The 72,089-nt window shown below is 35.8% G+C and overlaps 3 protein-coding genes, 1 non-coding gene and 3 pseudogenes across 4 annotated transcripts; 5 read left to right on the top strand and 2 right to left on the bottom strand.

Moving 5' to 3' along the window:
* Positions 1–29,421: 29,421 nt before the first annotated feature.
* Positions 29,422–33,532, top strand: LOC120157525 (transcription factor RF2b-like). The gene is made up of 4 exons (XM_039168629.1): positions 29,422–29,965; positions 31,655–31,787; positions 32,140–32,224; positions 32,831–33,532. Exons 1-4 carry the CDS (start codon positions 29,478–29,480, stop codon positions 33,202–33,204), a joined length of 1,080 nt encoding a protein of 359 aa, XP_039024560.1. The 5' UTR covers positions 29,422–29,477; the 3' UTR covers positions 33,205–33,532.
* Positions 33,533–35,625: 2,093 nt separating this feature from the next.
* On the top strand, positions 35,626–36,738 carry LOC120157662 (annotated as a pseudogene).
* Positions 36,739–41,181: 4,443 nt separating this feature from the next.
* On the bottom strand, positions 41,182–44,623 carry LOC120157651 (protein DETOXIFICATION 53-like; the record flags this gene model as incomplete). The annotated part of the gene is made up of 2 exons (XM_039168721.1): positions 41,182–42,669; positions 44,438–44,623. Coding segments are annotated over 2 exons (1,575 nt in total), but the record flags the coding sequence as incomplete, so codon positions are not given.
* A 3,876-nt stretch (positions 44,624–48,499) lies between these two features.
* Positions 48,500–51,031, top strand: LOC120157661 (superoxide dismutase [Mn], mitochondrial-like). The gene is made up of 6 exons (XM_039168726.1): positions 48,500–48,825; positions 49,216–49,262; positions 49,368–49,493; positions 49,622–49,678; positions 50,229–50,306; positions 50,776–51,031. Exons 1-6 carry the CDS (start codon positions 48,534–48,536, stop codon positions 50,866–50,868), a joined length of 693 nt encoding a protein of 230 aa, XP_039024657.1. The 5' UTR covers positions 48,500–48,533; the 3' UTR covers positions 50,869–51,031.
* Positions 51,032–53,367: 2,336 nt separating this feature from the next.
* On the top strand, positions 53,368–56,050 carry LOC120157503 (annotated as a pseudogene).
* LOC120157709 lies at positions 55,194–55,295 on the top strand. Its single transcript, XR_005519162.1, has one exon. It is a non-coding gene; the product is annotated as a small nucleolar RNA snoR99 (small nucleolar RNA).
* Positions 56,051–56,675: 625 nt separating the features above from the next.
* LOC120157520 lies at positions 56,676–58,867 on the bottom strand (annotated as a pseudogene).
* Positions 58,868–72,089: the final 13,222 nt, after the last annotated feature.

Here is a 72,089-nt window from a genome sequence, read left to right as displayed (position 1 = left end):
TTCAGATGCTGATATTGAGATGTATGCAAATTTTATTTAAGTGCGTGCCGTTTGGGGTCAATCATTAAGCTCCCACTATGGGCTGGCTGAACAAGTTGATCAAGTTGACAGCCCGACAACAGTAATGTGTAATTATTTTAATGCCATAATGGGGAGACATTCATCCGCAACTCCTTACGATATGTACCGAGGTGGGTCGACGAACAATCCGTATGGCAACATCGCGTCCAGTTCAAAGGGAAGGCATTCATCTGCAAATCCGTTTGACCTTAATATGAATATGTCATCGACGCAACCATCTGTGCAGTTTCCATTTGACACGATGGCTTCAAGCTCCAGGGGAAGGCATTCGACTGCGAGCTTTTTCGATCTCAATGTCGATATGCCTTCTAGTTCAAGGGGAAGGCGTGCAAGTAGTAGGTTCTTCAACCTAAATATGGAGTGCATGGAGGAATCATCATCTCTACCAGAAGAACCGCTTCGTGAGCCTGGTGTGGATGGTGCTGAGACTGGACTATTCATTCACCCAAAATCATCGCAATTCAACTCTGATGGTGATGAAGTTCCAGGAAATGTGGCACAAACTAACCCTCATGCACACATGTATGAAGTTGATTATGGTGCAATGTACGGGCCAGAATTTACGGATATGCCTCATCTCGGTGACTATGGATATTACCCATCAATAAATAATGGTGAGTTATCTTTAGGCATGGAGTTTTCAAGCAAAGAAGAAGCGGTGATGGCTATAAAAAATTACAATATTCGTAATTCTGTTCAGTCCAGAGTCAACCGATCCACGACCAAAAAATATGTATGCTACTGTGTTCGATGCGAAAACGGATGCAATTGTATGGTTTGCATATCAAAAATGAAGAGGAAAAACAACATATGGGAACTAACAGTATACAATGGTCCTCACACATGTTGTGCTGGAGGGGTCAACCAAGATCATCCCAACTTGGACTCTGAAATGATATGCCAAGCCATCATGCCCATGGTAAAAACAAGCTCTCATATAGATGTTGCAGTGTTGATTTAAGTTATACAATCGCAGTATGGGTACACTGTCTCCTATAAAAAAAGCTTGGTTGGCAAAACAAAATGCCATTGTCAAACTTCATGGCGAATGGGATGCATCTTACAACGAACTTCCAGGTTGGTTTAGTCTAGTGTGGACGTTGAATCCTGGGATAATTGTGGACTTCGAAACCTCCTATGGATACCATAATGACTGAGTTCTTCGAGATCGATGACAATTCTACCGGGTTTTTTGGAGTTACCCACAATGCGTTAATGTTTTCAAATACTGCAAACCTGTGGTCCAGATCGACGGGACTTTCTTGTATGGAAAATACAAGCAAGTTTTATTATTGGTAGTTGTCCAAGATTGCAATCGCAACATTCCTCCAGTTGCTTTTGCTCTTGTCGAAGGAGAAGACACAGATTCTTGAGCTTTTTTCCTCCTAAATTTACGTGCACATGTTATCACGAGGGAAAACATCTGTGTCATTTCAGATCGCGGAGCTGGGATCAAAGCAGCAATGGAGTCTTTGGGTCTAATGTGGCAACCACCCTTTGTCCAACATAGGTATTGTCTCTGACACATTGTTGAGAACTACCATGGAAGGTACAAGAAGAATTATGAGCGTCAATTAATTGTGCGCATGGGTAAGTGAAACTGATGCAGTTTGTTTTCTTTCGATCGTTTTAATTTTGTAAAGAAAGCAAGTTAGTAAGTTATACATTTTTTGATCAGGTTACGAACTACTTCCTCGAACGTTTGAATCAAATTTATGGGTGAAGAACGAGGAATGATATGATTATATCAGCCTCATCCATAAAGAAATGTGGACGAACACATATGATGGTGGATATCGATATGGACACATGACGACCAACTTGACAGAGGCAATCAATTCAACCTTAAAGGGTGCACGTCACTTACAAGTAGCGGCTTTGGTAAAAACTACATATTTTCGTTTGGGGCACTTTTTGCGAAGCTCAGGGGACAAAGTCAAACCTGGATGCAAGGCGGTCATGTCTATCACCCTAGATTAGTTGCAGATCTACAGAAAAAATTTCTACATCAAATAGAATGTATGTAACAAGCTTCTCTAGAAGGCATGAAATGTTTCATGTCACAGAGTTGCTGCGACCTCTTCAATGGATTGAAGTTGTGTTGTTAAGAGTAAATCTAAGGGACAGAACGTGCGACTGCGGGTTTTTTCAAGCTCTGAAGTATCCATGCTCTCATGTGATAGCAGCTTGCTCACATACATGTCAAGACTATAACCATTTTGTGGATCCCATAAACCTACTATCTGAAGTTTTTAAGGCATAAGAATTTGAGTTTGCCCCATAGGTAATGATAAAGACCCTGATGAGGTTCAAGATTGGCTTCCGATTATACCAAATCCGAGTTTATTGAGTGAGTGTGGTCGTCCAAAATCCAATCGAATTCATTGCGATATGGATATTCGAGAAATATCTAGACAAGACAGAATATGTGGGCATTGTAGAAACCCAGAACACACTAGAAAACACATGTCCACTTCTGTTGCCATAAAGTAACAATGATGAGGAAATGATGTATTTGTTTATCAAATAATAATTCTTGTACTTTAATTTGCATTTACTTCAAGTTAATGTCATTCGATAATCGCTGATGAAGATTAAAAAAATGATACAATAATATGAGATTAGACGTTTGCGTTATATGTGATTATAATAAAAGAGATAATAAGCGACAAACTTAAGAAAGTTATCGAACACAATCATTAAATTTTATCAAACTAATAACAATTTGGTATTTCAAAATAATTTTAAATACAACAAACTTACAATAAGTATTAAATGGTAAATGATAACCAAATTACAATAACTGATATTAAATGGTAATAAACAAAATTAACTGAAATACATTAAAAAAAGTCCAACAAATTTAACAAAATAAAGTAAGTATTAAATGAGAAATAATAAAAAATTACAATTAAAAAGTCCAATAAACTAAATACAAATATAATAAAAAACAAAATCTATCGATGCATGCGATGCGAATGTGTTCCGCAGGGCGGTGGCTGTCGGTCTCGAGAAGGATTTCTTCGTATCACTGGTTATGACTCCTCGCTATCATCATAATCACCATCGTCGTCGTCTTCCTCCTCCTCCTCCTGAGTAGGTACATTAGGTTGATGAGGAGCTGATGACGATGAAACACCTCCATAGAATAAGGACCCTGGAGGTGTATGACTGACTATCCCACCGGCCTACGAAAACTGGGAAAACTCATAAAACCCAGACATCGCTGAGTGTGAAAACTGTACAAGAGGTGTCTGTGCTGCGGCCATGGGTGATAAGGGTGAACCCGCCAAATATCTAGCATATGAACCCCAAGTCGGATCTGCAAACATAGACCCATAATAGCCTCAATGATGGGTCATTTATGACGGTGACGGTGGCGGCGGTGGGGTCATAAAACCAGGTGAAGGCGACGGTGGCGGCATCTGGTAATGGAAAGGCGGTGGCGGCATCATATATGGCTGCGGTATGTAAGTCGCTGGATACGGTGGCTGTTGTGAAGGTTCTGTTGGTGCAATTAAGGATGAACCGGAAGTACCTGCTCTCCGTCCATGAGTCGGGGGATGATGGTGCTGTGTCGGTGAGCGTCTTTGTCGACGTCGCAGAAAGGTCTGCCCTCGTGCATCCTCGGGAAGCAGAAACGGTTTCCCGTTACTGTTGAACCACTCATAATAACCGTCAGAAACCATCAAGAGGTCATCAAAAATGGGCTCTCTACGGGGAAGGCGTCGATGTCGATCCTCCCACAATACGACCCACTCATGATGCCTCACCAGCCAATCTGTATCTGTCTTGCCGCGTCTATCTGTGCTATGCAACTCGTCCATATTGCGAGGTGCTTCCGGAATTGGTTGGAAACAACCAAATTGTCGGAGCACGCGATCAGTGGAGTGCCACTCGACGATCGCATAACAGATCAAGGGAACCATCACCATCCAAACATTTGATGGGCCCCTCGACTCAGGTGGGATCACCGCCCTCACATCATCAGTAGAATATGTCACCCATTCAAACTAAAACAAATATATATAATTTTTATCAAAAGAATAATCTAATTATATAATTATAATCTAAAATCGATTTTTAAACATTAAAATTCATACCAGTGTGCCAGCTTTCTGATCGATTAGCACCCTAATTTTTTTCTAAATCATCAGGTAGCTCTTGATGATTTTTCCTATAAGTAGACCACCTATTCATAGAAAAAAATTATTATACGCTTTATAAAATTATTAATATACAAAATCAGTTTTATAATTACCTTAGGAGTAGTGGAAATACGAATGAGTTCTTCACAACGGGACATAAAAAGGGCAATCGATACCATGCCCAAGACTGTAGCAGCAGGAGACATCTTCCGATAGCATTACGCCTGTAGTCAATGGCTCGACACATCTTCCGACCAGATGAAAGTCGCTCAGTTGTCGCAACCACATGCAGTGAACTTGGTTGCGCGATTTGTCCGGCATCACCAACTCTCCTATCAGCTGCAGTATGCATGCCCGTGCATACATTTTAACTTCATCCTCAGACGCGTCCTCACTCAACTCCCAAAAATTGGCATTTAACCAATTTAACGGTATCCACTACCGTTAAAACTTTCCGGGACGCGTCCTAGATTTTCCCTACACAAAGCAGTCCAGGAACCCTGTACGATCCCTGATATAACATCCCCATCCACCGAAAGCCCCAAGTGCATAGCAACATCCTCAAGTGTAATCGTGTACTCTCCGCACGGAAGATAGAATGTGTAGGTCTCCGGCCTCCACCGCTCTACTAAGGCAGAGATAAGGTCTGGTTCTATCTTACAGTGACCCTGATATCTACCTATGTAACCAAATCCAACCTCTACTAAATACGGCAAGACACGACTAGGTATCACTAACTTAAGGTTCCTAATAAAAGGATCTAATACACGGTTCTTCTCCTAAAAATAAATAATTACAAAAATTAATTCTTAATATAATAATCATGCATTAAATAAATCAACAAATTATTACTAATAATTTAAATTAAATTAAAATGTTAAAATGTTATCGTATCAGCAAAGTGTCGAGATATATGATTTTCATCCAAAAGAAGTAGACCGCCTTCCATTATATATCTGCAAAAAAAATTATATAAGTAAAATATTAAATAAATTAAAATACTTAAATAAATTAAATGCAAAAGATTAAAAATATAATAAAATATACCTTAAACATAGAATATAAGAGTATTTAAGAGAAGTGAAGAGAAATTGAGAGAATTCGGTTTGATGAAAGTGATTGAGGATAGATGTATTTATAGGGAGGATTGGGGTGTGAAGCGTCGGGGTATGGGGGTAATTAAACATATAGCGCGGGGCAGGGGCGCGACTTTTTGACGCGTGGCAGATACACAAGTAAGGTGCGGCCCCTGATCCGCGCTATACCCACGTGTATCACATGTCAGCATATAGCACGGTGCAGGGGGCGCACCTTACCCTACGTAGCGCCAAATCAGCATATAACGCGGTTTAGGGGGCGCGCTTTACTGCTAAGAGTGTTAGAACGAAAAATATAATCCGACCTATGTTAAATCGATAAATATACCAGTCACTGATGATTTTTCGAGAAAAACGCCTTCAACCTTCCAAGAAACCATAAAAGATTAAACATTTATAAACTATGGTGTTTTATTTTATTTAGATTTCTTTACTTATTTTCCGATACAAAACACGTTGTCCGCGAGGAATTGTCGGAGAATCATGGCCGTTGAGGCATAATATAACGGTGGAAAGTGTGGAAAAATGCAACAATTTGTTATGGCGGGAAAAACACGTGGTTGCATGCATAGTGTACGCGCTCACACGCTCGGCTCTTTTTTTATCACTCAACTCTTTTCTAAAATTTTGCAACGTGGGTTTTCCACGTCACCATTAAGTTGTTTGGAAGTTTTTATACATCATATAATGAATTAGTACATAAAACAACCGTTACATATTAGCAAATTGTTTTTAAGTACATCTGATTTTAGGATTTGACATGCAATTATCTTTACCAAATATGCTTTTAAACATTTTCGTATCATAAAAATGTTTTTATATCCCTGCTGTATGTGAAAGAAAAGAGTCAAGCACATGGAGATCACGTGGGCAAAGACATTATCTTTGAGGCCCACATACCACATGATCATGACTAGTCGAAAAAGGTCCGGTTTTTAGCATTGGGATGAGTTTACAATTAAATAATTAATTATAGCTCTCTAAAGTCTCAACTACTCTCACCATAATCTCAACACCTTTATTTGGTGAAAAGCTAAGCAAACTCAATCAATTGAATCAGCATTCAACATGTTACATAAGTTACCTTTGTAAGCAAAACGAGATTTGATACAATTACGAGAGAACAAAATTTGTTTTGATTAAAAAAATTATGTACGAATCAAGTGATTTCAGTAAATAAAATACGATGATTATTTTAAGAGAAAATCGCCTCAGTGACCAAAAAAAAGTTATAATATACGATTTTAACCAACTTTTTTTGGATTTGCCAAAATGACCAACAAATTCGCAACGCGAAATAAAAATCGCAACGCGATCCCCAGAATCGCAAATCAGTTTCCAAAATCGCAACGCGATTCTTGAAAATCGCGATGCGATAGTACATATTCGCATTGCGATTTTCCATAATCGCAACGCGAATATGAAAATCGCAACGCGAACACATAAATCGCAACGCGTATCCGTAAATCGCAACATGTATCCGTAAATCGCAACGCGTATGGGTAAATCGCAATGCGTATCCGTATATCGCAACGCGTATCCGTAAATCGCAACGCGTATCCGTAAACCGCAACGTGTATCCGTAAATCGCAACGCGTATCCGTAAATCGCAATGCGTATCCGTAAATCGCAACGCGTATCCGTAAATCGCAACGATAATCCGTAAATCGCAACGCGTAACCGTAAATCGCAACGATAATCCGTAAATCGCAACGAGAATCTGTAAATCGCAACGATAATCCGTAAATCGCAACGAGAATCTGTAAATCACAACACTGAAATTTTGGGTATATAACACTGAAATCATAAACTAAATCCCTAAATCGCAACTCATTCCATCTCCATCTATCACTCTCTCGGCGACATCCGTTCCTATATCCAACGACATCCTTCCCAATCCGGCAACAGGTTTTAGTTTCGCAGCTCGTCTGTTTAGTAAATTAATTTACACCATGAAATCATCTAATGTTGATCATGTTTGGATAGATTTGTGTTTTGGAGGGTCATGGGATAATGTTCATGGTGTTTTACAATATATGCCTTTACCCATGAATCTTCAACTAAAATTGTCTTTACAAAAGTTAACTTATGAAACTCTAATGCTACGTGTTTCAAATAAATTGAATTTAGAGCCCCTAAGTGGATTTAGGCTATCTTATCAGAGAAATGGTAAAGTTTATTTGTTAACCGACAATGAAGATGTTGAACGATTCATTGCTTACATTAGTGTTTCACAAGATGATGTTACATTGTATGTGTTGAACCTAGAAGTAGTATTGTTGGGTCAGTAGCGGGTAGTAATCAACTAAGTTTTTCTCAAAACCCACAACCTTTCTCTAATCCAAATCCCAATCAACTTCAGCACCAAATTCCGGTTTTCGTATTGACCAGTTAGACGATGATGAGCCAACAGAAAAAATGTTAGTACTAGTCAGTATTCGAAATTTGGTCTTGGTCAATATCCGGACTTTGATATTGGTCATACACGGATTTTGATGATGTTTCAAAAGAAGAAACAGACCATGCGTGTAATGATATTGATATTGGTCAATACCCGAATTTTGATGATGAAACAGCGTTGCCGAAGAATGTAATGTTGATGATAATGAGGAGGAAGTTACGACTGTGAATGAACATGTTGAACATCCATTCTGTAATTCATATAATCCTGAAGAAGAAAAAAAGAAGAAAAAGTCCCCGAAGAAAAGAAAATGCCACGGGCGTATAACTGGAATATGCCAGAATTACTTCAGATACCGGAAGAAGAGTTGATAAAGAAAGCAGTTGATTGTTACACAAAAGTTATTCGTATCAAGAAAGATGATTGTTTTGATACAAAGGAAGACTTGAAGATAGCTTTATATACGAAATGTGGGAAGATGGCTATCACTAAAAGTTAACAAATCAAGCAAAGATCGTTTCGAAACAAGGTGTATGATTGACAAAAACTGTACGTGGCGTATGATTGCAAAGAGAATAAAATTGCAAAATGTTTCAAGTTAGGACTTTTATTGATAAACATACATGTTCAAGAACCCAAGTTTTTCCTCACCATAGACAGGCAAACAAAAAGGTGTTGGGTGGTTTTCTGGCTGAGTTAATGTTTTTGAATGGCAGGGTATATCGGGGACATGAAATTATGACTGACATGAATGCTCGGTTCAAGATTAGTATATCATATTCTCAAGCTTGGAGAGCCAAATGTTATGCCTTGGAATTGTTGAGGGGGTCGCCAGAAGCATCGTTTGCCCAACTGCCGGCTATTGTCACAATTTAAAGCTGAAAAATCCTGGGTCGGTAACTCATATCAGATAGAGATGGACGCTTTGAGTTGCTGTTTATCGCCATTGGTGCTACGGTTAGTAAATCAATATAATTTTGTTGACTCATTTTTTGTTAGTACATGCATTTCACATTTGAAATTTCTTGTGTATATTTCTTGTAGATTCGTTCGTTTATTACTTGCATGCGCCAGTTATTATAGTTGACGGAGCACATTTGAAAGGTCGATACCTTGGAGTAAACTTATTAGCAGTAGCCATGGATGCTAACAATGGGATATTGCCAATAGCTTACGGGGTTGGCAAATCTGAAACCTCTGATTCATGGACATGGTTTATGGGGCATCTTAGGGATTGCATAGGTCCTATAGCAATCTGACAATCATATCCGATAGGGCAAACTCAATTGACAACGCTGTTAGAAGGTGTTTCCCAGATGCTTTTCATGGACTTTGTGGTGTTCATTTGTATAGAAATCTAAAATCAAGGTCTGCTGGTATAAAAAAGCACAAATGGACATACTGGAAGGCTGTAAAAGCTTATCGGGAAGTGGATTTCAATAAGCATATAAATTGTTTAAGACGTGTTTGCCTCAGTGTGCTCAAACACTAGAAGATGTCGGGTTTGAAAGATGGTCAAGAGTACATCAACTTGGAGCAAGATATGGTTTTCATGACGTCTAATAGTGCAGATCAATCAACGCTCTAAGTCGTCATTCCCGGAAATTACCCATTACTATGTTAATGGAGTTTTTCGAGCCTCTATTCAACAGTGGTACTACAAGAAAAGAAACCATGCAGGTATTATTTCTTTGAATTCGTAACTTATCATATTATATATTTACTAAGTATTGTTTATTTAAATTTACAGGAACATTGGAACATCGTGTTACACCATGGACTGAAAAAAAGATAACGAAACGTGTTGTGAAGTCAACGTCATGGAGAGTTGAACCATGTTCAAACACTTTGTTTCAAGTACTGTACTGATAATAACTTAAATGGGCTAGTCGATCTAAATACAGAGACGTGTAGTTGTATGAATGGCAAACATCTGGTTATCCGTGTGGCCATGTTATAAAAGTTGCTCTTCATTTAAACCAAGATGATTCAAGCGCATACGCTATGGATTGCTACAGAAGTTTATCGACAGACTTATGCCGAGATTGTCTACCCTATTCCCATCCTTCTGAGTGGGACATACCAGATGACTTACAAAGTTTTGCCACCAGCCATGGACAGAAGGCTACCTGGCCGACCAAAAGTCACGATCGTATACCGTCTAATGGTGAAGAGAAGAAGAGATCGACATGTAGGTGCAAGGAAAGTGGTATACAAGGTTGACATGTGGATCACCAGCCATCAAAATCATCTTTTCCTCTACCAAAATAGGATCCTCATCAAAATCCAAAGCTCATATGGTGTCAAGCAAAAGGCAATCATCTTTAAAATCCCAATCACGATTGGCTTCACCTTTTGAGACTGTTAACTTAGGTGATTTTTAAATGCAAACGTTGTATTATGTGGATTTATGTGTGAACTTTTAACATTTTCAGTTGAATTAATGACTCAGGCCAACCATTTGACTTAACCAACTCTTGTTATTCAGTTGTTATCACTATTAGGCATGCATTTGACTATCGCAACACGGAAAATACAATCGCAACGCGAAATGAAAATCCCAACATGAAAATCGCAATGCGGAATGAAAATCGCAACGAGAGAATCGCAATGCGAAATGAAAATCGCAATGCGAAATGAAAATCGCAACGAGAGAATCGCAATGCGAAATGAAAATCGCAATGCGAAATGAAAATCGCAACGACAGAATCGCAATGCGAAATTAAAATCGCAATGCGAAATGAAAATCGCAATGCGAAATGAAAATCGCAATGCGAAATGAAAATCGCAACGAAAGAATCGCAATGCGAAATGAAAATCGCAATGCGAAATGAAATCGCAACGAGATAATCGCAATGCGAAATTATAAACGCATTGCGATTTTCATTTCCGCATTGCGATTTTCATTTCGCATTGCGATTCTCTCGTTGCGATTTTCATTTCGCATTGCGATTTTCATTTCGCATTGCGATAGTCATTTTTGCCTTCAACATATGCAGATTGAAATCAACAAAATCAACCATTACATTTCAATCAATTAAACAAGCACAAATAAGAATTATGTTCGCATCAATTACACAAATCAACTTTTACAAATCAATTAAACAATCAAAAAATAAGCAATAATTCTTATTTCCGATCATCTACTATGAATCAACTTTTACAAATCAATTAAACAATCAAAACAATCAATTAAACTATTGAATCAACTTTTGCAGCTCGACATCATCAAAAACACTTCTACACATCTAAAACCTACAAACAGCAAATTATTGAATTCTAGTTACTTAACCAAACATTTTCAAACCAAAAGTATATAAACTACCAATTGTTTATGGACATTTTTATAACGCGGATGCAGGTAGGCAGCGTCTCGTATATATCGATTTAGCCATATAATGCGAAACCACAAGCCTACTGCAGCTTTATCTCTATCGGTGGGAGGTAGATACTTGATGCTTCCCGTCGTCAACGCTCCAACGCCAAGATACGAGAGGACCACAATCTCCTCTGGCTCCGCTCGTTGTTGTGGCGGTCTCGTCTCTAATAACTGTAATATTGAGCTTCTTGGCTTCTTGTTTCCAGAACGAGTCCAATAATTGATCGCATCCAAGAATTTAGCCATGAGAGCTCCATCCCTTAATAACATCCTCTTAAATCAGCCAATGATATGTAATTTATCATGCTGTCATACACTATTGTCTTAAGGGATGGGAGCTGAAGCTCGACGAATCCAATGTTTACGTTCCAAAACAGGGATAAACACCTGCAATCATAAGTAATAATTCATTCATTTGCGCACTTATTTCATAAAACCTTTAAACTCAATCTAAATAAATACTAACCTTATCGACCTCCCACCATGCAGGATAAAGTTTAGCTTGTCCATTGCCCAAATCAAATGATCATCTCGTGCATCTTCAAGTGAACGGCGTGAAAAGACGGCATATTGTATCGTATATTTTTTATTTTCTTAAGTTCTTATTATTAGAAGACGTGTCACCCACGCATCGATATGCTGTTTTACAAAAAAACATATATTAGTGACTTACAAATTTAAAAAAAAATTAATCAAATTGAAATATAAGAAAATATAAGACTTACCCCCCCATCGAAATAGCCATTGTCTTCGACCCCTAATAATACGCCCCACCAAGGCCGTTCAAGAACAAAAAGATATCATCGGTGAGCTTGCATATGTCAGTGAAACACCCTTGCTCCGCTCATGTAGATAAAAATCAACTGCGGTCTTAGCCCAAAGGGTGTTATCCAAAATTGTGTCCGGTAGTTGTTCCCTCTCCTCTTCAGATACCGGTATGGTACTGGCCGGTAACTCATACGAGAGCCAACTTGAATCCATCATGTCCGGCACGTCAGAGGGTTCTCAAGAAGCCACACTATGACGCCATGTGAATCGGGCTCTTGAATGGTGGGGGGACCTTCAATGATGACAGTGGCCTCTTGAACGGTGGAGGGGACTCTCGAGGAATGATATGGGGGGCCTCTTCAACGATAGGAGTGGACTCTTGAGGGATGAAAGGCGAGTCGGGCTTCTTCTTGCGGTGTCTTCGCACTATTGGGGTGTACGGAGACTTAATAGCACGTGCACGCTGTCTGATGCGTGAACTCCGTGTGCAAGCATAACCCGACGTAAAGCATCCACTCTATCGGGCCGCTAAATAATTAAATACAAAAATCAGTAAATAAACAGACATGATATTTAAACAGTGAAAACAAAGACAATATGTTTCAAACTTGCATTGTATTCACCCAAGTCATTATTCTATCATAGTTCACAAAATGCATCAGATAACAAAGAAAAATATGTTTCAAACTAATACCCTGAAGTTAGTATTTGTCTTTGTTTTGTCTATTGGTTGAAGTAATGCAATCCATTCAAGTTTCAATTTGCAGAAGAAGAAATAGTTTACTTTCGCAACACGAAACTTAAAATCGCAACGCGAAACCAAAATCGCAACGCGAAATTAAAATCGCAACGACAGAATCGCAATGCGAATGAAAATCGCAACGAAAGAATCGCAACGCGAAATGAAAATCGCAATGCGATTTTGGTTTCGCGTTGCGATCTTGTCGTTGCGATTTGGTTCGCGTTGCGATTCTGTCGTTGCGATTTTCATTTCGCGTTGCGATTTGGTTTCGCGTTGCGATTTTAAGTTTCGTGTTGCGAAAGTAAACTATTTCTTCTTCTGCTAATTGAAACTTGAATGGATAAATTTACTTTCAACCAAAGACAAAACAAAGACAAATACTTTCACAGTGTTAAAGAATACACAGTTTAGCAGAATTGGCAGCAACCGAACAAATTTACTTTCAACCAAAGACAAAACAAAGACAAATACTATTTCACAGTGTTAAAGAATACACAGTTTAGCAGATTGGCAGCAACCGAACAAATTTACTTTCAACCAAAGACAAAACAAAGACAATACTATTTCACAGTGTTAAAGAATACACAGTTTAGCAGAATTGCAGCAACCGAACAAATTTACTTTCAACCAAAAGACAAAACAAAGACAAATATATTTCACAGTGTTAAAGAATACACAGTTTAGCAGAATTGGCAGCAAGCCGAACAAATTTACTTTCAACCAAAAGACAAAACAAGACAAATATATTTCACAGTGTTAAAGAATACACAGTTAGCAGAATTGGCAGCAACCGAACAAATTTACTTTCAACCAAAAGACAAAACAAAGACAATACTATTTCACAGTGTTAAAGAATACACAGTTTAGCAGAATTGGCAGCAACGAATAATTACTAAGCAATCTAAGTGAAATGGCTAATCTAAGTGAAATTACGAGTAAATTTATCATTAAGTTAAATATGGAAAATCTTAAACTTACCTCGTTGCGTAGAGTATGAACCTCATTCTGCAACGATACTATCATCTCACGTAGAGCGGCAACCTCACCACGTAAAGTTGACACCTCCACACGCCATGCACCATCGTTATCGCGTAGAGTACCGATCTCCTCACGCAAGGCATTGACCTCATCACGTAACTCCCTTGACTCATCCCGTTGAGGTGGAGGTGGAGAACAGGGAGATAGGAGTCGTGGCATCTTTGCCGGTCGCCTATCATGAGGTGATGGTGGAGAAGGAGATAGGAGTCGTGGCATCTTGCCGGCGCCTATCATGAGGTGATGGTGGAGAAGAGGCTCGATGATGTGACGGGATAGGTGATGGCTCTCGTCTAGAGGTGTATAGTCGGGTCGATCGGGTGATGGCTCTAGGTGAGGTGATGGCTCTCGAATTGGAGGAAGTGGATGCTCATCATCCGTGCCATCAAAAAAATTCTGACTAGCTTGCCACCAATCAGTGGCAAGCTCTTCCTCCGTGGGTGTCAGTTTTGTAATGGAATGTTGGCCTCCTAAAATATAAAAACTCAAACAAAGTAAACGTCTACTATTAATAACTTGTTATATATTATATGAAAGTATGTGTGTTAACTTACATTATTTATTGTGGCATATGGTTAAGTCTTCCCAATCCAACAGAGTTTTCCTCTTCCAGGAAATAGCCCTGGGAATATCATTTGACGTTTTTATTGCATATGTACGCATGCTGGGGAAAGCTCGAATATCCAAATCTACAAACAATATAATAACAAAATTAGTAATTGTTAAATAATTAATTATAATTTTAGAAACATTATATAGAAATTTACCTTAAAGGCCCAAACAAAGCCTGACAAAGTGTATTTGGACCCATCGCCCCGCAAACTTTTGCGGTCATCAAAGGCAGACGACAACTTAGTCCAGGTAGCTTTCCATATATACGAACCCCACGAAACAGATTCCATGCATCAGGTCCTCTACCATATTATTAGCTCCCGATGAATAGGTTGTCTGGCCTCTCTGCCTAAAAAAGCCGGCATACACAAGTAGTAGAAGGCATACTCGGACAACATCGACGTCTTCCATCCGAGTGAAACCAGCTTCTTATTAAATAATTTCTTCAGGTCGTCGACATGTAGGTTCGGCTTCTCCATTGACTCATCCGGAAAACCCGGGATAACCATGATGGGTGGGCGATATGACGAGTGTACCGGCCTACATCATCGTGTCCGAATCGTAGACCAGTGATTAAGCAGAACTCCTTCCGCCCAAAGCAAGTATACGCTGGTGGAAAATGAAACCATATCTCTTCCTCACCACGTTGTATACTGTCGGGGATTTTGATGTCATGGTCTGAAGCCACAAATGGGTCAAATTGCATCTCCACCGGATGCTGTACTCTCAGCCATGGCCCGAAGCAGGTTTCCTCAAACAATTGTCTTTGAGCAGGTGAAAGCTTCTTTGCAATTGTAGTGGCCAGGCTGACTTTATTTCTCAAGGTCAATTGAGCCGAAAAAATTTCTACAAAAACAATAAACATACAAGTTAGATATACCAAAAACTACACTGTGAAGATATACCAAAAACAATAAACATAAAAAGTAGTAGTTTATTCTTGAAACTAAAATTTGCAACACTGTTTTGTCTTTTGGTTGAAATGAAAATCGCAACGAGAGAATCGCAACGCGAGATGACAATCGCAACGAGAGAATCGCAACGCGAAATGAAAATCGCAACGAGAGAATCGCAACGCGAAATGAAAATCGCAATGCGATTTTGGTTTCGCGTTGCGATTCTCTCGTTGCGATTTCATTTCGCGTTGCGATTCTCTCGTTGCGACAGTCATTCTCTCGTTGCGATTTTCATTTATCTCGTTGCGACTCTTCTGCAAATTGAAACTTGAATGGATTGCATTACTTCAACCAAAAGACAGAACAAAGACAAAGACAAATACTAACTTGAAAATCGCAACGAGAGAATAGCAACGCGAAATGAAAATCGCAACGACAGAATCGTAACGCGAAATGAAATCTAAGTGAAATGGTTAATCTATATTGAAATGACCAGTAAACTTATCATCAGTTTCAATATGAAAAACCTACAATAATGCAAACATTTCAAAATAAAATAATTAAAAAAAACTAACCCTCGGAGGTTGATTTTCCATTTCTGAATATTGTGAGGGATTTCTGACCGTGAATGGTTGTGGGGATTTCGCCGGAGATGGGGACGGAAATCTTCGGAGATGGGGACGGATTTCTTCGCCGTAGAGAGTGAGAGATGGAGATGGGACTGAGTTGATTTTAGTTTAGGTTATGAGTTGCGATTACGGGATTTTGTCTTAATATTCTTTTTGTAATTTGAAAATAAAATACGCGTAGCGATTATAATGGCGCTTTAAATATCGCGTGCGATTTACGGATACGCGTTGCGATTTTATGTATTATCGTTGCGATTTACGGATACGCGTTGCGATATACGGATACGCATTGCGATTTACCCATACGCGTTGCGATTACGGATACACGTTGCGATTTACGGATACGCGTTGCGATTTATGTGTTCGCGTTGCGATTTTCATATTCGCGTTGCGATTATGGAAAATCGCAATGCGAATTTCTACTATCGCATCGCGATTTTTAAAGGGTTCGGAGCTGGGTATAGAGCCTTTCGATGAAAAAAAGAAAACTTTGAAGGCTAAATCATGAAAAAAACGATTAGTCCAACTATTTACTCGAAATAATCAAAAGTAAGTAAAAAGGATCGAAATATTACCTTAAAATTTAAACTTACCCTTTTCGTTAAAAAGACAATGGAAATACCTTAGCCTGACTCACTTACCGTCCCCAGCGGAGTCGCCAAGCTGTCGCAACCGTCTTTCAGTTGGGCCCGAAATTGGGCTTCGACTTAGAAAATGTGGATTGGAGTCGCCACCGATCATTTATTTAAAAATAAATGGTTGATCGGATACCCTATTTCTTACCTGATCTGCGTCTTACCAGAAATATGTCGGGCTCGGGGAGGGTTACGGTTAAGGAAGGATTAGCACCCTTAAACCGCCCTTTCGGTACTACGTAATTTCCAGTTGTCTTAATTAAGAAAAATAACAAGTTAAATTAAAAGGTAAAGTTTCGATCCTAATTACTTACCCTTGATTGATTTGAAAATATCCTTTAAAAAAAATCGAGAAATGTGTTAGATAACAAGGTAAAGAAAACAAATAAGATACAAGGTTTTTAAAAAAAAAAATAATAATAATATAATAATAATGAATAAAAAAAACGAAAATAATAAAGTTATAAAGTTATAAGATATTACATAAATAAAGAAATAATCAAATAAAAATAATTAAGAATATATATATTTAATAATAGGTATATAAAAATTATTAAAAGTATAAAAAATATATACGACTAGATAAAGATAATTAATATATATATAGTAATATTAGACTTATAAGTAAATATAAAGAAATATATATATATAATAATAAAATATAGTAAAAAATAAATGAAAATAATTTAATATATATATATATATACATATACATATAATAATAATAACATGAAAAATAAAAATAAATGAATAAAATATCCATATAATAAATAAAGGGACTAATATAGATTTTTAAAATGCTCTTCCCCTCCTTTAACCGAAAATCAAACCGGTTTTTAAAAATAAGCCTCGGGGTAGATCTAGGTTCGAAACTTCGAAACCCCACCCGTTTTGGTCACGGCGCAACCCACGTTTTGGGTTATTCGAACCAAATCTCAAGAAAAAATAACGTGCACATGCAAAAGAAAGAAAAAAAGAAAATGCTACCTTTTATTCCTTTTCGAATCCTTTACAATAATTTTGCCTTTGTATCTTCCCGTACTTTCCTCTATGTTTTTGTGTGTAAATCGTGTGTTACAATGGTGAGTTACAATGGCTATTTATAGTGCTTGTGGATCCTATCTTTAGGAATTTAAATCTTAGTAGAACTCTATCCTATTTTTAGGAGTTTGAATCCTAGCAAAATTTTATCCTATTTTTAGGAGTTTGAATCCTAGTAGGACGAAAATGTGTGTTGACACTTGGATTAAAGGGAAAGTATTAGTTTTTCACAAGTCTTACAAAATTACAGCGGAATCGTTTCATCCTTGAATCGAAAATAAAAGCTTAGCGACTCATGGTGAAAATACAAGAGAAAAAACATTAAGTTGTGTTGTCGAAAATGATCCTTGCAAAAGGCTAAGGGGGTCTTTATATAGAGGGACAAATCCCTTAAAGAAAGGTAAATCTCTTTTAAATGAGTCTAAATCAAATAAGGAAAATTAAAATAAAAGAAAATCAAAATAAATAAAGTCCTAATTGAAAAAAAATTATTGACAAGTTACTTTCAAGATAATGAAATTATTCATAAAAGTGAATATCATCTCGGATTTGACTCCAACAGTTTAGATTCTTTTTATTAGACAGTAGTAGGATGTAAGTCACAAGATATTGTCACACCTTAACGAAGATAGACTTCTGTTTCCACCTTTTTTCAAAAGACTTGATTCTTACATAGAAAGCTAAAAACACACTTTTGAGTTGATTTTCACCATTGCATCCATATTTCACCTCCTAAATAAAAATAAACATAATTTCCACAATTAAACTCAAAATATAATTAAATTATGAAGGATTTAATCATAAAAGGATGTATATAATTATAACTTATTAATAGAAAAAAGAATGAGAGTGTTCTTAATGAGTTTAAAACCAATAATTTAAAGGAATATGAGGGCACAAATATGAACAACTCAGTTAACCTGTCAAGTGTATTTGCTTATATTTTTTTAATAAGTTATAAATTTAATCCTGATCTTACTTAGAATGGAGGAGAATGAATGACTCTAAAAAAGAAGAAGAATGTTCCTAATAAATCTAAAGCCCATAATTCAAAAAAAATATAAACCAAAAATATAAATAAGTTGATAAGCATATTGGTCACACTTTAATCTTATTTGACCACTTCTTAACATGATTTTTTACGACTCATAATTCAAATACTCATCATAATATTATATTGTCACGTTTAATATTTACCACAATTAATATATCTTTTGATGTTATAATTAATATTAGATTAATATATATTTGATTTGATTGAAATCGTAACTTTTTTATTAAAAAATAACCCTATAAATAAAATATTACATGCCAGTCATCGTTTTCTAAATATTGTCTGATGTAACAACTGAGAGAAAGAGGCACGCTCGGTGAAACGCGCTTTAAGAGGATCGGAGGGTAAGTCGCGATTGGTGGGAACTGCCTTAGCTGAAAATTGTCTGACACGTTGGAAGATGCATCCCCAGGGACACACATTACCGGGGTTTTTTGACAACCCTGGAAGGTACATCCTATGGGGGGCGCCTTCCCCTTCCCGCCCCAAACTCTCGCCAAATTATCCCGCTTATTTCCCCCAACTAGCCGCCTATATAAATCCCATTCCCCAACTCAACTAAATCACACCTAAATATCTCTCTTTACTATCTATTTTCAATTTAGTAAGATATAATTATTTTATAATTAATTTTTTATATATTAATTTTTTATTATTTAAGTAATTAATTATTTTATTTTAGTATTTTTATTTGATTATTTAATTATAAACTTATTTAGTTAGTTAATATTTATTAATTATAGTTAAAAATGGAAGGCGCGTTTTTGCGATTGTGTGCTGAACATATTTAGAGTAATTTTGCCAATACGGTAAGAATACAAAACTATATATTTTTTAAATTTATGAATATTATGAAATCAATTATATATTATTTAAATTATTAGATTTTATTTATTTGAATTTATTTAAATAATTTTGAAATAGTAGTTCAAATTTTAATGGTTAGAATTTATTTGTTAGGAAAATGATTATATATTAGAAGTTTTTATTCGCAATAAGAAGATGGAAACACCGAGGCGTATCTAACCATATTATTCTATGGCTGGATTCGATTACTTAGCAAAAATTGAATGAGGTTGTAAACTTGAACCCACCTTGATTTATGCACTAATTGAGAGATAGAGGCTAGAGACACGTTCTATCTACCATGTGGGGAGTGTACCATTATGCTAGAGGATGTTTCAATGCAACTGGGACTCCCGGTCGACGGAACTGCCATTTGTGGTGTGGAAGATGATGATTGAGGGGTTTATGCAGGGAGTATCTTGGAAGTTGTTCGGCCAGTTTCAACGGTGGTCGAATAACATTAGGGTGGTTCAAAAGTGAATTTAAAAAGTTACGTAAAAATTGTTCGGTGGACGAGGCAAAAGTATTTTCCCATACATATATACTACAACTCGTTGGAGGTATATTGATGTCTGAAAAATTTCAAAACCAGGTCTATTGTATGTGGTTGAGGCACCTGATCGATTTTGAAGTAGTCGTTATATTGAGTTCGGGGTCTACAATGTTGACATTTTTGTTTAGAGAAATGTGTAGGGCTACGAATTATAAGAAGATTGCTATTGGCGGTTGTCTCATGTCTCTCTAATTGTGGGCATGATACCGCATGCCTTTTTTGTGCCCGATCTTGAATGAAACATATGTTTTTTCGTTACTTTCAAGGTATTAATAGTAAATTTATTTTTAAATAATGTTTTCGATTATTATAGAATGACATATATATATTTTAATATTAAATATGTGGTCAAGTAATAAAAAATCATCATGATATCCCACAATAATTACAAGAGATCCGATTACTCATTGACTAGAAAGTTGGTGTAGAGGTATATTTTTTAATTTTAATTTTTTATTTAATTGTATTTATATAATTTGATTCTCATTTTAATTTTGATATAAATATAAATTTTTGTTTTAGTTCAAATTGTTGCAATATTTGGATGATGAATTGAGGGTTTGTATTCCACCTAACTTGAGTAGGATATTGGATGTATGGGTAGCGGTTGTGCCCTTTATTTGTTATGTTATTGTTGAGTGGCATTCGACTGATCACGTGCTTCGTCAGTTTGGGCTTACATAATTTATTCCAAAAGCACTAAGAAACCTCGACAATATGCATAACATTGATAGAAGGGGAAAGAAAGAAGTAAATTGGTTAGTGAAGCATAGAGAGTGAATGGCGATATGGGAGAACCAACATCAACGCTTTCCCATCGACAATATATAATAGAAACTAGTTCGATGGTTTTAGATGGCTATATTGAACGGTTTAACGCAAACGGGAAGTCATTCTTACTTCTAGCAGAATCACGACGGGTGGCAATCCATCATCATCGACAAAAACATCTGACGTCATAATATCATCATCCCCCGTTACTAGATGAAGAGTATGTGCTTTTGGGTCATCCTTAGCTATGCTACCAGAACCATCACACCAGTAACCAACGATACCGATTTATATCCCTAACCCTCAAATTCACCTGGAGACACCACTTAACTTTCAGACGCCACCACAGCCGGTTCAGATGCCACATCTGCAAGTTTAGATGTCATATCTGTCGGTTTAAATGCCACATCCGCAAGTCCATATGCCATATCCATCGGTTCAAATGCCATCACTATTTGGTTACGCATAGAGCCCGTAGGGTTTTATGACATCTACTAACATATATTTTTCGACTATATTTACGGATCGATTATTTAGTTCCTACATGAATTATGTTACGGGTGATACTCCACCACAAACACCTCAACCGCAATATACGTCACAAACATCAATGTTTGATTTTTCATAATTTTTGTAGTTCTCAACGAGTGGTGGGATTATCAGTCATACACTTCTATGGTCCTTATTTTACAAAGGTCATATATCAATATTCAACCCTTATTTGAGACAATATTATTGAGAGTGATGATGACTATGAGGATGACAAGGAAAAAATGAGGATGATGACAATGATGACGAGGAAGAGGATGACGACGCGGAGCAGTATATAAGAAGAAACCCTCCTAGAAGTAGATGATCACCACCATGTGGAACACATTCCATGAGACATCGATGAATCTGACAACCATGACAAATTTTTTAATTTATTGTTTGTTTATTATATAGTTTCCTCTTATTTTGTTTTTTTATTATGTATTTATATGAAGTAAGATTTTTCTTCTTAATTGTTTTTTGCCTCTTATTTTGTTTCGTTATTCTGTATTTATATATAGTAAGTTTATATATGATGTTTAATAACTTTTTTGCAAACAAGGACAAATAAGACATAATAATTTGGGTAGGCTCATTTTATAGGACCGCTTCTTAAGGCCTATATATATGTGCGGGGTGAAAACTAATTTTAATCTATTCAGGCAAAAGCCTTAGTTGTTTAGCTAGGATTGCTACTATTCAGGCAAATGTGTTTTTGTTACAAATATTTAAGCATGTCTTTCAACAAAAAAAAATCACTTGAGGAGTTGAAGCTTAAAATAGAAAGAAATGTTAAATTTTAGAGGAAAAGAAGAATTTTTTTGCTATATTGTAGATTGCTAGTATCATTTAAGAGGTTTATTTTAAGCGATAATGTCGATCTTTGTGGTATGATTGAGACATAATATTCTCATTATGTATGTCATGTGGATTTGTTTGTAGATGTTGATGATGATGCTTCGAGTTTGACTACCCAAGAAATTAAGAAGAATGAGTTCGGGAACACAGAGATAGATGATGAACGCTTGGAAGCATGGTTTAAACGCAATTAGGCATCATAAAATCATTAAGAAAAGTTTGTTTTAGGTGTATGTGGATGCTTTTATTTACTGTTTAAGGTATATGAAAGATGTGTGGTTTATGGTTTGTTGGTTTGGTATGCTTCATGTTATGTTTAATAGTTTGTTGTTTAATCTAATATAATGTTTATGGTTTATTGTTTTTATAGTTCACATCTATAACAAATCTCATATTAAATTTCATTAGTCATACTAAGAACAAAATCCATTATAGTATTGCTTTCACGATTTCATAAACAATAAAAACAACCTCTAAACGTGTCATCACATGAGCAATATGTTTGTGGAATCTTTTCGATGTAAAAATAAGAAAATTTTGACAATAGTTGAGATAGTCATGCTTCTGCAATGGAAAAGTTAAATTTTTTTCATCTTTATATGCATTGGGTTTATGTTGGACAACACTTGATATCCTTTTCCAGCATCTATTTTATGTGAAATAATTATATGTCTAAAATGTAAGTTGCTTCGATAACACCCATGGTAGAGGCTTGCTTCAAGATATGACAACTAGCCTCAACATTGACACAATATTTGGAAAAACACTAAACTATACCTTCCATGAACAATGCATCTGGATTTCTAGAAATATAAGCCTTTCGTACGGGAAACCATTCAGAATGATCCAAAGGTTACAAGCTATATAGATGAAGTCAAACATTTGCAATATGAATATGTAATTTGATGCCAAACAAAAGTCCCAGCAAGTTAAACGGATATGGAGAAAGTCCTCAATAGAATTAGAAGCAGTGTAAAGTAAAATCTCAGCTAATATACCATTTGGGAGATAAGATAATGAATATTTCACTGCCATTGAAAAAGATGGAAAAGTCTATGAAAATGATAGATAACATAACCAGAAAGATAAACGGAAGACAAAGTACTGAGGACCACTTACTTCATCTCTCATATATATAATGTCTAACGTGTATAAGATAAAATCTGAAGAAAAAGAAAGACTTGTTTCAATGGAAGCACTTTCCCTATTTTTAGAGAATATCTGTAATGTCATAGTGTTTTCCATTATTATTCAGAGAATCTCTGTCATGTCATAGTGTTCCATCCCATCCGAAATGAAAGGTGCATTCCAGGGGAAGCATTTTCCATTATTATTCAGGGAATCTCTGTCATGTCATAGTGTTCCAACCATCTGAAATGAAAGACACATTCCAGAGGAAGCATTTTGCATTATTATTCAGAGAATCTCTATCATGTCATAGTGTATAATCACATCCGAAATGAAAGTCACGTTATAGGGGAAGTGTTTTCCATTATTATTCAGAGAATCTCTATTATGTCATAGTGTTCTATCTCATCCGAAATGAAATGTACGTTCCAGGGGAAGTGTTTTCCATATTATTCAAAGAATCTCTGTCATGTCATAGTGTTCAATCCCACCTAAAATGAACGACACATTCCAGAGGAAGCGTTTTCTATTATTATTCAGAGAATCTCTGTCATGTCATAGTATTCAATTCCATCCAAAATGAAAGGGATGTTTTTTATTATTATTTAGAGAATCTATGTTATTTCATAGTGTTCTATCCTATCCGAAATAAAAGGTATGTTCTAGGAGAAGTGGTTTTCATTATTATTCAGATAATCTCTGGCATTTCACATAATTGACATCATTTGTTCCCCGAAACCTCAATATCTTAAACTCTTCAATTCTAAAACTTTGTATCTTTGAAATCTCACACTCTCAAACATTCAAACATTCAAACTTTTAAATTGTCAAACTCTCAAACTTAGAAAATGACTCATATTTCAGCTGTTATTTACTATGATAGAGAAATCAGGGAAGATGAATATGAGGTTATTTTTCGATCAGTTCATTATATCCTTCTATCCTTAATGAAAAACATAACTTTTCACTATTTAATCACAAAAATCTCAAGGAAGGCTCGTGTTGGAAATAGTAGAAGATTCTGACTGAAATTTTTTCGTTAATATATACATCATTTAATCTCTCAAACGACGATGATATTACTATGATGGTTGATGCTTCCGGTCAAAATTTGATATATGTCACTTTTGTTGACGTGCATCCAGATCGAGGTATGCCTTATCCTCCCACTATGGCTTGCCTGAACCAGTTGATAGTCCAACTCAAACAATATGTAATAATTTCATGTCATTAATGGCTAACCCTCCTCCTATTAGCATACCATCAAGTTTCAGGGGAAGACATTCATCTGCCACTTTTTATGACCTTAATATAGAGATGTCTTCTAGTTTTAGGGGGAGACATTCATATGCCAGCATCTTCGACCTTGATATAGCAATGCCTTCCACACAACACTCAATTTATAACCATATGATGACATTCCCTAAAGTTCCAGAGAAAGGCATTCATCTGCGAACTTGTTTTAACTAAACATCCGAGTCACAGAAGAATCTCTTCGTGAGCCAGAAGTAGATGATGCTGAAACTGGATTATTTCTTAAATACGAGTCATCGCAACTCAACATGAACTCTGATCATGATGCGGATGAAGTTCCTACAAATATGATACAATACAAACCTCTAGCACACATGTATGAAGCTGACTATGATACGATGTACGTGCTAGAATTTCATGATATGCCTTATCTTGGAGACTATGGGAGGCATTCATCAGTTAATGATGGTGATTTATATCATGGAATGAAGTTCACATATAAAGAAGAAACAATGATGACAATTAAGAATTACAATATTCGTAATTCAATTTAGTCCAGAGTTGACCAATCTACCACCGAAAAGTATGTCTGTTATTGTGTCCAAAATGATAACGGCTACAACTGGATTGTTCGTGTTTCAAAGAGGAAGAAGGCATGCATATGGGAACTAACAAAATACAACGATCCTTATACATGTTGCGCACAGTGGATCTACCAGGACCATCCAAACTTATACTCTAACGTGATTTACCAATCCATCATGCCCTTAGTCAGAGCAAGCTCCCACATACATATTGCAGTGTTGATTTGTGCAATACAATCTCAATATGGGTACACCGTCTCCTATAAAAAGCATGGAAGGAAAAATAGAATGTCATTATAAAACTACACGACGAATGATATTCATCTTACAACGAACTACCCAATTGGTTTAACTTAGTTCAACAATTGAATCCTGGGACAGTAGTTGAGTTCGAAACTCACCACGCCTACCATAATGATCAAGTTCTTTGAGATCGATGCCAATTTCATCATTTTTTTGGACTAACCCATAATGTATTAATGTAACACCCCAACCCGTACCCGACCTGGATATGAGTTTGAGATGTCACATTGATATTTCAAAACCTTTATTCTTGCAAAATAACAGAACATTTGAACTTATATTAAGAAAATACGATCATATAATCATATACTTATCATTTATACACATCATATATCATTTCATAAAGAAATACACTTAACACCATGTACTTTATGTAATACAGTTCATATAACTAAAACATATATGCTTTCATATAACCAATACATGAATCCTGTATTTATTCCATATAATAAATCACATATCATATCACCTTCAGCATATTTGTTTAATCTCTTTATTAGCCCATGTACACCGGTGAGAACTTAAGGTATGAGTACATTAAGGTTATGCACTATTATGATGTCACCACAACTCGTATAATTATCCCAAAGAACCTAGGTAATCAGTCCATATGTCCCGAAGAACATAGGTAAACAGTCCATATGTCCCGAAGAACATAGGTAAACCCTCGACCCTTGGCATGCTAACTATACCCTAAGCTCTCATATCACATAACATGGGAATTATCATTTATAACAGTTCACATTACTTATTCATATCTTTTCTCTTATAAACACATACCCTTTTCTTTTCAGTCACGTATCACATGTACGTGTAATCATTGATCTTATAATCACATGTTCATTCTCTTTTGTCACATACCACATGTATGTGTAAACATATATCTAACATCATATAACACGTATCATAAATGCATGTATTCACATAGATCATTTCATATGGCTTTTATCATTTCTATGTACTAATGCACACATAGTAATCACATAACATTTTATAAGTTACTTCTTACCATAGTAACTCCATCATTGGCTCATCGCAAACCAATGTTTGATCGATCACATAAGTACAATTTAAATTGCACTCACCTTAGCCTTGCTTTGATTTGATCCTAATTCTTTGATTGTTCTGAAACTTGTTTAGGCTCAATTTCTACATAAGCATAATTTCCGAGACGATTATCAGAAGCCTAAACCTTATAACTTGATGTTAATAACTCAGGCTAATTTAATAAACCAAATTTTAGCTTTTCCTTTAAGAGTGTATCGATGCACTATGGGTGCATCGGTACACAGAATAACTTCGAAATATACATGCATCGATGCACCCATTAATGCATCGATGCACCTACCCAGAAATCATTGTTCATTGCATGAAAATTCACTCTTTCAATTTCAATTCTTCAAGTTTCATTCCCTTTCATATTCTTAACTCAAATATACATGCTTAAACTCATTTATATCTATTTATTTCATCTAAACTTCAAAATTCTATTCTCCATATAGAAATCAATAATCATACCAAAATTTCCATGTTATTCAAACTTAATTCTAACACTTCTAACTTCTTATTCTCATAGATGACAAGTCAAATTTATCCTTCAAATTCATTTAAACCTTCTTATTCAAAATTTCACTTAAAAACCCATTTTCTTTAATCTATCATAACTCCTTTATCTTTTGATTTTAAATAACTTAAGCTTTCCTTAAGCTTAGTTATCATCTAAGGATCAAAACCCAACCTTTAAATTAACAAATAATCAACTAATGAGGAAACTTACCTTTTGCTTGAGCTTTCACGTGGAGAAGAGAAGAAGATGAAGAAGAGAATTGCTTGGAAGCTTATCTCTTTAATCATTCTCTACACGGGTATTATAATACCCATTAATTATTATTTAATTATTTTCCTTGTTCAATTACTCATTTGCCCTTTGACTCCTTTAATATTTACTAATAACTTTCAGGAAATATCTCCACATAAATCATTGAACTATTCAACTATTCTACTTTTATCCCCAAATTCTAAAATTTTACAATTTGTTCACTAACCCGTAGTTTGGGATGTTACAATTAATGCAATGAAATACTGTAAACTCGTTGTCCAAATTGATAGAACATTCTTGTATGGAAAATACAAGCAAATTTTATTATTGATAGCTGTCTAATATGGTAATCGCAACATTCTTCCCATTACATTTTCCATTGTTAAAGGAGAAGATACAAAGTCTTGAGTTTTTTTCCTTAGAAATCTTGGTTACATTTTATCACAAGGGAATGTATTTGTACCATTTCTGACCGATGAGCTAGGATCAAAGTAGCAGTGGACTCTTTGGGTATAATGTGGAAACCCCCACATGTCTAACATCGTCTCTGTATCCGACATATTGCTGTAAACTATCCTGACAGATATAAGAAGAATGATGAACGACAATTAATTATACACATGGGTATGTTACATTTTCCCAATTTCATTTCTCACTCATTTTTATTTTGTATACTACTACTTCATTTCTCTTAGGTTATGAACTCTCACCTTAAACGTTTGAGGTTATGCTTCAAGAATTACGAGGAAAAAATGAACATGGATACAATTACATCAGTGAAATCAATAAAGAAAAGTGGAAAAATGCATACGATGGTTGATATCGATATGGACATATGACAATCAACTTGGTTGAGGCAATCAATTCAACCTTAAAGGGGACCCGTCATTTACCAGTAACTACTCTGGCTAAAACGATGTATTTTCGTTTGGGTCAACTTTTAGCCAAGCTCGTGGGACAAGCTCTTACTTGGATACAAAATGGTCTTGTTTATCACCCACGATTAGTAGCAGACATGCAACAAAAGGTTGCAACATCAATTAACATGTTTGTAATAAGTTTTTCTCGCACCCAATAATTATTTCGGGTCACAGAAATGTCACGACCTTTGGAAGAGATTGAATCTAACTACTTCAGAGTTAATCTACGAGATAGATATTGTGAATGTAAGTTTTTTCAAGCTTTGAAGTATTCATGCTCTCGTGTCATAGCAATTTGCTCATTTTCTTGTCAAGACTATAAGCTTTATATGGATCCTATATTCCAACTTTTATAAGTATTAAATGTATATGAATATGAGTTTTCCCCATAGGTAATGATAAAGACCCAAATGAGGTTCAATCTTGGCTTCTAATTATACTAGATCCAGACTTATTAAAGGAGTCATGTCATCCAAAATTCACTCGAATTAATTGTGATATGGATATTTGAGAGACGTTAAGACAAAACTTAAGTTGAAACCCCGACCAAAATAAGAGAATTTGTCAATCTCTTTCATCATCACGTAACCGTTGACTACCACTCATGTAATCATATTTTCTAATGTTTCAACTTATGTTATTTCATTTTCTTTTAGTTTCAATTAATGTGAGTTCAGCTTGTTTATTTTACAAGATGGCCATTTTGTATATCTATATATATTTTCCAATTAAATGTTTAACGTTTATTTCTTACAATCTAACATACAATCAACTTTAACCCTAAACTGTACTTTAAAAACACAAACATTCTAACATACAATCAATTTTAACCCTAAACTTCTTTAAAAACCCTAAACTATACAAATATAACACTCTAAACCACTAAAAACCAATTACAAATCCCTAAAAGCGTTTTAACGTAAAACCATAAACCTAAAATCGTTGGGCATGAAAGGCGCATTCCTACGATGCACCATTCAAGGGAGGCGCGTTCCCTATGACGTACCATTTATAAAATCCATGGAAGGCATGTTTCATGCGACATGTCTTTCCTCCCCTCGACCAAGGCATGTTTCTTACTGTGCGTCTTCTTCTCTCTCCTTAAAAAAAATGTTAGATCGAAAAATAATTAAGAATGATCGTTTGATAGGTAATATTTTTTTAGATGATTTTTGGTAAAAAAAACGTGAAATCGTATGACATCACAATCAAAGTAGTAATCAAGTAATTTGGATTTTTGATAATTCTGGGTTTCAAAGACTATTCAAATACTTTAACCGAGGATAAAGAACCTAGGAAGAAAGCTGAAAAAGGAAAAGATTCCAACAGTCAGCTGTATCATCTCTCTCACATTTCTCTTTCTGAGATCTGTATCTAAAAAGAAACACCAAAATGCAGGACCCGCCAAGTATTGACCCGAATCCCGATCCACTAATTCCCTCCAATGCGTCTTCCGCCACTCAAACGACGCCGTCCTTCCCCACCCCAACCACATTTCGAGGCTCTTACCATAGGCGAGCCCACTCCGAAGTCCAATTTCGGATCCCGGACGACTTGGATCTCGTCTCCGATCCGTTCGAAGGGTTGGGATCCGAAGACGACTTGTTTTCCAGTTACATGGATATTGAGAAGCTAGGGGGATCATCTAAGGGGTTGGAAGATATAGGAGTGCCTGCCGGGTCGGGTCAGAACCCGAAAGGAGAGGAAATGAGTAGCGTGATGGGCAAGGAAGAGAAGAGCAATGTAGGAGGGAAAGTAAGGCATAGGTATAGTAATTCGGTTGATGGGTGCTCGATAATGGAGACGATTGAAGCTAAGAAAGCTATGGCGCCCGAGAAACTTGCTGAATTGTGGACTATTGACCCAAAGAGAGCCAAAAGGTTTGGGAATTATTTCCTTTTTTTCTCCTAACTTTCTCCGGTCTTTCTAAATGAACTTGGGTTTGGGGTGCTTATGAACTTGTAGTAGAAGTTGGAAGTTTGAAACTTTGAGTAAAAGTCCGTGTCTTTGTTTGTTTTCGGTAGATTGTTAGGGAACCGATTAAAAGAAAATAATTCTTATGTTGTTTAAGGAAATTATATTTTTAGTTTTGAAGTGTTATTTTTTTCTTCTTTGGTTGGTTTTATCCCTTTTTCTTTGGCCAGTATGATTGTTTTGTTGTTTTCCTTTTCTCCCTAATGATGAAGTTGACCATTTTCCCTTGTGTTTTGGGTGCATCTGGATGGAGTTTACTATGAACTGATGTGAGGAAATTAAGAAGTTTGAACCTGGAAGTTGGAAAAACTTTTGTGAGGAGGTTAGAATTTGAAAGAAATTGAGAGTTGGAAAATAAATATTTTTATACAACTAATTGGTGTTAACTATGTTTTATTCTTAATAATTTTTACGGATCATGAATGCTACACTGCTACTTACTCATGTTCTTGTTTCATGCCCATTATGGACTTATGATTGTATTTTGACAATAACTTTTAACTATGTAATGCTTGAGTTGACCTTTCAAAACCTTTGATTAACGGAATTTTTATTATTTTAGTGAGTTCGGTTTCAGATACCTTCTTAATTCATTTTTAGGAACCAAATTCATGACAATTACAAGGTTTCTTTTTATGCGTGCTATTCTAGGGATTTTGTGTGTGTGTTTTGGCTTCTTTTGTTGATGCAATTTGCTTTTCTGAATTTTCATGAATTTTTTTTGTACTATGATTCGAAGATGGCATAAATAAATGCTTGATGGAATATTGAAGTAGTCAGAAATACCGAATCCAGATAGCAAATCAAATCTTCAATTGCATAATCTATTGTTAAGTTCATCATTTTCTTGTATAGGGGAATGTCAACATGTATATGGCTGTTTCACCATCTTTGCTGTAATGGTATAGAAATGAGGAGGTGATATTTATTGTCAGTATCGTTAAACATTTTCTCCATACATACTAACAAATTCAGGTTCCATTAATCTGACCTTGTCACTCTATCTCCTTCTAAATGGTTGTTTGTTTTATAATATATACCCATTATCGTGATGCACTTTTTTTTTAATTGTATTGATTTTGAAGTCCGGTTTTAGATCATATTCTATTCAGTACAAAGATTCCACTATAATGAGGTTGACTAAATATAGTGAATATCACTTGACCATAAAAAAATGACTTATTGACAGTTATGAATTTCATTGAATTCAGAGTTGGAATGTTTCTACATTCACACATTTGAATTCTGTTGGTTTCATTTAAGTTTTACATTTTAGGCAAAAGAGCGGTCGAACTTAAGAACTTGCAATAATGGGATGGGTTATGTCATTTGCGGATGGATTTTCTATGTTTGGAATGTTCTAACCTTTTTCTCTAGATATTTAATTGTGTTTGAGAGCCTCTAAACTCTAATCTTGCCTTAAATGCATGAGCATTCTGTGAGGTGGCTGATTTAGAGCATTTCTCATCTCTCCGCTCAACTCCTCTGAAAATTTGGTGGGAAATTTTTCCCCATAGATTTGATAATCTCATATTATTTGATCAGTTCTGTGTTTACATTCAAGTGTTTGCTAAGAAAGCACATAATTTTTGTAGGATCATTGCAAATCGGCAGTCAGCTGCTCGATCTAAAGAGAGGAAAGCCCGATATATAACTGAACTGGAGAGAAAAGTTCAAACGCTTCAAACGGAAGCAACTACTCTTTCTGCGCAACTAACTCTATTCCAGGTTCTTGTCAAATACATAACTGTCTTGTTACATAACTTTGGATCTTGTTTGTTGTGGTGATTATTTGCATTTCTTACAAGAATTGCAAATCTACAAATTAAACAACCAAAATTTGGCTATTCCACTTTCTAATAAATCGATAGCTGTTTGCAGCTGGAGCTTTAGTTCTTTTTTCAATTGAGAGCTTCTTTCACTGTGGAATGTTGTTGCACATGCTTCTAACTCTCTGCTAAAGGCATCTTATTTTCTGGAATTGCCATTAGTTTAGGATGCGTTCAATCTTACGTTGATTTAATCTTTCTTTGATTATTACCTGAATTTTAGTAGTCTTACTTCTTGCGTTCTATTATAGAGAGATACTACAGGCTTAACTACTGAGAACACTGAGCTTAAGCTTCGGCTACAAGCTATGGAACTACAGGCTCAGCTACGTGATGGTACGTTCTGTCCATACTATTCTAGTTACCAAATTCTGTCCCGGATGGCATGCTTTCAAAAGTGTACACTCTGCATGTCCATGGACATGATTGTCTGAAGCAAGTTGAGCATAATTTTACCATATCTACTCCATGATTAAAAAAAAAAACTGTTAAGTTCAGGAGTTACGGATTGTGTAGCTGGGTGATTCTCGAGAAAATCAGTTTCAATTGACGAAGCCTTTCCCTTGTGTGATTTCTACTTTGTGAAGAACCTATGATAAAAATATATATGGTACTTGTTGAGGGAAGCTACTAACCTTAGACTTGTTAGGGAGAGTAAGTGTTACATGTCTTGTTCACAAAGGCATCTGTAACAGAAAAGAAAAAACTGGCACCAGTGTAGTCAAAAGCAGGGTGTGCATTTTAATTTTCTAGACAACTTATTTTTTGAGAAAAACTAGATATTACTTTTAGAGCTCAAGCTTTTCGGTAACATTAATGATTATCCGTTTTCTTGGAGTTATCTAGCCATGTTTTTATCATGTTGCTTGTATTTCATTCATAGAAAGTATTGGAGAGTTGTTAACTGTATACAGTTTTCTCGTTACCCATTTCTGGCTACAGCTCTAAATGAAGCGCTGAAGAAGGAAGTAGAGAGGCTCAAGATTGCTACAGGAGAAATTACAACATACACGGAGACCTTTAATTTGGAAATTCATCATGTAGCATACAACCAAGCTCCCTTCTTTCCTTCCCAGCCAGAGCAAATTCGAGTTGACACCCAGAATATACAAATGCCACCATTTCATCCGTTGCGATCAAACATGTTGACACCTAATCAGTCTATGGTAGCTGCCTCCAATTCTCATACCTTTGCCAATATGATGCAGCAGGATCCTCTTGGCCGATTGCAGGGGTTTGATATCAACAGCAGTAGTTCCCACCTAGTGAAATCCGAAGGCCCCTCAGTTTCTGCTGGTGAAAGCAGTCAAGCATAATGATACAAATTTTGGTGGTCTACGCCTTGCCCTGCTCTATTTGTTGGATTGTTCATAGACTGACCTTATTGACATCGAAAGGTACTATTTGTTTGAATTCAATTCTTTTAGTGTGGTTGGAATTTTAGTTCTTTTTGTAGCTTTTCTAGGTCTTCTGATGTTCGAGATTCTTTCGTAGTGGAATTCAATTTCCTTCTGTTTGGAGCAATGTTGTGGGAATAGAAGTTTGTCCTTAGGAGTAGGTTAATGCTACATCACAAGCCGGAGGCTCCCGTTGTAGTGTCATAAGTATTGTTTAAAGTTGTATTGCTGGTGTGCACAACTATAAGTCTGTATCTGGCTATATAATTGTAGTGCCTTGAGTTTATCAGCAGAATTTTGTGAATGAGAAAAACGCTTGATTCTACATGATCAAGGTTGATCATCAATCAATATCTATTAGAAAGGTGATTTTTTCACCATTTAGAACATATAGTTGCAGTAGTACCCAAACCAAGGCTTTAGTCATTAAAACTTTAACAACTTTGCCACCTTATAAGGGGTGAAGCTGCCCTACAAGCCGAGTTTCCAAATAAATGCACATGGCTTGGCGTTGAGCATTTTAGTTAGAACTTGCAAGCTGACCCTAAGTGGGTCCGTTTTGTGGCTGCTATGTCGGAAAACAACTATTGAGTTCATGGTCCCGTTACCCATTGAAGTTTTCATGATGACTGTTTGAAAGGGGGACTAAGAGAGACAAATCTCTTGAGAAGGGCACTCCCATTGGCTCCTAACACAACAACATTGGGATATAAATCCACATGATCCTTCTACGGATCCTTATTTCAATCTTTGATTTATGTCTGTCCCCATGACAATGGCTGCAGAGTTTTATGATCACAAATCTCAGTCCTATTGATATAAAGAAAGTATGAAACAAAAAGGGGGGAAATGTGAAAAAGGGATCAAATATCTGTAAACCTTGTGATTCATGTATATAAATTAAGTGGGGAAATCTTATTTGATCTGTGAATTTAAATTAAGTGGAAAAATGGACAAAAAATTAAGATAAGCTTCAGAAAGTTATAATTCTCAATCTTCCTCCTCTCTTTTTTTAATATATGAAATTAGAAAACAAAAAGAGCAAATCAAAGCATTAATCAAAATCATGTGGTCAATATCTCATATTATATATTTGGATGCTTTTATTTATCTTATTGTTTATGTATGACACTAGAGCATGAAAAACCACTGAAATTGAAATGAAAATGACAAGGGCCAAGGGACCGTGATCCCCGAAGAGCCTTGCACGTGCTTCCTAACATGGTAGGGACCCCCTTAACCTCCATTCTGATCTCTCTCTCACACACACAATAAACCCCAATAATATTAACTTATTTAATTCATCCAACACTGAACTAATTATTGTGAAAAACTACAAATCTTTATGTTTAAAAAAATTAATCACCCCACGTAAGCTGATTATAGTTTCAATGATAATGAAAAATCATGCCTTTTGTATTTTCCTTGGGATCTAATATGTTTTTATCATCTATTATCTATTTTTATTTTATCTTTACAAAAATATGAAATATTTTCGTCTCGAATATATAACTATACCAACACTACTTACCTCAAACTCGAATAACATGATTCCAAATATCAAAGCACAATCCAAAACTCTGAAATTCTAAAGATTCTCGTATCTGTGTAGTCCAGCTCACCTCCTTCCAGCATCTCCTGTATACTCGCAAGCTCCGTCCCCTTAAAGACATCAAACACGTACGGTACAGTAGAGTGATTGTTAAATAATTAAGATTTTGGAAATATAATGTAGTATTATACTTGATTTAATTAATAAAAAAGTTGTTTAGCGTTATTATTACCGACAAATAGTACTTTAAAGTCGCTATCCATATATAGACTGATGCGCATGTGTTACTCTAAAATATTGTTTGCAGATATTGTTGTTTTCAGCAACATGTTGCGGATTATGTTTAAGCTTAATCAAGCCAAAGTTGACCTAACAAGCTGCCCATTGCAGTAGAAGTGGTAGATAAAACATGATGTTTTTTTAAATATAAGATGCTTATTGCTTATATGAATTGAATGCCTTGAGAGATAATACTGGCGTCTTTGATTCACCACAACCAACATTTTTACAACCTGTTTGACAGCAAAATGGTCTAAAATGACTGCTGGTGCCATTCAAATCGAGGGACTGGCGGGATATCAGGGAATTTAAGTAGAAAATTCCATGGAACTACACGAAAGGAAGGTTTAAGATAAACACAAGAGGGAGGCCATGGGAAGGGTTGATGTAAATCAATGCATGTGCAGCTGGGGGCCTACGTGTTAACCGCAACATCTGTATGTGCAGGGTTTGATCGCTGTAGATGACCCCCAAATATACGAAAATCTGTCTCATGGTCTTGCCTTTCTCTCTTCAACACAACAATTGCTTTCTTGTCTCTTCTTTCTAATTAAGTCCACATCGAACCTCCTTTTCATTTCCTATATAAACCCTTTCTTCCGTTCCTTCTATGTCACAAACATCGAGCACCAACACAATACACACTAGCGTTTCGATTTAGCTTCTCTAGAATTGTCTAAAATGGCTGTATCAGTGTTGTCTGCAACTTCTCTTCTGGTTTTTGCCTGCGAGGGGTCTTTGGTGACTATGGGGGAGGATGGCAAGGTGGCCATGCTACGTTCTATGGTGGCGGTGATGCATCCGGCACTATGGGTAAGTTTGTGGGGTAATGAAAAGTTAAACCAACTTATTGTTTCGAGCTCTTTATTGAAGTTAATAACTTTAAATGGTGTATAAATTTTGCTGCTGCTATTTCTGGAGGTGCTTGTGGTTATGGTAACTTATATAGCCAAGGTTACGTGACCAACACTGCAGCACTTAGCTCTGCCTTGTTCAACAATGGCCTCAGCTGCGGTTCTTGTTATGAAATGAGGTGTGACAATGACCCCAAATGGTGCCTGCCCGGATCGATTACTGTTACTGCAACCAACTTCTACCCGCCTAACTTTGCTTTGTCCAATGACAATGGTGGCTGTTGCAATCCTCCTCTGCAACACTTTGACATGGCTGAGCCAGCCTTCTTGCAAATCGCTCAATACCGGGCCGGAATTGTCCCCATTTCATTCAGAAGCTAAAATTTAGAAAACCCTTTCACTAAATTGTGTACTAGTAGAAACAAGGATTTGAGTTCATGTGAATAACAAATTCATGTTGGTCTAAACAGAGTCCCCTGTGTGAAGAAAGGTGGAATCAGGTTTACAATCAACGGTCATTCTTACTTCAATTTGGTCCTCATTACAAATGTTGGGGGTGCCGGAAATGTCCATTCAGTATCAATCAAGGGTTCCAAAACAGGATGGCAATCATGTCGAGGAATTGGGGCCAAAACTGGAAGATCAACTGTTACCTCAATGGTCAAAGTCTGTCGTTCCAAGTCACCACGAGAGATGGCAGGACCGTGACCAGCTACAATGTCCGGAAATTGGAAGTTTGGACAAACATTTGAGGGTGGCCAGTTCTAGAAGTTTCGGGACAATAAAGGGTCTTGAAATGGAAGCTTGTATGTGTAATAGCCATTGTTTGAGACAAGGAAAGGTATGAGAGGGAGAGTTAAGGGTAAGGAGAGGCTCAGCCAGCCCCAGCCCCATATGTGTGTCAATCGCTGAGGTGATTAATTGGCACCCGCTAGGCTATGTATCACTTTCATTGATTCATGATCAAGGATATTTCCATTTGTTTGGCTTCTGTTTAATCATCAGTCATAACATGAAATGAATCAATATTATCAAATTAAAATCTTATATGCATATGTATGCCTATGCGTATGCGTATGTGTATATTTATGCGTGTGTGTCCATGAGTCATATGATGACTGTCCAATCAGTTGGCAGAAGAACTTGCTTACCAACGTAGGCAAGTGTGAAGAAAGAGCAACAGCTACCAATGGCAGACAAGAGCTACAGACAAATAACAACCTGCCAAACGAATGGTAAAAAGAGTGAGCTTCATCGTTGATTTTGTTTCCCTTTGTTGAAGTACAAGTTTTATATACCATTAAAAAAGCTTAAAATCTTGGCCAGTTGTAATATCATGAGCCATCTGATAACTCCGTAAAAAGACTATATTTAGGGCTTTTTCACTTAAGTTATTGGTTGTCTTAAGGTGCATATAGTTCATTTAGATGCATATAGGAGCATATAAATGTATTTGGTGGTTTGGCTTTATCGTGACATTTTAATTTGTAAATGGTTCTATTTAACTGAGAATGTTGTGCTTTTGCTGGTGATGTGCAAGTTGATGAAGCAGAAGCAAAATGGGATAACTCCTGTGCGCAGAAAAAGACAAAAACGAAGAAGATATTTTCATGGGAGCTGCCAGTTGTACACACTCACGTGTTTTTTGCCACCAACCGCCTAGGAGAGGATCATCTTCTCCCTTTCAACCACCTTTACGTGAAAGGAATGTACCTTAGGGTACTATGTGGATTTTTGCACTAAAACCTAGGAAATTCTCCTGGTATAAATAGAAAAGGTGAGTACTAAAATGAGGAAAGGATTCTTTGAAGGAAATAATGAGCTAAGCAAGGCAGCTAGAAAGTTTCCAACTATCTTTCCCCTTTCATCTTTTCAAGGGTCTCCTCCATAGTCAATCTCAAGGGAGTGGCGTGCTAGGCATCTGAGAGGAGCTAGCTTGTTAAGGTGTTGTTCGTGGTGGTCCGAGGAGCAACCGACAATGCGCATTGGGAGTGTCCTCCACCCTTATGCTTTAATTTTCTTTTGATTTAGTGGGTTGTATGTTTGGAATATTTTCATGGATATTTCAAACTCCACCATGAACTAAACATTATATGGTGTGTGTTTTTATGGATGATTGAGTACTTACTTTAATGAATGATTTGAGGTTTTTATATTTATCTATTTGTTTTGCTCATTGTGCTTAATTACTTAGGATTGTAGGAGGCATTATAGTGTTCATTTCTTAAGTATATTGCTTAGTGTTCGAGAGAAAATAAGGGAAGATCAACGTGAGCAATGGGTTTTAGCTGCTAACTAAGACCTAATCCACCTTAGAGATAAGGATATGATTTCAACGAATAAAAGGAGTAGTGCAGATTCAATAAGTTCGATGTTACTGTTCACGCCAAGATGTATTGCCGTGTCATTTTCATCTGTCAGGTTCCCTTGACTCGAGAGAGCGTAGGGACATTCTTAGTAAACTTTGTCGAGCAAATAGACCATAGAAGCTTGAATCATTCTGAGAGGCAAGACTTAGGGTTCCTTAGAAATCCCCCAATTCATTTCCATAGTAGTTTGTTGTGTGAGGGTTATTAAGTCTGCTTATTTATGAATTATCAACTCATTTTGCATTGACATTTTCATTTGTTCACATTTTAAATACATCTTCAATTATCACGAAATTTCCATCTGCCTTAATGCCATCATATTTCCATAATACCATTCACATTCACTCCATTTTGTCACTACACTCTCACTTGTGAATATCATCACTAACTATATTTAGATAATTTAGTTTTCGTGCTTTAACTTAACTTGCAATTTCCTCCAATCCTCGTGAAAATAATATTCACTCACTATTTATTACTTGTGCGATTGTGTATAATTGTACATAATTTACGTCTAATTTTTAGTACTCACATCACGCAACACAATCAGAAGCACGTTATGGATTTGAACACGACATGATGATGCGGCAGTGATAACTGTTTCCTCTGACAATTCAAGTTCCGATAATCTTTCCAGTTGCCTGATTGAATAATAGACAGACACCATCCTTGAAAACAGCTTCAGTATTTGAAAGGAAAATAAACACAAAGAGGCAGTGCTAGTTAGGGATGGCAAAAAAACCAAACCCGTCGAAGAAAACCGAATTAAACGGGTCGGGTTCGGGGATGATAAACGGAGACGAGGAAAAACCAAAATTTTTAAACGGGGACGGGGACGGGTTTGGTAATCCCTGCCCTGATTATCCAAATACCCGGCCCGATAAATATTAAAAATAATTATTATATATATATATATATATAATATTAATAAATTTAATTTAAATTAAAAAAAAGTATGTAAAGGAGATTAGGATTTAGTCGTTGTCATTATATTTGTCTATTTGAATTGTTTTGTTTTTATATTTTGGATGCATTTGGTAGTGTTTGGCATTTCAAGTAAGTTTAGATATAATGACATTATTTTTTAAATAACTCATGTCATCGTGTGAAATTTAAACGGTAACGGGATCCCCGCGGTGAAAAATAACCATCTAAGGTAAACGGGGCTACCCGTTTCCCGCAGTTTTTCCCGATTATCCGACGAGAATTTCCGTTTAAATCTCACGATTTTTTAAGCGGAGACGAGTACGAGTTTTTTAAATGGGGACAAGGACGGAGACGGGGGATCAATTCCCGGCCCGAAACCGCCGCGTTGCCATCCCTAGACGGGTAGTCATACCTATTTCTGTAAGCAGCATAGTTGCCATGGATGAACAGCCCCGCAATTAGCATCAGCAAGACATCCAAACAAATAGATAACATGAGAGCATGAATTAGTTATGCACTAGTATCATAGGTTGATAAAATAATGAGCCAGAGCAACACATACTTGTTAGTGATTATAGTAAGATAACGTTAGCAGAGATTATTGTTAAGAAAACAAAAATTATCACCTATAAAAACAGAAACAAATAATGATTGAAAATATATAATTGAGTGAGCAGAGGTGAAATGGAAATTTTACTTCCAAGGATAGAATACCATCAGGGAAAACATGATTCAGTTTCTACTATATGTCCATCCACAACTTGGAGTTGACATTAATGTTTTGGTAAAGTTCATGTTCGTTTTATGGTCTCTCTCTCTCTCAACAATCTATATTCTTTTATGTTCGAACACAAATCTTACCAAAGACAAGGGGAAGCGTTTTTGTTACCTTTGCCACACCCAAAAATTGGTGAAGAGAACCTTGAAGACCAAACAAACGGTAACCATCTGAGGATGTTATTGTTACCCGAATTCTCCATTAATTTCAATGATGCAATGCAATCCACGACCCTTTTCAGCTTTTTAACTTGTACCCATACTTGAAAACCTCAAAATTTTCGAATCTTGCGCCGAGCTTCCCCCCTATGAAACCAAATTACAGGGTCGAAGTTCTGAGTTCTCTCACAGAGTTGATGAGCAAGGGAGGAAAAGAAGGAAAAAACTACTTTTCGATTTATTTTGTTTTCGGAAGAAAAAGAAACTTCGGTTATCTGTTTTCACCTCTATTAGATTTAATTTGTTCAACTAAAATATGATATTGACGGTAAGCATATGTATGTATTTATGGTTATGGGATAACCACAAGCGTGGCGTCAAAAAAGAAATAAACTGTTTTGGATTATTTTCCGCGCTATTCATTTTATCATTTAGGTTATCGAATCTTCGCTTCAATGCTCGTTTGCAACTTTTAAGGTTGCCCTTCTCTGAATTCTTGTAGGGAAAATGATGTCGTCCCCATCGGCATTGAAGCAAAGATTTGTCTGCATGAAAGCTTCCCAAACTCTATCGAGTAGCAAGCTGAAGATCAGAGATGGAGTCCAGGTTCAATCTTCTATACTGTTCAATGGTGTTGGTTTCATATTGCACAATTAGGTTGTTAAAGCTCAATGAAAACTTACTCATGTTGATTTTTCAGTGACTAGCAGATGAGCTCAATCACTCTTGTCAATGCATGTTACAACTCAGTTGAACCAGTTTTGCTTTTCCTTTTTGAGTAGTCATTTCTTATATTAGGTTGATTTACTTTGGTTGGAACAATTGGAAATAAGAATGTTATAAACTAAATGCCAAGGCTGCTCTTAACAAAACAACTTAAAGGACCAAAATAAATAAACCCAGTAAAGAGTCACATGAAGATCTTTGGCTAGTACAAAAGTCTGAGAAAGGATCATCTCATGTTACAAAGGGCTGCGGTTGTGAACTGTAGGAAACTAAAAGCAACTTAGAAGATTGGCTTCTAACTAGATTTTTTTGTTCTTCTTTGGTTTGAGTCAGCTCCTTAGGTGAACTAGAATCAACTTAGAAGTTCAGCCTCTAAATCGTTGTTGTGATCTCTTGTGGCTTGAGTCAGCTCCTTAGCTCTCCTAGCTTGGTGCTTCCAGTCAGTGAAAACTAGAGTCCAAATCATCATACACGTACATGTAGCTTGTGCTGCAGCAAGCCCAACCCACAACCCAAGAACACCCATCTTGAATTTGGAAACCGCAAAATATGCAACTAGCGAACCAACAAGGTAAAACGAATAAAAATTTATGCGAGCACCCATTTTAGGTCTAGCTGAACCTATCAGGATACCACAAGCTGCTGTCTGAGGGCAGTTTCCAAGCTCACAAAAGCCTAAAAGTGGTAGGACAACCGATGTTAATGCCAAAACCTGAGGCTCTTGTGTATACAACTTTCCCCATATGTCTTTTACTACAATCGTGAAAGCAAAAGCTAGTAGTCCACCTACCATAGCTATAATGAGTCCTATAATGGTTATCTGCTTTGCGTGAACAGGCTCTTGAGCACCTAACTCTTGCCCAATACGCGTAGATAAACTTGTGCTTAGAGAATGAGGAAAAACATATAAGAGTGCTGTTGTTTGTATAAGAATCCCCATTGCAGCTGTATTTGTCTCTGGATTTTTTATTAAGCCAGAAGCTACCACCATTATTTCATACCACCACCATTCTAAACATACAGATGCTGCACTTGGAATCATGAGTGAAACTAGTGACTCCCAATCTCGATAGCATTTGGTTACCATTTGACCATCCCAAGGTTTTATTGCTCTTTCTGTATAGAACAGATATACTAGCAAGGCCAAATTTATGTTTAATGTGTTGCAAGCAGAGGCCAGAGCAACACCTTTAACCCCCAAATCCAGATATATTACAAGGAAATAATTGATTGGAATGTGAAGTAGCATGGCCAAAGTTGCAGAAAGAGTGAAAGGTAGGTTTAGATTTTGGGCTCTTAAGAAAATTCTTAAAGGACTAAGGAGAGCCTGGGCAACCAATTCAGGAATAGAGTATATGAGAAATACCTTTCCCACTGATGTTAAGGTATTTTTCTGACCAAGTGAAAGAAGGATTGGCTCCATGTTAAGCCATAATACAATGATCGGTATGGATCCAAGTAATAGTAGGCTGAGGGTCTGTTTAAAAGTTTGACTAAGTACTGTCCATTTTTTGGCTCCAAAAGCCTGGCCACATATAGGTTCCATCCCTGTAGCCAGACCCTTCATTACAGAGTAGCCTGTGATGTTTGCAAATCCCATTGCCAGTGAGCCTCCAGCTAACTCAATCTTTCCAATCTGTCCCAAAAAGAACATTGAGATTAACGACTTGGAGTAGACAATCAGGCCGGAAAGTACCAACGGGAATATGATTTTCCCCAATGGTATCAGCTCCTCCATCGCCTGTGAACCGAACACGAGATATTAGGCAAAGCAAAATCATATACCACTAGCAAGAATTAACTTTCTAAACAAGTTGGAATGAATAATGGCTTGCTTGATATGGTGGAAAATTGGACTTACCATAAATTATGAAGAAGAGAAAAACAGTATCAAAAAAATGGACTGTTGTTTACGCCTTCTTTTGCTAGGGAAATTTTTTCTTAAAGGCTGTTTCGTTTGGTCAGGATGTATTACTAAGACTAACTTTGAACCTTAGATGACTTGTCTTCTATCATGGAGACGGCCATATATTGCAAGAATAATTAGAAATATCTGTATAAATTTGTTTCCATGTTAAAAAGGCAGTATCCTCTCTGCAGCCAAAATGAGGTCGGAAAATTTTGATGTAACTGCCCTCATAAATGAAATACCATTTTCCTCTTGGAAAGTTTAGTAAGGTTGTTTTAAGAATACCGAAGCATGCGCTGTGAATTGAATGGAGCATCTCGATTAGGGAGATTGTTGAAGTCTGAGTGGATGCACCTCCACTTGTCAAATGAGTAAAAGAATGCGGTCAAATCTATTATTTGTAGTCCTCTTGAATTACTTTCCTAAGTTGATCTACCGAATTACTTTTATCGCATTCAACTCGTATTTCTACCATCTGTCTATTAAAAGTTAAAACACTAGCCTCTAATAGCAAATATATCTGTCGCGGTCAAAAAGTCTCAACAAAATCTGTTGTAGCTTCGAAACTGAAATAAGCATTTCGGTTCTCCAATTACTGGATTTTCTATATAGATTGTTGAAGTTCAGGCACAAAAACATTTTATAAACTGATGGTAAATGGCAAAGGATGAGGAAGAAAGAGGTGAAGCTAATTTGATCCATGCTTGTAACTGTGCCTTACTGATAAGTGAACATCAAAGAGGGGCTAAGTTATTTTCCCAGTCAGCAAGGGATGCATGAACCTGTATATTGTTATTCACCTGTTTGCTTAGATGCTTAAACAACATATTTGTGGATGTTTTTCGTATTAGAACTACATCTGCTCAGTTTGACTGTATATCCGTGAAAAGAATTTCATGCTTCTGTAATCATGTATTTATATATTTGTCTGAATCCACAAATTTTTCTACCGACATTTTTTGAACTGTAGTTTTTTTCCATTTTATTTGTTGGTGGTAACCAAGGTTCACGTTTATTGGTGATTAATCATTGCAGAAGCAAGGTACTGATCATTTCTGATATTCTCTACATGTATACTTGTAGTAGAAAAGACTTAGTTTTCTGAGCCATTGAACTCGGACCTCTTTCAAGTTGAAACCATTTACCTCATATTGCATAGAAATAACAACATGAAGATTTTCTAAGTAGAGAATAGCAGGTTTATAAGAGTATTAACTTTCTTCATTGTTTGATGATTCACAAATCCAATGAAGTACTATAAAATCACATTTGGTTTTTTTAAGATATAACCAGTAGATTTGTCTCCCTGAAGGTAGCTCTACTGAGAACCGGTAAGTTTGTGTTTCTTTCACTAGTCTGTGGCCTAGTGTGTGTGTGTGTGTACAACAACAGGTATAGTACTTTCACTATCTAGAGAACAACTTGTGCGAGCAGTACATCTATCACATGTCATGTTATCTTAAGACAGCATTAGAGTAGCTAGGAAGTTAAGGACAGTTAAATAATTCCAACTGTCGTAAGTTTCAAGTCTTTTAGCTTCGAATGAAGAAGAAAGTAGATCAACACCTGGGTGCAAAAGTAAGGAGATCAAGAATGTCACCTTAATTTCACGAAACCAACCCAGAAACGTACTAAGGGACGTCCTTCCTCCTGCTCTTCCAATATCGTTATAATCGTTTTTATCTCCTGTGTCGGAAAGATCATTTGGGGAATCCGATTGGCATTCACTTGCAGAGCACATGACTAAGAATTTGCAATCAAATGGGATAACAATTTCTCTGGCTCGACAAGGCTTGAAAATTTTAAGGTACGCATGTCATTCATATATACCGAAACATGCATGGTAGATGTAGATTTGATTGAGGAGGGGCCTTAATCTTTCCAAATAGTTTTTGTCCTTTTCGATACTAAACATAGTTTAGTCAGGTTCTTAGCTATCTGGAACTTGTAAGTATTAGCAGTAAAAGATGGAACTCGTTGCACTGAAAATGAGAACAGCAGACAACAACGTTAACAACAAAACATCCACTGCTTTAGACAAATTTGTATTTTGGGGGGCAGTGCAAAGCTCGATGCTGCATTAAAAACAAAGAAATCAACATACTTAAGAATAGCAGTTAGACTTAAAGCATGGCTTTTTGCTTCAAGATAAACCAAAGATTATTTTGGACAGACTTGGAATTGAGCTAAGCATCGGGTACCAAATGACATATTCCTTTAATCCCATCATAATTTACAAGTTCGAACCTTTCGGCATTCAGAATGTTCACATAGTAAGTATAAACCATCACAAGAAGAAAACCACCATAAGAACTCAGAACCTACCTATGTTATTCATGTAATCACCTATAGATCTTTCATGTCCATTTTATAAAATACACATGGTACTATAATATCACACATGTTCCAAGTTTGTAACTGGCCCTTCTCTTAAGTTTGAACCTGATTTTTTTACATCCAACACTAGTTTATTACAAATTGTTAATTCCTTTACCATGCTTCCATCTTTGTGTGTGCTTACTATGCGAGTAAAAAGTAACTTAAAATGAGTAGTGGTGGTTATTACTTACTGTTTATATTGTACTTACTGTAGTGAATTATGATACAAAATCTTTGTAGATGTGCAATATTATATGGCTTTTGATTTTTTTGTAATTATATACATAAATTTTCTACTCACTAAAATTATTATCGACGAAACATTATTTCATATGTACACATTATATGCACAAATAAATTTATTTATTTAATATGAGAATAAATAGATGTATTTATTTTTTTAAAATATTCATAATTGAATCAAAATAAAAAAAATATCTTGATTAAAATTCATGTTTGATTTTAATATTTATCCTTTCTTCTTTGTTATCAGGCAGGGCCACTGTATTTTTTGAGTATGTTAATTTTAATATGAGGAAATCCTTACAAGTGACTGATTGTATGTTGAATTCTTATTTTTATTTTCTCATATTTCTTTAGATCATGAGTTGTAGACTTATTAGGAACGTCATTTTCTTCCCTTTGAGTCCCCGTTCCTTTTCCCTTTAGATGAGATTAGGATTAGAATTAAGATTAAGATTTATCTCAAAAAAATAAAATAAAATTTGAATCTAAATCATAAATATGATCGAAACTCAATTTTTATATCTAATAAAATTGAGATAAATTATACTAAATATTATTGAATTTTAAGATTTATATCTATTTGATTGGATTATACCATTAAATTTTAATTTTTACTTCAATTGTAGTACTGAATTGTTAAATCGTTAATGATATAATTTTTTATCATTTTCTTTTATGTTAACTTTATTTTGTGTACCAATTTTCCATTAAATTTTAAAATGTTTTAATTTTAGGCACTAAGTTTTTTTCTCGTTATACATGGTCGATCGTTGGATGTTATAGTCAATGTAGATTTTTTCAATTTATAGTGTCTAAAATGACGTTTTGAGTATCAATAGTTGAGTTAAAATGATGTCGTTTTGTTCATGTCATCATAATGGTGGAAATATATATTCATTGTGTCGTTAAACTTTAACGATCTAGTGATATAATTTAAGTCAAAATTAAAATTTAATGTCATAGTTGAAGCAATTAAAAGTTGGCTTAATATAAACACAAGTACCCAAATTATACTCAATTTTAATTTTTGGTGTTTAAAGAATTTTTCGTTAAAATAAGTGTAACATTTCATCCGTTACCCTTTTAGGTGCTTATCGTAAAAAAAAGTAAGTGTCATGTGTCATTTTTAGATTTTTTAAATAATAGTTTATTTTTCAAAAAAATAAAATTAAAACGTGACACGTGTCGCTTAACGTCGTTTTTTAACAGTAGACACTTAAAATTGTAATAGAGAAAACGTTAGAGTCCTATTTTTAACGAAAATTCTTTAAACACCAAAAGTCAACTCTGAATATAATTTGATCACTTATTTTTTTTGTATTAAACCTTAAAAATTAAATAATATATCGTCTAAAATTTGATAATATCTAATATAGTTCATCCTAACTTAACTTTATTATATGATTGGAGAACAGAACTTTCGGTTTCCCTAATCTGGATGTTTGTGATAAAAACATTTATAGTTTGAAGGAATCCCGGTGGCTACCACAAAACAACAGGCGTAAACCTAAACCAATACCCATTGTTTTCTACTTCCACCGTATTGTGGGCTGTAATCGCACCCTGAATTCCCTTTGCATCAACTCCGCCGCCGATATTATGGGCTCAACAACACATTCCTATTTATTCAGAAATAAATATGTACAATATATTAAATCAATTTCTTAGTTATATTGTGGGTTAAAACACCGTAATTGGGAAGATATGCGGAGTGGGATTTTATTGAATTTAGCATAAACTCGAGTACCTTAATTTGAATTTAACTATTTTAGTGTATTAAAATTATGTATAAACCGTGTCAACGCACGTCATTAAAAGTTTTTTTGTTGACACATTCTCTTTCTTCTATGTTGCGAGTTCAAAACCCTAAGAGGTGAATTTTCATTATACGAGTTTTGTTTAATTATACGAGTAAAGATTTAATTCAACTTTTATAAATTACTGAAACTATTATTAACATGGTTTCTTTTAACATTTATATATTATATGACAATAATTATATATATATATATAAATGAATACATGTACTCTTAAAATGTGTGAAATTAAACTAAAATCAAAGCTATATCAGAATATATAATTTTGATATTTATCTCTTTAATATTTGATAAGAAGATTTCGTAAATTTAATTGATTTTTTTAGAAAATATATTATTTATTCTAATTAGTTCATAAATAAAATTAGGCTCGAATTGAATTTTTCAGAGGACCTGAGTTCGAGCAGTTGCGTCTGTAAGATGTGTGCATTGTCAACTGCTAAAAAAATTATAAACATTTATTATCTTGTAATCGCTTCATACTATTAAAAATACATTAAAAATGAGCTAAATTGACTATTTATTTTTAATTCAAGTAAATTTAAAACTTTAAAAATAAAATTCAAATCAAATTTGTACGATTTAAACTGACATTTCTGGTGCTCCAACTCGAGATCTCAAAGAATAACAGTAATCCTTTTACCACCGAGTTCGTTTGGTTGATGCTTAATCACAACCTTGAATTATACCACAATGTGAAAAAATATAATACAAAGATAACACCAAAACATATCATGTCAAAATTTGCATTATTCAAAATTTATAAGGTGAACATAAATTTTAATGTTTAATTTGATTTTAAAATTTAATTTAAAATTTAAATTTTTTTATTTTAATTAGATATTTAAACTTATACTTTTGATTAAAATTAGTATATAAATTTTATTTCTTAGTTTAAATTGATTAAAAATTTACAAGTATTGATTTAGGTTAAAACGTTAAATTCAGATACCAGTTTGAATTAAGAATCTAACTTTACGTATTTAATTGGATAAAGAAAAGTATAATTATCAAATTAAACCTTGAAATCAATCTCAATTATCTGACGTGGATAAAAAAATAGACGTCAAATTAAACCTTATACAAAATGCAGGTGCCAAGATGTATATTTGCCCAAATTTATATCACTACTGTCAATACAGATCACCGGCGTGTTACGGTAGCTCTTCCCCTCCTTGTATAAAAACTCCCCAGTGTTGCAGGCTGCATTTATTAGTGTCATCTACTTGGGAAAAAGAATCTTAGCGTCTCCAAATGGCAATTCTGTCATTAGCCACCAGGAAAACCCTAACCCTGGGTCTCAACTCCACGAGGCTGACTCAGTCTTGTGCCTTGCGGACCTTCTCGCTCCCCGAACTTCCTTACGATTATGGCGCATTGGAGCCGGCCATCAGTGGAGAGATTATGCAGCTCCATCACCAGAAGCATCATCAAACTTACATCTCTAACTATAACAAGGCTTTGGAGCAGCTACATGAGGCTATCCAGAAAGGTGATTCTTCCACCGTCGCTAAGTTGCAAAGCGCCATCAAGTTCAACGGCGGAGGTAAACTTTTTTTATATTTTATCCCCCTAATTTACTTGCTTGTTGCATAGGGGTATGGAAGTATATAGGATTTTGGAATTAGTAACTGTTAAGAATGTAATCCTTTGAAATGATTAGAGATATTGATTTTACGTTTTAGCAATTAGCAAAAGGCAAGTGATTAAAAAAACCATGTTATTGTTTTGGATAATGAATATTTTACGGTTTATTACGATTTTCATTAGATGGAATGATATGAGATACTAGCATAGCTCAATTTTGCTTGATGAATGATTCTTAGTAACTAGGATTGCTCTTTGTAGCCTTGGTCATCATTTTGTTTCCTTTCCATTCCTCGATTAGCGATTACATTCAGTCCCTTTCATGTTGACTGACTGTTATCTCGTGCAGGTCATATCAACCACTCAATTTTTTGGCAGAACCTTGCCCCTATTCGGGTAAGTTCATATTTTGAAACCCTTTTCAAATCTATCTTAGTAATATGTAATGAAGATTGTTCTTTGAAATGGATTGCATCTTACCTTATTCCATTTACATGACAGGAAGGAGGAGGTGAGCCTCCAAAAGGTTCTTTGGGTTGGGCAATTGATACTAACTTTGGCTCATTGGAATCGTTGATTCAGAAGATCAATGCTGAGGGTGCTGCTTTGCAAGGCTCTGGTTGGGTGGTCAGTGATTTTGTTTGTTATAGGTTCACTTATTCTTTTTTGTTTCCTTGGGCTTCTAATCATGAATGGTTTGCATCCATCACGGCTTACTCTTTCTTCTCTTGTTTTCTTACTTTTTGTCTTCACAGTGGCTTGGGCTGGACAAGGAATTGAAGCAGCTTGTGATCGAAACCACTGCAAATCAGGTATGCTTGTGATATTTTGTGTAAAGTCATCCATGAACAATCATGGGACTACTTTGTCTGTTCACTTGAATGTGAATCTACTTAATCTACTTATTTTGGCGGATGCATATGGCCCCTTATGGGGCCAAATGCATACCCATTATTTTAGATTAGTTAGAAAATATAGTTTAATATATTAAGGGAAGAAGAACAAAATAAAAAATTTTGCATACCCATCATGTTGAAAAAATAGTATTAAAATTTTTGGACACCCATTTATAAATTTCTGGATTTGCAAAGTTATTTCTATGCCCCTGCTTATTCTTCTCTGGTGGTAGACTTGCTTAATAACTGAAAATATCTTATATGAGTTGTGGCCTTTGGAAGATGCACCATGTAACAGGGTTGCCCATTACCTTACTGGCCTATGATGTGAGTTTTTTAAGAGAACACTTATACTCGGTTTCTGTAAGATTGGAGTCATGTCAAATTTAGACTCCCTAGAGTATAAAAGCTACAAGTTGAGGAGATTCTTACACATGCTACTATAATTATGAAATCTTTGCTGCAGGACCCACTTGTGACTAAAGGGGCACATTTAGTTCCTTTGCTTGGGATAGATGTTTGGGAGCATGCATATTATTTACAGGTAAATTTTCAAACTTTGCTGTTATAATATGAGCTCAAATGTGAATCAAAGATCAGTATATGTATATGGGAGATCAAGACAATGCCAAAGCAGCCTTGTTATCAATGATCCTTTGATTTAATTTACGTAACTTTCACCCTTTTTTTAGTTTTGAAACATATACATATAAAACCTTTTTTGGTTTGTCGCATTCAATAAACTTTATTCATTTGCATAAATAAGCTTATGAGTGCATCATATATCTTGTTTCCAGTTAAGAATCTCAGTCATATATCTTGCTTTTTATATATATTACTACGGGTGAGCAGGAGGAAGGGGTGGATTTTTTCTTCTAGAATTTAGCTTATTCATTGCTCTGTTATAATGACGACATCCGCTGTGAATATTTCTCTTTGATTTCTGTTTATATATATATATATATATATATTATTATAATGTGTTTCTGTAATTTATGTTTTTATTGTGCCAGTACAAGAATGTTCGACCAGATTACCTGAAGAACATATGGAAGGTCATCAATTGGAAATATGCAAATGGAGTGTACGAGAAAGAAAGTGCTTGAGCTTGATGTAATTAAGAGGCATGTCGTTTGGTTGGCAATGGCAAACAGAGTAATAAGAAGAATAAGAGAATGATGTACATTCGGAGTTACTTTTCTTAGTGTATGCCTTAGTACGAATGTTAATAATATTAAGCTTTATGCTTAAAACTTGGAAGTTGTGTTCTAGTTGCACTTGGTCGTTGCTTTTGGGTTTTTCTTCTTCATCCTCCCGCTTCCGGAGCTGATCAATGTTACGAAAGTGCATTGAATGGATGGCTGTTTCTTCGTTATTCTTGGTAGTTTATCTGAGTTTGGGGTTCATAAAAACAATGATGAATTGCCTTGGCTGATCCCCTCTCATCCTACTTATTATGCATAAATATTGATGCATCTAGACATGATCCTAATCTTTCACTTGAATTTTTAAAAAAGCGTAGTTGTATCCATGTGAAGTTATAAAACTAGATATGATCCTATATTTTCACTTGCACTTCTGGAAGTTCTGTTGTATCCATGTGAAGGGTTACATTAAATTGTAAATTTTTGAAAGGTCAAATTATAATATTATTCTTGTTTTATTTTGTAATACTTTAGGTCAAAATGTGATTTTATAATTTTAGATCAAGGGATTAAGTTTGAAATATTATCTAGGGGATCAAGGTATATCTCTGCCTTCTTTTACTAAAGTGATCATTAGCTTAATGGCCACTATGATGAACTCAAGGCTTGGGGCGTTGGTATGATCCCCTCCCCTCCCCCTCCATATTCAAGAATCACTTCTTTCATCGTCTTTTCTATTAGGCTTAATACAAATATAAGTGTCCAAATTGTCTCGAAAAAATATTTTCGTTCTAAGAATCTTTCGCTAAAAATAGGTGTCTAATGTTTATAACATTATATTTTTAGGTTTATGTCGTTAAAAATCACCGTTAAGTGACACGTGTCACGTTTTGGTAATTTTGAGAATTAATTTTAAAATTAAAAAAAATTGTTACCTTCTCCCCCCCCCCACACTTCCCCCTTCTATGTCAATCAACGGTGACCATCATCGCCACCATCATTGGTACCAGCGTCGACCCTCGATTGAAATCCTGTTGACCTTTCGTCGTAACATACCACCGTTTGTCGTAGAGAAACATTCAAAGGTTCGTCGGTTTTCAAACCATCGTCGTCGTTATTCGTCGATTCTGATTGATTTCGATGTCCATAAGCCACACCGCAGCCACCATTCGAACCACCATGCAATTTCGATTAAAACCCAACCATTTTGTGATGACGATGGTGGTCGAAGATGGCCGATGACCGTTTTAGGGGTTCTTTTTATATTTTAGTAAAAAAGTGGGTTTTTTTAATAAATAAATTAAACCTTTTTTATTTTTTTATTTTTAATTAAAAAAATAATATTTTTATTATTAAAAACTAAAAATTAAGCGGTAGACACCTAAAAGTATAACTGAGTAAACATTAGACACCTATTTTTAACAAAAAATTATTTAGGCATTAAAAAGTTTTTCGAGACAAAATTTAGTCACTTATTTTTGTATTAAGTTTTTCTACTAAGTTAACATTTAGAAGAGGCAAAACACGGTTGGACCCCATGAACTTCATTAGGGTTTCCAGATTATCCTTGAAACTTTTACAAGTTATATTTTTATCCTTTAATTTCTCATCAAGCTCAATTTGATCCCATATGTTTTCTAGAAACACTAGACTAACCATGCACCCTCTAACTCCCAAGACTTCTAATTTACCTTTGAGCTTTCTAAGTTTTACAAGTTAGTCTAGATTTTCAGATTTTTACCATCTAGTCTAGATTTTCAGATTTTTACCATCTAAAAGTTATGTTAAAATCAGCTAAAACTCCTAGACTCATATTTGGAGTGTGACATTATTCGTAAAGTGATGGGTGCAATGATAACTTGTTAGAGAATTGGGGTATACCTAGAGCTAACAGGAGTTTGGTTTTTTTCGGGGATGGTGAAACAAAAAAATGAATTTTAATGTCTCATGTCAATTTTTTTAATGGCGGTTGACGATGGTGACCATAATGAAAATAAATTAAAAGTTCAATTGATGTGTTGTAAGCTTTAAAAATTTATTGAAAAAAATGCAAATATCATAAAAGTTTAAGGCAATTTAGATAGTTTACACATTATTTTTTTTAGTGCTTGTGCTAATCAAATTTTCAAAAATTTAATAGTAACACAGTGTACCTGAACTATATACTAAAACACAAATTAAAAATGATAAACTTAAAGAAAAAATAAATTCACAAGTTACACATATTCTAGAGATGAGTAGCAAACTTTGGATTATCGGATTTGATGGCAACTGATTGAGTTATGAACAAAATTTGAAAAGATTGTCGAATCAGAGTATAGGGACATAATTTGCAATTAGTATATAATATAGGTATTAAGAATATAATTTTACCTTTTATGTGCAAGTGAAAAATTAGAGATTCCTGAGGCGGACTCCCCATAGTATAAAAACAACACTTACCCTAAATCTTGCCCTTACTTCACATGCCGAAACCCTAGAAGTTAGCTAGCGGAAGCAGAGAGCCTCGAAAAATCACTTGACGGCAACCCTCTAACTATGGTCCGACATTGATTTTATCTTTACTTATGCTTCTGGGTCGTTTTTAAAATTTAATTTTGTTTTCACAAATTTGATCATTTTGATTGGATCGTTATTGTTTTGTAGACATTCAAGCGTAGGAATGGTGGCCGCAACAAACATGGCCGTTGCCATGTCAAGTTCATCCGCTGCTCTAACTGTGGCAAATGTTACCCTAAGGGGGTGTTTGGTTCAAGGAATGTGGGATTCCCATGGGATGGGAATCCCACATTCCCATGTTTGGTTGGCTGGGAATCTCATTCCCGGTAATGTTTTATTACCAATAGTAGATTTTTTGGGGTATATTACCGGGAATGTCATTACCTCCCTTCCCTTAGGTATTGTAACATTACCGGTGTTTTGGACTAAAATGCCCTTAAATTTTTTATTTTTTTTCAAAAATATCCTTCTTCTGTCATTGAATAATAAAAATTCTACGAAGGTTAAATTACAAATTTATCCTACAAATTTATCCTTAAATTATTTTAGATTTACAAAAAAAAATCTATAATTAAAATTTTATATGAAGTTTAGGGGTTACATTTTTTTTACCCTTTCATTAAATATTTTTTATATTTTTAATTTTGTAAAAAAATTATATAAATATTATGAATTTAATTTTTTAAAGAAAATATATAAATATTTTACAATTTGTAATATTATACAAATATATAATAAGGACAATTTGGTCAAATATACATTCCAATAATCTTTTATTCCTTTGACCAAACACGGTAATCTTACATTCCTGCTAAACCAACCAAACATAAAATACAACATTCCCAGTAATCCTATTCCCTGGTAATCTTTTATTCCCACTGATAATCTTACATTCCGTGAACCAAACGCACCCTAAGGTATCTCAGTTTTTCTTACCTGGGCCCTTGTTTTTATTTATTTATTAATTATGTATGTTTTCTCTTTTTTTTCTTTGTTTCGAATGTGTAAAGGACAAGTCAATCAAGAGGTTTCTTGTGAGGAACATTGTGGAGCAAGCTGCTGTCAGGGATGTCCAGGAAGCCTGCGTCTATGACTGTAATTTTTCGTTTAATTACTCGATTATAACCAAAATTCCTCATTTTATCACTTATTTTTTGGATTTATTGTCTTATTAAAGTTATGTAGAGTACACTTTGCCAAAGCTGTATGTGAAGATGCAATACTGTGTTTCGTGTGCGATCCATTCCCACGTTGTGAGGGTCCGATCCCGCACTGACAGAAGGAACCGTGACCCGCCCCAGCGCTTTGTCAGACGCAGGGTACGTCTCTTTTTAATCCATTATTTCATGTTTTTCACTGCCAGTGATCTATTTTGTTATTTGAATGAAATGTTGTTCTTCTCGCTTTGCTTGGGTTGTCGGTTGTTTATCATTAGATTTAGCGTAGGGTACTTGGATGAAATTTGAGCCATTAAACTCCTATATGGATTTTGAAACCTGTGAATTATATAGATGGATGAAAGTGTCTTTTCGAAATTCTTCAGTGACTGCTAGTCTGCCCCCCTGAGCAGAAGTTTTCAAATCAAATCTAATAGCCTTCTGATTACTTTGTCAAATGCCTTTTTTGGTGTCTTATGTTCATTCTTGAATCGGAAATGTGGTGAATCTAATATATATGATAACTTTGACTTTGCTGATTTTTATCTGCGTATAGCATTTGAACGATTCTCTCTGATATGCTATGAGGATATAATTCTTTAGGGACTTATGACTCCCCTTCTTGCAGTATTGCTTTAGGGATGAAGAAGTCCCTCATACAAAATGTCCATCTAAATCAATTTGTCAGTGGCCTTTTTTAGTGGCTTATTGATCATGCCGAATTGAAAATACCTTAGAACTAATATGATTTATACATGGAGATCGTCCATAGAGACCAAAGGGATGGTAGAATTTAGTCACATCTGAAACATAGTGATCCTGATCCATGTGCATCATTATAGTGCTGCTTTGTCTTTATCAAGGGACTCTTTTGTTCCTCCTGCTGAAATTTTAATTGCTTTTGGGATGAATTGTTAATTAACATCCATTTAAATAATTTTGGTGGTTACCGTTTTTAGTGGCATGCTGATCATCTGTAGGTGTTGGGGATTTAGTGTTGCTGAAATTTTAAATTTTATTCTCCCAACAGTAAGGAATAGTGCATTTGCTATGAAAAATATACTTCACAGTACACTGTGCATAGTTAGCAGTCCAAGTGCCTGATTGACGGAGTATCTGGAATTGGCTTTTTCTCTTCTTTTAGAAACTACATTAATTGTATTTGTTATTTCAATTTTTCCAGGATGATATACCGAAGCCTGGTCAAGCTCCTCGTCCTGGAGTTGCTGTTCCTGCTCGCGCATAAGGCTCTTGAAGCTTAAGATGAACTACTGTTTTGTTTTTGCTTCAAGATATGTCTGCTTGAATTTTGAGTACTTGGATATTGTAGGATGTTACTATTCTTTTTTTTTGAAGATTTATTGCATTCGATACTTGTTAAATTCAGAAGCTCCGAGTGGTTGGGAATACTAATTGGAAAATCGAAATCACGTAATTTCTGTTCAGTTGCATATGGTTATCCAAAGTAAACCTCTTTCTCAAAACTACGCAGTAAGAGAATTTGCCAATTGTTCTACTTAAAATGTCTTGATAAACCAAACACGTGTGGATGGAAAGCTTGTTTCTTATAGCACGTATGAGTAATATGCTGTGCAATTATTATGTGAAAAAAGATCATTTCTAAATGTTGTGTAGGCATCAAAGAGCATGATACTGGAATTTATTGGTTATATTGAAAATGCTTTAGAAACCGTGCTGGTTAGATGTGAAATTTGACCCAAATAAATTCAAGTAGGCATCGACTCTGGCAATGTTCAGATTCAACTGATCCAAGCCAACTTGGTTGCCTCTCCATTACCATCTGTCAAACAAAATGAGTGGCAGAATCGGATCCCAAAATGAAACAAGAAAAGAACAACTCTATCCATACGATTAAAAATGCAATGCCCGCTCAAACACTTCGCTGTGTTCAACTTCAAGGCTCAAGGGCGTTGTGCTTTTCTTCTTCAAATGAGTATCCAGGACCAGACATCTAAACTGCAAAGGAACCAGATGCCGCTTCCGTTCATAAGGGTAAAATTGAGATTCTAAAATATATTATATATTTCAGTTTCCTTTCCTCCCAAAACAAAGAGCTTTCCCTAGTCTCTAAAAAAATTAATATCCCCTTGACTCACCTACCTTTCCTTTCATTTTACTCAATCCAGACACACCGTTAAGGTTAACATGACTTCAAAACTTGTAATTTTCAGCACCCATGTAATTTCTGGGCAATCCTGATGCATCCTCCCATGGGGCAGTCTGTCTTGATCGCACTGGAGGCAATGTGTGATCTACTTGCAGTATATCCCTCCTGCAACAAAAAACAAAACTGACTTGTCACTTCATTGTCGGTTTTGAGCAACGACACACATATCCTCATGTTCCTAGAATCAGGTATCCATTCTGCTAAACATTCTTGCTGGTCATTCTAAACAGTAAGTCAAGCTAGGGCTCATGATAATCTTATATCTATAAGAGCAAAACACATCCTTTTCTGCATAATTGTAGTTCAAATGCTAGTGACTAAAGAAAACCATATAATTCGAATACCTTGTGAAGGGCGCTCATGATAGAACTTATGGAAGGAGTGTCAGTTTTTGCACGACTTGCCACCTGATAAAGTTGAAGTGAATATCATTACCAAACATCAGGCAATTCAAGTATAAGAGCATATGTTTTGGGGATAAAAACCATGGGAGGGACCTCATCCAGTTTGATATATCCAAATGGTAATCTGGGGTCACTTTCTTCCAACATCCGTTTCAGCAGCTTTTCTAGACCAGTCCCTGCACCTTTGCCCGCCTACCCACACTCCTCAGCCAAGTTTAACATTTCCATGATATAATTTCCACTAGGAAGAGGTCCTGTCCACAGAGGGCCTGACACAACAAGTGATGCAGCATCCTACAAAAATCGACAGAAAAATTTAGCATACACCTGCTTAAGTAGTTATAGAAGTGAACATTTTTTGACATTGCAGAGAGAGAGAAAGAGAGAGGACAAAACCAAAATTAAATGCACACACGTCATTAAAGGAGATCATACTTTTATCGAGTTATTGCAAGGACAACTTATTTGACCAAGTTTACCCATTGAAAATGCTTGAGAATTTCCACAGCGATTACAGTAGCAGATGAAACCATAATCCCTATCATTTACATAAAAACATCAGATTAGTACTACAAGAAGACTAAAAAGAGACAGATTTTAACACACTGTCATCATTACATCACCTCTTCTCCGGTAGCTTCCCTCGATTCATTTGGAGTAAGGCTCTGAAAACAGGTCCATGGCAAGAGTAGTATGAAAAAAGTGGAGTAACACGGTAGCCGAGCACAGAAGCCTCCCTCACAGCACCACCTATAAGGATTCGCAAACCAAGCTCGCTTGCATATGGCATTGGACGAACATATGCCCCATATGCTTCTAATGAACTATACAGACCCATAAAGAGAAATAATTATTCCATCACAGGGAATTAAAACAAAAGTATCCAATGTCGCAGCTACCTACGGTTCCTAATCCGATTCATGAGGAAGCATACAAGGGCTTTAAAGAATAATTCACAAGTGAATAATCATATTAGAACCCACAATACATTAATCAAAGGAAATGCTAACAAGAACCTACATCATTATCTAAGAAACAATGGAGGTTTAAAAAAGAAGAAGAAGAAAACTCACTGAAAAGGGCAGTGACCCCCTGATGAAAAACCGTCGGTGGAAGTAACATAAACCAATCCATCGAGTTTCGAACTACTAAAAGCAGCCCTTAAGAAGAAAGACGAATCATTCCCAAACGAATCCAAGTCGATATAATCAAAGTAATCCCTTTGCAAATAACAATCCATTAAAATCCGAGTGGCTTCGTTATGCGTTACTACCCATCTCCTTTATTCACCTTCAAACCTCTCAACTTGTCCTAAATTATCCAGAATAACTCTCCTGTGGCCCTCGTTTGCGTCGTTGGCCAACACGAAATCGGCTTTCGATTGGATAAGGTAGCGAAGGGAACGGATCCCGCAGCCACACATTGGATCGAGGACTCTTAATTGGCCTTTGGATTGCTTGTAGAGTGCTGCTGAAAGGGCCCCGAGGTCTAGGCAGGTGGCGCTTTCGTGGAGGAAAAAGGTATCGCCGGTGTCGCAGAGGATACCCCTTTCGGTTATTTGATTGGATTTGCTGTACGTCCGGGGCTTAAAGTTTGAGAATTGAGGTGAAATTGAGGGTTTTTTGGGTATGAAAGGATAAGTGAATAGGGTTTTAGGATTGAGAACGAACATGGCGGGAAAAAGTTAGGCATCAATGGCACTCAGCTGTGTTTTCTTCAACCTATACACACACTTGTTAACAAGATTGTAAAACAGAGTATGTAACATCCCATTACTAATATAAAATTTAGACAAATTATTTCATATTTTGGTGGTGAATTTAATTTAAAAAAAAATCAAGTTTTAATGTGTATTGGGTCTGGTAGGTCGAATACCTAAAATTATCTTTTAAACGAGTTTTTAAGAAAACATCAGTTAAAATATAAACTGGTATGCGTTTTAACAAAAAATTCGTTCTTTTTAATAATAAAAGGGATTCGTGGTCAATTACGTTTGGGGAAGGATTAGCACCCCACAACGCCCAAAATTGGTACTCATTAATTATAAATTGTCTCTATTATTAGAAATTTAAAAATTCAAAAATATATTTAATTTGTAATCCTGTTATTTCAAATTTATAATTTTAAGAAAATATATTAATATATATATATATATATATATATATAAGATATTTATTTATTTAGAAATATCAGAAAAGGGCTTCTAGGTACATTAAGACATCTCATTTTTTAATATTAAAAAATAAATAAATATTAATAAAACATTTCTATTAATATATATATAATTGATAAAAGTAAAATATTTATATAAAAATATCAGAAAATGGACATCCAGTTGCTTTAAGACTGCCCTTTCTTAATATTTAAATAAATATTAAAAATAATACTTTTCTCTAATAAAACAATATGTTTTTCTGGCTTTTATAAGTAAAATATTTATTTATTTTTTAAATATCAGAATAGGACATCTAGTTGCTTTAAGACTGCTCTTTTCTTTGATATTTAAAAATAAATATTATTATAAAATTATAATATTGTATTTCATGTAAATATTAGTGAATAAAACATAAATAAATAAATAAAATACTATATTTAAAGTATAGGATCAAAATAAAATTAATATTATATGGTATTTTATTATTAATATAATATTAAGTAAAAATAATAATGATCAAAATAAAAGAGATTGAAAGCAATAATATTAAATTGCAAAATATTAAAACTTATGGTTAAATTAAAAATATAAGTGACTAAAATATAAAACTCAAAATCCTAATTCGAAATACATAAAATATGGGTATTAAAAGTATAATTTAAACATAATAATAATATGTGACTAGAATATAGAAAATTAAAACTATAGGTGTAAATAATAAAATAAAAACTTATGGTAAAAATAATTAATGATTAAATTATAAGCTATAAAACTTAAATGCTCTAACTTGAAATATTATAAAATTTGAGCGCTAACAGTGTGATTTAACCTATATTAGTTATTCGAGATTGAAATATTAAATATAAAAATATGAGGGACTAAATATGATATTTATCCTAAATATATAAATATTTACTGATTAATGACTAAAACATAATATATTAAAATTCGAATACCAAATTAAAATAAATAAAAATAATTGTTGGTGACTATTTTATAAAGATTACAAACATGGAACACTGTAGAAGGGGTTTACCCCTTAGGAAATTACAGAAACACCCTCCCCAAAACGGCATCATTTGGGAGAGGGTATTTAACCCCCAAATGGCTGGCCCTCCGGGCCATTCTCTCATTTCCTCTTTTCTTCATTTCTCTCTAAAAACGAGAGAAGCATTTCTCTCTAGTCTCCTCCCACTGGAGGAACGGTGGTCACCGGTCGGCAACCGTCTGCCGTTGTTAATTCCGTCGCCAGCCACCGGATATGGTGGCCGAAAATTACAAAAACCACCCCAAATCGAAGCCTCTATTTTTCTATACTCAAATCTAAAGTTGTTTTAGCCTAAAATCTTACCAAAACACGTAGATCTACCTCCGATGTTTCGGTTTCAACGGCGTAGGGAGGCTCCGATGAGATAAATATCTCGACTTTTCTCTCTTTGTTTTCTGTTTTTTGCTTACTGTTGAATGTGGGTGTTTGTTTATTTCTCTTTGTTTACTCGTTGTTTCTGTTCTCTCCGTTCGTTGTTGTTGTGGTCTCTTGTTCTCCGTTGCTCTCTGTCTTCTGCCGTGGCCCTCTATCTTTTTTTGCAGGATTCGATGGCTTTTATAGCCACCATGATTTTCTACATGGACCGGTCCCGAGAGGAAAACCTCAGTGAGTCACCAAAGCTAGGCTGGTGACTCATCGTAGGGATGGTTGTGTGCTGCCATCTGGCGTTCTGGAGTATTCCTTGAGGCGGCGGCGTGGCAGCAAGGCGTCAGCAGCAGCTGGTTGGACCATCTAGCTTGGGAGGTGTCGGCAGAGGCGACTGCTGGGAGTTCTTGGAGATTTGAGGCGGCGCTGCGCGGGGCTAGGGTTAGAAAACCCTAACTGAAATGTTATAAACCCTAAAAGGGTTTAGGGTCATCTATTGGGCCATTTAGGTTGGGCCTGGATATTGTAAATGGGCTGTGATTTGGGTTTTGTAATATTTAATAAATAATAATAATAATAATAATAATAATAATAATAATAAATTTAAATTTAAAATGGAAAAATTGATGTCTACAGCTGCCCCTCTTTGCTCATCCTTGTGTTAACAAGAATAGAGCAAAGACGAAAAAGACTAATTTTTTCATTTGGCTTTTTTTTGAGCAGGATGGAAATGTTGAAAACATCATGCACTGAAGGGCTTACAGATGACCCGAAGGTTTTGAAAACATCATGCACTGAAGGGCTTACAGATGACCCGAAGGTTTTGATAATATCTAAAAGCTCCTGAAGGCTTTTTGAAAACATCCTGCACTGCAGGGCTTACGGATGACCCGAAGGTTTTGAAAACATCATGCACTAAAGGGCTTACAGATGACCCGAAGGTTTTTTGAAAACATCATGCACTGAAGGGCTTACAGATGACTCGAAGGTTTTTGAAAACATCATGCACTGAAGGACTTATAGATGACCCGAAGGTTTTTGATAACATCATGCACTGAAGGACTTACAGATGACCCGAAGGTTTTTTTGAAAACATCATGCACTGAAGGACTTACAGATGACCCGAAGGTTTTTGAAAACATCATGCACTGAAGGACTTACAGATGACTCGAAGGTTTTTAAAAACATCATGCACTGAAGGACTTACAGATGACCCGAAGGTTTTTTGAAAACATCATGCACTGAAGGACTTACAGATGACCCGAAGGTTTTTTTGAAAACATCATGCACTGAAGGACTTACAGATGACCCGAAGGTTTTTGAAAACATCATGCACTGAAGGACTTACAGATGACCCAAAGGTTTTTGAAAACATCATGCACTGAAGGACTTACAGATGACCCGAAGGTTTTTGAAAACATCATGCACTGAAGGACTTACAGATGACCCGAAGGTTTTTTTGAAAACATCATGCACTGAAGGACTTACAGATGACCCGAAGGTTTTTGAAAACATCATGCATTGAAGGACTTACAGATGACCCGAAGGTTTTTTTTTGAAAACATCATGCACTGAAGGACTTACAGATGTGGGAAATAGTTTACTAAGTAAGAAACTACGAAAATCGTTTTCTTACTATTCAACAATTTCATTTTTAGAAAAGATTAAATGAGAAACTTAGGAAAGCGTTTTCTCATTGTTTTTTTTAAAATAACATGTTGATTGGGTAACATGCCCCAATCTCAAGATAATGCTCATTCTTGTGGATTACGTCCATCTCTTCTTCAGATGTTTGCGTGATTTATGCATTTGAGGTTTTGAATTCTACATTCTTCTTGTAAGGTATTCTTTTACCTATGAATCTTCTTGTTCATAGGAAGATCTGTAAAATTTCATGTTTGAATGCACTCAGATGTATCGATGTAATGAATTATCTATTGTGTAAATGATTTTCTTATGAATGCATGAATGTTGATGCAATCTTCATTTGACTGCAAAGTGGTGAACTTGGTCTTCCTTCACTTCATCATTTATTGCCAGGGTTACCTTCGGATATCAGTGTAGCAACCTATGCCATAAAGATGAAGAACCATCTGATTACTCTTGTATATTTGTGTCTTCTTCATTTGCATTAAAGTATTAGAAGAAATGTTTCATTTATGGAACTCTTGCCGTAGTCAACACTATGACTTTGATGCCCCATTTTGTCTAGATAAAACCGACTTTCTTTGTCTGGACTTGTGTAGAAATCCAATAAAGCTTTCATCTTTGAAAAGAGAATCTATCATCTTTAAAGAGATAGGCTATCATCTTTGAAGAAAGAGTCTATCGTCTTTAAAAAGTGTAGATGTAGATATGTCATACTCAGCAGGGATTAATTAGGAGAGCAATGTCTGTTCTAATTTGACTCTTGCAACACATTATAAGGAGTATTTATCCTAATTCTTTTCATGTCTCCACTTCTAATTGGATCTCGAACAAGACAACTTGGACCATATCATGTCGAGATGCTTAACAACAATCTGTCGTTCAACCATAGTTGGCTCCACTAGTTTCTTGTTGCTAAAATTCTAGCTTCCCTTATGTGGAAAGAAATCTTCATCATATCTCGCTTTTAACGTTAGGGTTGAAGAAGTTAAACTTCATATTGGATCATTAAATGGAAACCATATGATTACAACATTGATTCAGTACCATAATCGCTGGTTCGTAAAACATTTGACAACACATTCATCATCTCATGTGGTTTCTGCTCAGATGTTTGTAAAGTATTTGACAAACATTCATCCTTTCTTGTGACTTCTGCTCAAATTTCTCAATCAAATGAAGCTCTTTGCATAGTGTTCAAAGCTTTTGTATGATGTCACAAGACCACTTGAGAACAAAACTCAGTGGGGATACAAGTGAGATGTTGGTATGACAAAAAAGTTGGTCAAATTCACGTTATATGCTAGTGCCGAGTTGAATAAGAGATACCGAACTGATCTTGATATCATCTCGAGCAAGGGCAAGTGTAATATCGATCACGTTTTCTTCCGAAATGAGCATTGTAGAAAGTAGAAACCCTTCAGCTATAAGATCCATGTACAGAAGGAGGTTTATGGAATTCTTGCTGCTGGGGATGAAACACATATGATAAATCAAATAGATAAAAACTCAGTTCACCCTGGCTGGTAATGATAACCCTGGTAACAACGAGAATAATAATAACATAAGCTGAGCCTCTTTATTTGTTCAATATCATCAAGTAAACAAACACTGATGTGAAAAATAGCTTCATGATCTCAACAGCATGATTGAAACTAACTGTCAGGAATCTCAAAGAAATATTTCCAGTCATCACCGACACACAAAATACAAAATTCAAAGCCGAGATTTTGAGAAATTGAACCCTAGATCAAATGGTTTACCTGGGGATCATCCCTATTCATGCAACTGTGATGTAGATTAACAAAGAACATGCTGTCATGTGACACATGATTTAAGAAGATTGAGTATTTGAAACCATTCTTGCTGAGTAGATATTTGTTCAACAATATAATCCTGATGTAACTGTCTGATGAACGAAACAATAATGTATAGTCAGCTCCACTGTCACTGTTTCACCATTTTCATTCTTCATTCTTTTCTGTCTTATTGGAAATATTTGCTCATGTCAAATGATATTTCTGCAAAATGATATAGGCCTTCAACATGCCCCAACATTGGCTAATACAAGCATTCAAAATGCGTCAACATTCTTCATTCTGATTGAAAGGGGCTTTTAACATGCCCCAGCATTTGCTGATATAGATGTTTAAAATACATCAACATTCATGATTCTGATTAAGAGGGGCTTTTAGTATGCCCCATCATTTTCTTCTTGTTAATCTGAGCCTTCAAAATGCCACACATGGATCTGTATGAAGTAACCTTTAAAATGCCCCAACATTTGCTGATACAGATGTTAAAATGCATTCACATTATTTCTTGTTGAGATGAACCTCCATGAATTCCCAAATATTCATATTACTATGAGCCTTCAAAATGCCCCACCATTCTATTTCTGGTTGAAATAGGCTTTTGAGATGTCCTGCATGGATCTGTCTGAATTGGGCCTTCACAATGCCCCTGACATTATAAACTGTAAGGCTTACTTTCAATGTTTGTTTGACTTGAATATCATGATCCCCACAAGGTCCAATTTTGATAATGCATTGTGGTGTGTACTTGTGGTTTTATCCGTGCCTCAAATCTGTTTATCTTGAATACTCTCATTCTGGTGTTACACAACAACATTGTTTAAGTAACTTGAGGAATGCTCTTCATGTTGTCACGAACTTAAGAAATAATCAATCATTCTGACAGAAATGTCTGAGATATGTGCCTCTTCTGAATGAGGTGGCCATTTTCTGGATCTGAAGGGGTCTAGTCAGACAGAGTGGTATAAATCGTTTGGTAATTCATTCCAGGCTGACACAATGAACCTTATTTTCAGTGAAGGCTATTTATAGAATATACTTTTCTAATGCAACATGTTGATTCTGATAACTACTCATCTGATTATGAAGCGATCTTTCAGAATGATTTCACAGATATTGATAGTTCTTCTAATACCAAGGAAATCTTGAATTCTGATTCTGATGAGAAGAATAAACTGTAATACTTGACGAAAAATGGGGAACTCAGAGGCTGAGACTTCAATAGCCATGGAGAGATGTGGTCCAGATTCATCAATTGCAAAGTTGACAGATTTTATATGTGCTGCTCAAATGGTTAAGGCTGCTGATGCACTTCTTTCAGGAGGAGATAGGAAGCCATTATGCAATGACCCCAATTACAAGAAAAGGCAAAACTCGGGTTATGATTTTTGGAAAAGGACAAAGTAGAGGAAGCTTGAAAAAACGCTTCTTAATAAAGACAATCGTGCATTTCATCTTCCAAATCCAATGATTGGTTTTGGGGTTTCTACAGAACCAAATCAGATAACTCAAAGAACACTTCCAGAAGATGTAATTAGGTCTCCTTATTTCTACTATGATAATGTGGTATTTGCTCCAGTTGTATTTGGGCTGAAATGTCACGGTACTTATACGATGTAGAGCCAGAATTTGTAGATTCGAAGTATTTTTGTACTGCTGTATGGAAAAGGGCTACATTCATAATCTGCCAATTGAGAACAAATTTTCTCTTATTCTGCTTCCTCCATGCACCATACATGATGCTTTTCCATTGACAACAAACTGGTGACCTTCCTTGGATCCAAGAACAAAGTTGAACTATTTACAAACATGTACAAGAAGTGCCGAATTGATAGAAAGGATCCGTAAGGCTCTTGAAGCTTATGAAGATGAGCCACTTTCGATTGTCCATAAATATGTTCTTGATGAGTGCCGAAAATGGAATTTGGTATGGGTTGGAAGGAATAAAGTTGATCCACTTGAACCTGATGAGGAGGAAATGCTTCTAGATTTCCCTAAAAACCATACACGAGGATCTGTATAGAGACATGCTTCCTGGTGGTATCAATGTCCTGTCTCTTTTCTCTGGGATCAGTGATGCAGAGGTTGTCCTTTACCGGCTCAGCATACCTTTGAAAGCAAATGTGCAAGAACTGAATGGTCATCAGTTGGAGCAATTGATGAGTAGATTTATCGAATTCGACCTTATTGTCAGTGGTATCCAGTGTAACAACCTTACCGGAAGACAAAACATCATCAAGATAAACTAGAAGATTTTTGTTGGTGCATTTCCTTGCAATGACTGCTATAGTGACTGTCTCTTCTGCTGATTCAAGACATGTACTGCCATATCCAACTCTTCCCGAACCATGGAAAGGTTTAGTTGAAATGGGCTTTTAGTATCTCCTTTTAGAACAAGGTAATCATTCTTGATAAGTTACTGATAATGTCACAGGAGAGCATCATAAGTTCAATTCTCCAAACTTTCTGGCTTCTCAGACCACTTGATTTTAAGAGTGCTTCATCATTTTGGTCTGACTTATTATTTCTCTTCAATAAAGGTAGAATAGGCAACAACTTGCTTCAAGGACCTTCCTCATTTGAGACTGTCCTGTTTGAAAATGTTTTTTCTCCTTTCTTTATCAAAGAATGACAGAATTTTGTAAAGTATTGCCCTTTTCAGGTTCATAATAGAATTAAATCATAAGACATGAAATTAATAAATATCAAATAAATCAACTACTCTTTTAAATCATTCAAAAATCATAGTTCTATGGCAAGTGTCAAAACTATTGACTGATTTAAGGTGTAGATTGATTCTGGTAAAGTAAGGTCTCTCAGGTTAGTCCACCATATATGTCTTCTTTGAGATTACACTATCTTGAAGAAATGATTGTTATGCTTATCTCGTAGAGATACTGCTTGTGTCTGACTCTCAGGAACATCTTTGGGATGTGTGGTGCTTCATTAAGAGCTTAAGATCGTCTCTTATGTCGTTGTTGCACCATTTAATATTCGAGCCGCCTTTTCAGGTTTTCAAGTCGAATCCTCCTTTGGTTTCAAGATGTTATTCAAAATTTACATCTTGAACCCCCTTTTTATCATTTTTCATATCATGCATTAAATATTTTAAAAACCAATTTTTGCAAATAAAAATCAATCTTGAGAGGCGAAATGAATTCTGAAGATACTCTTTTAATTAGATGTCTTCAATCTTGCTTTGCTTGACTTGGATCTGCTTTGCTGGGGATTTTTGATACATTCACCACATGCCCTAAAGCTAAGGATGATGAATTTACTATACCACTTGGCCCTATCACACGAGGCCGGACCAAACTTCTTAAAGACAAGCTTCAAATCGCAGTTCAAGCATTCATCCGGAAGGGTCTAATAGCAGCAGATTTGCAACAACTTTTTGAAGGGGATCCAGTTGTTATCCGGTCGACATGTCTTCTGGAGATACAACCGTATGTCTCTTATCTTTCCAACGGTTCTTGAATCGCATCAATCCGATATCGGGAACTCAAGATATGGAATTTTACTGAAGACGGTGCATGCAGGAAATCCTATACGAGATTAATACGTTATTTTTGTAAATATTACGAATTTTCAATATTTATATTGATTATTTGTAATATAATTTAATATAGGATGATTAATTATCTTTTAGGATCAGATTTATTATTTTATTAGGAATTAAGGTTGGGTTAAAACAATATTTTTAGTTATTATTATTTTATTAGGAATTAGAGTTAAAACATGTTTAGTTTATTAATATTTTATTCTTTAGTTATTTAGGACCTTTAGAATTCAGCCCCTATATAAAGGAGGCTTCATTCAACTTTGTAAATCAGATTTCTTTGATCAATAATACAACGAGAGTTTGTTTTTGCAAGTGCTGATTGCCTTGTGCCTTCGAAGCTTCTTCTCCTGGAGTTCTTTCAAGTTCTTGTGAGGGAGATTAATCTTCACACTCCAATTTGCCTTTTCATCGCGACTAGGAGGGTTGGTTAGAGCCATATTATCGTGTTTGCCTTTTCATTGCGACTAGGAGGGCTCGATAGGACATTATCCATCGATTTTCCACATCCATCCACGCCATCAATCATCTTTACCGTTCACTTTCATAAGGGAGATCTTTGATTTCTTGGTTATTTTTCTCTATTTTTAATTCCTTTATCTTTTGTTTATCTTATTTTAATCTTGTTTCTTTTCTTGTTTCCAACAACCAAAAGAAACCCTAAAGAACCCTAGCTATTGCCGCCACCTTCCTCATTCATTCATTATTGTTCTTCATTGAGTCTAGAGCTTTTCTAGGTTTGATTCTTCAACAAGAGCAACATTCATCAATCCGCCACCGCTTCCCTATCAATTGGTATCAGATTTGGGCCGATTCTTGGAAAGAAGCAAGCAATTTTGCTTGTTCTTGCACACAAAACCGTCAAGGTACCCCAACGGAGCTAGTTCAGAGAAGATTCATCGTTTCAGGTTCTTTTTATTTAATTTTAATTTAGATTCAAATCCTTCTTGTTAGTTTGCTATTTTTTTAAAAAAAAAAACAAAAAAAGGCAAAAAAAAAGGCACAAAAAAAGCAAAAAAAAGCCAAAATTTCAAAAAAAATTCAAACGAAGGTATTTAGGGCTGATTTTCTGCAGATATCATATCCATCTTAATTTTAATTTCCATTCCAAAATTCACTTCAATCAAAGTTCATTAGAGCATTCAAATACATCATTCAAGTTTTATCAGCAGATTCGGTCTAGAATATTGTCGAATTTCTTGAAAATTATACAGAAGGAATTTTGTGGTAAAAATTTCCAGATTGAAACTTCATATATTGGAGATCATTCACACAAAATATAAGAATTTTTGGAGATCAAGAACAACTTCTAAAAAAAGTGATCAAGAAAAACAGATTATTTGAGGACTCACCGTTCAACATAGTCTACTGGATACTACTGAAGGTATTTGGTTCTGAAATTTTACAGGTGGTTTCTTGACGCATCTAAAGACATTCAAGAAATTTTTCAGAATTTTTGGACACCGGTAACCCCCTCAAAAACGTTGCTCAAGTTGATCCAGCGTTTTCTAGGTTTTCTAGTTTGGTTTCTTTTTCTTTGACTCTTAGTGCTTTAGGTTCTTTTGTTTTTCCTTGTTATTGTTCTTTTGCATTATCTAACACATTATCTTCTTTGTGTTAGTAGGACTAAAGAGTTTGCATACTTCTTCCTTCTTTGCATTCTCGTTCACTTGGAGTCTAACCTTTGTTTGGCCTCTTAGAGCTTTTAGGTTTTTCTTATCGCCTTTGCTAGTAATCAAACTCCGATACGAACTGTGAAAGACTACTTGGTAAAGTGAGTTTTAAAGAGTACAAGATCGGCTTACTTGCCTCTCGTTGTGTTACTTTCTTGGAGTGACTTGATGGGCGACAATAACAATGAGACACTTACGGCTATCTTAGCCGCACTTGAACGACTCACAACTCAATTTGATCAACTTAACAATTCCTTGAGAGAACGGCAAGAACTACAACTGGATCAACCAAACCAGAATCCAAGGCCAAACAATGCTGAACTTTTGGCCCCCAGGCGAGCACAACCACATTTTCAAACACCCGAACTCTTTGCAAAACCAAAGTTCACGATCCAGTCTTTTAAAGGAGACTACGACCCAGACAAGTACATCGATTGGGAAGGAAAAGTTGATTTCTTGTTCGCATACCATGACTGCCCCCAAGCTGAACAAGTTCCCCTCATCACCTTGGAATTCAAAGGATATGCTCACACTTGGTGGATGCAAACAAGGAAAAAGATCGACAACTACCAAATTTAACCAATCACGTCTTGGACCGAACTCAAACATGCCATGAGGAACCGATTTCTACCGACACATTATACACGAGAAGTTAAACAACGACTACACCGACTTCGACAAGGTAGAAGTTCAGTTGAAGATTACTACAAGGAGATGCAGTCCTTACTCAATAGGGCTAACATAACTGAAGAAGAAGAGGACACCATGTCAAGATTCGTCGTTGGCTTAAACTCAAACATCACTGATCTTCTTGATCTCCATGGGTACGAAAACCTCGAAGATACACTAAAGAAAGCAATGACAATCGAAGCACAAATACAAAGGAGATTCCGATTCGAGAACATTACCAAGGTACTTCATTCTCTTACCAAGGTAATCCTTCAAATCCTTCCTCATCTTCTACTCCATCTTCTCAAAAAAGTCGAGAGATGACAAACTCGACAAAGAAAAACAACGACCAGCGAAGAATGAGACACTTCCAGCCCCTAAAGACGACACCCGAGCAAGAGACATCAAGTGTTTTAAATGCTTAGGAAGAGGCCATATCAGCCGCAATTGTCCAAACACGAGGACCTTAACCATACTAGGTGATGGATCTTACAATTCTGACTCTGATGACGACATCGCCGACATTCCAGCACATGCCGAAGCCAAAGAAGACAGTGATGACTATGGAAGCGATGAGTACAATGGCACAATCTTGGTGATCCGTCATACATTGAACATCCAAGCATCCGACGAGTCTGACATACAACGTTCCAACATCTTCCACACACGCTGCCTAATCAAGGAACAACCATTCTCCATCATCATTGATAATGGTAGTTGTGTTAACGTCATTAGCTCCAATGTTGTTGAATCACTCAAACTTCCTTGCCAACGACATCCGAAACCTTATTGCTTACAATGGCTTAATGAGAGTGTCGAGATGAAGGTGGTTAAACAATGCCTCGTTAATATCAAGATGGGAAAGTATTGTGACGACGTATGGTGTGATGTAATTCCGATGCAAGCATCCCACATTCTCTTAGGACGACCTTGGCAATACGACAATGACGTCACATATTATGGTCGAAAGAACATTTACACAATTCCAATAAAAGGTAAACCGTTCCGACTTAACCCCCTACCCCCAAAGAGATTCTCATAGATCAACAACGAATTCTCAAGGAAACAAGGAATTTGAAACAAAGGCAAAAGAGGTCACAACCGATAAAAGCCAAACAAATGACCACGGGTGGTGAGTGAACCTCAATGTGAAAATAAAAGAGTGTCTCAAAACATTTATGCGAGTGCAAAAGACATGAGAGATACCCTTTTTCAAAATAGGCCGTGCATTCTAGTCCGTTTCAAGGACTCCGTTTTATCAACTATCACTAACATCACAGATTTTCCTAGTGTGTTTTCTTCTCTATTACAGGAGTTTCAAGATGTCTTAAGCAACCCATCGGATGGTTTACCACCTATAAGAGGAATCGAACATCAAATCGAATTCATCCCTGGATCAACCATACCAAACCGCCCCGCTTACCGATGCAATCTTGAGGAAACGAAGGAATTGGAACGACAAATAGATTCATTATTACAAAAAGGACACATCCGTGAGAGTCTTAGTCCTTGTGCAGTTCCGTCATTCTAGTTCCAAAGAAAGATGGCACATTCCGAATGTGTGTAGATTGTCGACCTATCAATCGGACAACAATCAAGTATAGGCATCCTATTCCACGCCTAGATGATATGTTGGATGAACTACATGGTGCAAGTATCTTCACCAAAATTGACTTGAAGAGTGGTTACCATCAAATTCGAATGAAAGAAGGTGACGAATGGAAAACAGCATTCAAGACAAAGTTCGGCTTGTATGAATGGCTTGTTATGCCCTTTGGACTCACAAACGCTCCAAGCACCTTCATGAGATTAATGAATCATGTTCTTAAGGAGTTTATAGTTAGTGTACAGGGTATTCATGTAGATAAAGAGAAGGTCAAGGCAATTCAAGAATGGCCCACGCCTACTTCCATCACGAGGTAAGATCTTTTCATGGTTTGGCAAGTTCTACCGTCGCTTTGTCAAAGATTTCTTAACCATTGCTGCACCATTAACCGAGATCA

The sequence above is a fragment of the Hibiscus syriacus genome, unplaced genomic scaffold, assembly GCF_006381635.1.
Source record: "Hibiscus syriacus cultivar Baekdansim isolate YM2019G1 unplaced genomic scaffold, ASM638163v2 tig00111273_pilon, whole genome shotgun sequence".
NCBI lineage: Eukaryota > Viridiplantae > Streptophyta > Magnoliopsida > Malvales > Malvaceae > Hibiscus > Hibiscus syriacus.
The sequence above is the reverse complement of the archived record's forward strand: the minus strand, read 5'-3'. Positions and strand labels throughout refer to the sequence as shown.

Bases quoted from the DNA above. Each gene is read 5' to 3' on its own strand.
- LOC120157525 (XM_039168629.1), top strand. From the start codon at position 29,478: ATGCAGGACCCGCCAAGTATTGACCCGAATCCCGATCCACTAATTCCC. The intron at 29,966-31,654 runs GTTTGGGAATTA...TAATTTTTGTAG, and splicing joins GACCCAAAGAGAGCCAAAAG to GATCATTGCAAATCGGCAGT. The intron at 32,225-32,830 runs GTACGTTCTGTC...TTCTGGCTACAG, and splicing joins ACAGGCTCAGCTACGTGATG to CTCTAAATGAAGCGCTGAAG.
- LOC120157661 (XM_039168726.1), top strand. From the start codon at position 48,534: ATGGCAATTCTGTCATTAGCCACCAGGAAAACCCTAACCCTGGGTCTC. The intron at 48,826-49,215 runs GTAAACTTTTTT...TATCTCGTGCAG, and splicing joins CATCAAGTTCAACGGCGGAG to GTCATATCAACCACTCAATT. The intron at 49,263-49,367 runs GTAAGTTCATAT...TTTACATGACAG, and splicing joins AGAACCTTGCCCCTATTCGG to GAAGGAGGAGGTGAGCCTCC.